We start from the raw sequence: 72,089 nt of genomic DNA, 5'->3' as shown, positions 1-72,089 counted from the left end.
GGGTGCATATGATGTTGAGACTATGGTGCATGGCCCATAGCAATATGGATACGGGGATATGTTTTGGACCACAAATAAGTATAAATTGTGAAAATTGATATAGAATGAAATCGAATCACACATTATGTTGAGAAGTTCCATAGTTGTGTGATGTTATGAATGAAATGAATGTTTGGTTGATGAGCTACACATTATATTGAGGAGTTCCATAATGTTGTATGGAGTTTATATGATAATGATTTTGTATGAATGTAGTGGATGACAAGCCCACACATGTTTTGTATGAAGCTTGCTTAGGCCCTACCTATCTAGGTTCATGTGCCGATTGTGTCTCGAAAATGAGATGTGACATAATAAAACCTTTGACAATTTTTTTAAAAAAATACAATAAAACTTATTATAATTATTACAAACTTGTAACTTTTAACATAATAAATCCTATCATTATTCACTCAATACAAAAAAGCATCTAATTAATAATTAATTACATTTTAGATTGAAACACTCTTCAAATTCATATAATCAACTTACAAATCTTGCCTAAATGCCCACCATTAATTATAAGCCTTCATGAGCAACCTAAAAAATTAATGATCCACGGGTGCAAGAAATATAGATATTATATGAAAGAGGAATAGAAATCTTATGCCTCGTTAATATAATCACACCATGTGTTCTATCATGTCTTTTACTTTTTAATTGGACTAAACATATTAACTAATGACACTTGAAGGGGTTGGTAACCAAAACGCAAAGTAACAACATTGGATTAATAGAAATCAAAACAAGCAAAATAATCAAAGAAAAGTCGAACAGACTTGAACTCAAAAAAGGGGAAAAAAAAGAAAGAAATCTAAGAAAAGTACTAAACGTTATAACCCTAAGAGAGAGAGGAATTTGGTAAGAGGTTTTTTTTTTATTGTTGAAATAATAGAAATCAACATTGATAACTTCATTATATAGAGTTATTTTGACACATTTTGGGGGCTTAAGTAGTTAGATCTTTAAGATTTTAGGTTCAAATTGTAACATTTTAGGTGTTTTTCTAGTTTAAATTTGATTACATGTTGAGTAGTTAATTTAAGTTATTTTATTTAAATTTTATGTTATTTTGTTTTAAATTACTTTAAGAGTAGTATTCGTAATTTATTTTATTGCTTTTGTAGGAAATTTGATGAAAAAGGCTCATTTGATGAAAATCCATGCAAGTATGGTGATGGCTTTATTCGTATATGTTTCGGTATTTTGATCATATCTCTCTCTACCAAACTCCAAATGAAGTGATTCTTAGACCACTAGACTTCTAAGAGGAAAAGATACAACTTTTATGTTTACACTTCACTCAATTTGGATTGGATCATGGTCAAAATATTTGTCTATGTCGTAGCACTGTAGCAGTAGGCATGGACTGAAGATGATGTAGTTTTGAGCATATCTTTCAATCCATAAGTCCAATTGACATTATTATTAGCCATTGGAAAATTAAGATACAGGGCTACAACTTTTATGTTTATCACTTTTTCCAGTTCAGACCAGATCAGGGTGATAATCACATTCGAATTTGATAGATCATTGCAGCACTTGGAGAACAAGGCTGTAGCACTGGTGAAAAAAAGGTCACCATAAAATTTTTCCAAGAGCTTAGTGCTACAGAGTTGCAGTGCTACTATAGCAAAAAAACCAGCGTTGTGGTGCTGGACGATTTTTCAAAAATAAAAATTTGACGAGATTTTGGAAATTAGGTTACTTAGAGCCTATTTAAAGGACCTTTTTCAAAGGTTTTAAAGAGAAGGCAACAACCAACTATTCTAAATATTTGAAGCCAAGAACAAAGCAAAAAATCAAGAAAATTTGAGAGAAAATTGAGATCATAAAGCTTCAATACTTAGTTTCTTTCTTTACTTTTGTGTTTTTTTTCTTTGACTTGGATTCATGGCTAAATTTCTTTGGATGTTGTTTTTATTAGTTATTACGACCTAAATTATCTTTCTAGGATTGTAGTGGACTTCAACATGTAGTTTGAATACTAGTTTCTTTTTTTATTTATCATGAATGGATGTAGTTTTGCTTATTCAAATCTGTTATTAATGCTTTTGATTGCTTGGCCAAATATTAACTAATTTATAAATCTAATTGAGATTCGACAGAGAGATTTTAGATTGGATTAAGGTTTGAATAGTGTATGTTCACGTTACTTAGGTGATCTGATTCATGATTTGGGTAGACATACGCCAATTGCCATACATAGCCATATTAGGACACTTGCTTAATGAACTTAATTTAATTGATTCCTATAGAGATATAGTGAACTAATTAAGTTAGGTATTTGTACAAGAAACTCGACAGAGATTTGTCCATAGCTTTGGATTCTAAGTTAGCAAAACCACCTAGGAAAGATAAATAACAAGAAAAGCTCGTATTAAATGGAATGTTGAATAAACCCATAATCTTAGGTCTTTAATATACTGCTTTTCTCAACTTATTTAGTTTGTTAGTTTTATTTAGTGTTGATTTTTAATTATTTTTAATTATTTTTTTTCAATTTTTGGATTACTTAAATAAGATTAATTTGTTTACTAATTTTAGTACTTAGTGAAACTTTAGAAACTAATCTTCGTGGGAACGATACTCTACTTCATCACTATATTACTTGTTCGATACGTATACTTACGTGTGCAAAATCGACAAGAAACATGTTAAAGCCAGTTGCTGCGATGATCAGAGCCATCATTCAAAGGCTCTTCCAACTAACTGCATGTCATGACCCAAATTCGAGGGCCATGACAAGTGCTAGGGTATCAATGGGAGTAACCCTCTTCACCCATGCAATGTTGGTCCCATTGGTGTGCTAGAAAGGGAAGGGTGAATAGCACTAAAATACAATCATTTCCTTATCAGTTAGGGGTGGTTGAACTTGTGCTGCTATATCTCTCAATCTTTGGGCATATTCCTTAAAACTTTTACTAGCCTTTTTCTTCATGGTTTGGAGTGTCAAGTGGTCAAGAGCTAACTCAGCAACATGTTTGTATTGTGCCATAAAGTCTCTCGCTAAATCCTTTCAAGTTTTGACATGATTTCACTCAAGTTGTACATACCATCTCTTAGCCGATCCAATCAGGTTATCTTGAAAACAACTTGTTGTCATGTAATTGTGCAGCCATTTTTCGATAATACATGGTAATGTGTGCCATCGAGCATTTTGTCCCATCATACTTTTCAAAGTCTAGCACCTTAAATTTGGCAGGAATTACAACATCGAGTACCAAACATAACTCAATTGCATTTATAGTTCCAAACCTATCTACTCCTTCCATAGCACAAAGGCGTTCTTCTAGCAAATCATATTTCTTTTTCACCTTGTCATTTTCTACCGCCTCAAATGAATTCCTCTTTAACCCCTCTTGCTCTTTTGGTTAATCTAAATCAGGGACTTGCATTAGTTCATCAGGGTTTACTCCCAAGTTTGGTCTAAATTGCCTATGGACTTGTTGTGGACCTAGTAGAAGTGATACGTTGAAGTAAACATAGGGAAACCTTCCAACGGGTGGTGCCATCTGTGGGTGAATCCCTTGAGAGGTTTGTGCATGGGGTGGAAAATATCCGGGCAAACATGGTTGATTGTTTCTCAAATTATTAGTGTCTTGGTTTTTTGGTGGGGCTAACTCTCCAGCCATTCTTTTTCCCTTGCTTAAACTCACCATCAACTCCATCATTTTTGCTAGCTTATCTTTCATTTCTTTTAGAGCTCTCCATCCTATCTAATGGATTCCATTGTTTCTCTTCCATGTTTTTCATTTGTCGACAGGTATTATGGATACATTGATCACTTGGTTTAGGTGGTCGAGCTATTTTGGGAGACCTTTTGTAATCTTAAACATGAATTAGATGCATTATTATTACATGAATGAAATGAAAAGAAATGAGACCATTGTCTTTGATAAGTTTATTATTATTTATAGGCAAAAATTATTTATTGTCATGAAATGAGTGTTTATGCATGCATAAAATAAATGGTCATGTGCTAAAAGTATTCATCACATAACATCCATCAACAAGAGTGATCTATTACATCAATTATTGGTTTGATTACAATTCAAGAACCATCTTTACATCTAGAAATATTCACCAATTCGACTATAATGACTATACACTTCATTGCAATATTGAATTAACTGTTGTTCTTGTTCCCCCTTGGGATAGACTTGAATTGTCAGCATGTCTATCTTCTTAGCCATTTTTCTTGCCTTTAAAGCTACCTCTCTTATTTGTTTGATCAAATAATCCACCGTTCTCGCTTGTGCACATAGGCTTGTTTGTAAGTTTCACCCCAATCTTGGATTTGGATGCTTTCTTGCTTAAGGTATTCATATTCTCGTTGATAAGCTCCCATAATCTCTTCAAGCTCATTGTATTCTTGCCTTATCAGCTGAATGGATTCTTGCTAGAATCGCACTTTGTTTCTCAATCCATTATCGTATGCTTGAAGCTTATTGCCTCGATTTTTTCTCATTTGTATTTCCCTTTGAAACTCACTAGTCGTGGTAGAGAAATTGTTATCTAGACCTTCATATTTCTCTTCCCAATCCTTTTTTATTTTTTAGACTTTTCTCTTTTTTTCAACTGCTTCCTTCTTCATTTTTTCACACCTCTTTAAAGATCTTCATAACGTTGTTTCCAACTGGCACTTTCAGCTTTAGATTTTTTCCAGGCCAACTCACTTCAAGTAAAGCATCTCACGGCTCTTGGTTAATTGGGCGATAAGTTATACCACATCCTTGACTCGTTGAGCATGTCATATTAAGTACCTAGTACTAACTTCATCAATTTATCTTCTTTGGTCTACTTGACTTAACCCTTTCCATGCTCGTGCAATTTCTTCAATCTTCTTCAAGAATCTTGGCTCTCCATAAGCAAATTCCGAGGTATTGAGTTGGTGCGTCATCGACATGAATTGTTCTAACTCAAATTGCCTTCTTACCATGATTTGGGCATAACTAATTACTCTCCATGGTCCCATTAATGGTACCTAAGGCTCATCTCCACATTTGTACATAACTGGACAATGAGGCACCCATGGAGCCCTCAATGTTACTCCTACACTCATGTGTTTTCTAAGCTTGGAAATCCATTGCTCCTTAGTTTTGCTTTTTAGCCATTCACTTTCACAAAACTCTTGGATGGGAGCATTTTGTAGATGAAATGGTTTTCTAAATCACCTAACTTTACATTCAAAGTGGCTTGTTATCCAAATAGGCATAAATTGTGTGCATCCCATAACCCTTCTCCTTTTCAATGATAGTAATTTAGTGACCTAAGGGTTTTTGCTAGGATTTATGGTGAAAGATTGGCCTTGTTGATGACTTGCTCGAAGAAATCTATGATTGCCACCTCTATATGCCCCAAAACTTTCAAAAAAATGACTAACCCATATATTGCTAATGCCATCACAAGTTGAACTTATTCAATGTCCCGATGCTTCATGATGTAGTCCTGTTAAAAGCTCCATGGGATGCATTCATTGTTTTCCTTTTTCCTTATGTTTTGATCAATTTCCTCAGGAGTTATACCTATCATTTTGGCTAGTTTCTATCTATGACTAGTCTTTTTGTCACGACCCGAAACTCTCATCGAGCTCGTGACAACCATCGCGAAGCCTCGACAGACATTCTTCATCCCGAATGCCGATCGAAACCTCGCAAGGCTCTCGTATCAACTTTCGCACTTCCTCGGTGAGCAATAGTTATCAAATCTCGCATTTTAAGAAATCATAAGTCGTTTCCAAATCAAATAATAAAATATTATTTTCTAGCTCACAAGGGCATTTTCGTCATGTTTCTTCAAAAATACGAAAACCCGTCAAAAACATGGTGTAAAAGCTAAATATATTCATACATGCTTTAAATCAGATAACTGAAGTATAAAATTTCTTTTACAGTGACACATGGGCCCACATCTAACCAAAATGCATTGAAAGCTGAAAACTTACAGCTTTTGCCGATTCAAGTCCAAATGAAGGTCCTTGTCAAAGTCAGCTAACTATGGAATTCCCCGAGCCTGAAATGTGAGGAAATGAGGGTGGTGAGATTATAAAATCCCAATGAGTAAACAGACAGCATCTAAACTATCCAAAGGCGAGTAAATGGAGACGAATTAAAATAAGTCATCATATTGTAATTTCATTACCTTTCAACTCATTTCAACCAAATAAACAACTAGGCTTATGATTTCCTGAAAAGCTTGGCTCGTGCCAAAAATCATTCTCATACTCAGTTATCAGGGATACCTTGATCGAGGGTTATCCCAACCGAGTCCGCCAAGGCTATTAAATATCTTTACATCCGAAATTTTAGCCATGCCTTGACGTTGGCTGAGTCTCATTCTCATGCGATGGTCCACGTGAAGTGCACTCATATCTTTACCTCAGGAGATACTTCATCCAACATCTCTCCCCGGAGGTAAATATATAATTGGGTTACCGTGCCCCTCTCATAGGCAGTCCATGGAAACCCCCACCACTGTAGTGACTATGGATTATTTTATCTACCACCTGATTTATAAAATCTTTTTCTGCATGACATGGCAATTTATCGCAACCTAGCTTCTCAAGGCTGAATACACAGTATAAATAATTCTAACACCAAAAATCAGTTTAGCCATTCATGCTCATATATTGTCATGAGCCATTCAATTTGAAACCATAAATTTACAACACAAGCAGGCAGTCTCTAATTACTCCATTTTCAAAACCAGTATTCAATTTTTAGAAAATTTATAAAATCATTTTATAAAATCACAATTTCTCCTAAAACATAGCAATTTACCATTTAAACCCACTTTTCATAAAATCACACAATTGTATAAAACTACTCTAGATAATTAAGACGATAATAAGCTTACTCACAGTTCTAGGAGTCAATGTACTCCTAATCCCGGTCTCCAAGCACAATCTCTGTACTTTTACCAGTGTAATTTACTCACCACCTATCCACAATGTACAATACATAATTCACCACATCAATGCTTGACCATTATAAAATCAATTCAAGCTCGGTGTATATGCATGATATGATATGCAACTTATCCGACTACCGCTTAAATGCAGTGCTGACCTAATTCGGCCTATTACCCGATTAAATAACAATTGTGTCCGATTTGGCTCCAAATTGCTCCATTTCATTTCTAATATTTCAATTCACTACATACAATTCCAATAATCTAAAATTTAGCCTAACAACCCTCACAATTCTTCTTGAAAATTTCGGCCATTGTGGTGCACTATCACTAAAAATTTTCCCATTCCATTTTCTCACCATAAATCATCATTTCAACAATTTTTCAACCAATTCACTTGATCACAAAATCAATTCATTACTTCTACACTTCACATAGGGTTCGGCCATTGAAGGTTCATGGGGAAAAGGGATTCTTTTCTTATTGTTTTGTTTCTAAACATGCTTAACTAACTAAAAACACTAACATAACTTAGAATCAAATCAATCTAACATCATTCTCTCTCCATACCCATTCCAACCAACCATGAATTCATCATGAAAACATGTAATTTAACCATGGAAATTAAGGAAAAATGCATGGGTAAGGTAAATCACTAGCAAAATCAAAGAAATTGTACCTTTGCTTGATCAAATCCTTGAATTTCAACACTTTCTCTTTGATTTTTCCCACCTAGGGTTTGTTCTTCCTTGGTTTCTCTTCTCTTCTGGTTTGGCTGACCACTATGGGAGAAATGGGCTGATTTTTATGCCTTTTTATAAAGAAACAATAAAATAATAAAAGCATGACACATGGCATTTCCTTATTGGTTCAAATTTTAAATATTTGACTTTTAATTCTTTAATTCTGCACCACACATCTCTCATGTTTATCCATTTTTATGATAAATAAAATCCCTTGGTCTTGACAAGTGTCGGGGGTGAAAATTTACCGATTTACCCCCGGGTGGCAAAATTACCATTTCGCCCCTATACTCCAAATTATATCAAAAATTACATTTTTCACTTCTAAATCTCAAATCATACTCCAATAAGTCAAATGGGACCAAAAAAAATCTTTTCTAAAATTTCCATTTTATCTCTAAGTGGCAAATGACCATTTTGCCCCTAGATAGTGAAAATTCTGGTTTGACTCCAAATTGATCTTCGAACTCCGAATTACCATTTTGAGTCATCCCTGGACTGTGAAACTCTTAATTTTACCTTAAAATCCCTATTTTAATTAGTTCGAGGTATAAATCGACTTACTTGTACTTCTAAGCACAATACTGACTTTTAAATATTCTTCCGGTACTATTTAAATATACAATCACTCTATCAGTCTCATGTGTAACATGGTAGATAATTTAGGGCTGGGCTTGACACTTTGTTCTCTCCAATATATCTTATTTGGATTGTCAATATCTATTTGGAGCATAGCTGAATATTCTTTGATCTTCAACACCATATCCACTTCATTAAATACAAAACACCTATAAGATGGATCCCAAAATTGCATGATAGCTTTCAACAACTAATCATCAACCCGCACCTTAAGGAGTCAGGCTATGTGGCCATATTTCTTATCAAAGTTTTCTCGAGTTGTGGCCTTCCACCTTTCCTATGTGTTGAACAAGTTGGTGAAGTCATTCTATTTAAAATCAAGGCGAACCCTTTTTGGTAATGATGAGATGTGACCCTTTGCCAAGCAATCTCCTTCGCTTTGTTGAGCGCTTGCCATGTGCTGTGTTACTTCGTATATCCTGGCATAGCCTCAAGGTGGCCACGATGACTCCATGAATGCAATCAAATTCTCACCCCACCAATGGTTGTCAGGTGATGTATACCTTTTCTTATATGAAAAATTATGATGCAAATCCACATATGCAAACAAAAATGACAACAAATTCAAGTCAGAAATAAAAATAAAACCAAAGAATATTAACTTGCATTTTAAAATAAGTGATGATTAAGATTATGGGTATTTATCACGTCATCAGACGTTATTTACTCCATGATTTTTATTATTATTTTTGGTGGGAAATTTAAAGAACAGCGAGTAAGAGAAGTTCCTTCATGTGTGCCTAATTAAATGGTATATTTTTACGAGTAAGGCTCTACCTAGGAAAAGGTTGCTCACAGCATTCTATATGTTGAATTTGGGTTTGAACAAAGCTAAAGGTTCCTAAATTATTCTTCACTGTCCCACTTGAACTAGTAAGGCACCATAGTCCTCACCCATTACAGGCTTCAAACAGTGTAGGTTCAATTTGAGTAGGAATGTTCACTAGCCCATGCGAAGGTTATCACCTCACGAAAGTGTAACTACTAAACTCCTTCTTAACAAAGGACAAAGCCAGAGTGGAAGGCTTATGCATGAATGTAAAATGTGTCGTGTGTGTGAAGGAATGTACCAACCTTTGATTAATAGTCTCACATCCCTCTATCCTAAATTCCCCACAATTATTTAAAAGCAATAAAACAATAATGAAACAATAAATGCACTATAAACAATAAATGCAATATACAGTAATGCACAAAATAAATGCTCGAGATTAAAGAAAACATTGAATTATTTAAGGCTTAGGATAATCTATGATTAATAAATGGCTCGACTCTCAAAAGGCTCCCTAGTGGAGTTTCCAATGCTATCATAACGTGCGGGTTTGAGAACTCGACCGTTAGATGTGAAAATTTGAGAGTCACCACCAATCTTTTCTATCTAGGTATAATTGGCCACCTATTAAATTCGTTCTATTGAACGAAGTCCTAAATTAAATTTAGGTCTGCTTAAAGAACAATAACCTGGTCTGTGAATTTTAGAGTTGAATTTGAGAGTACGGTTATGCACGGGAAGGATTAGGACCCCCATGATGTCGATTCCATGAACGGTACCATTTAATCATATATTATCTTATTTAAACCTCAATTTTTTTAATTTTATTTTTATGTTTCCTTATATATTTTTTAATTCTTGATTTTGCATGGCTTGTTTGTTCTTAATATTTCTTTCTAATTTATTAGTATTGTTTTATTTATTTTATTAGTTTCTTTTAACCAAAGTTTGGTTATTCGGCTTTACGGATATACATGATGCAATTATGAAATGATGTCATGATTTACCAAGTTTAAATAATGGGAAACAAAAACCTTGTATCAGAAAAACCATTCATAGACCATCCCAATGCTTTGGCAAAGTCTAGAAGTTTTCCTCACTTAGGGATATCCTCGAAAGAACTCATTTCTACAAGTCCTTCAAAAAAAATCCCATCATCGGGGTTCTAGACTTATTCACAAAATATACATGTGGCATGCCATGTCAAGATAAAATTATGAATAATGCTAAATAAACGTGCTTATAAAATTATTTCTCCGATTCTAATTTCTATAGTAATATATTTATCATTTTAATATAATTAAATACTTTTTTATTCTTATTATATATAACTTTTAAAAACATTTTATTTAAATCGATGATTTTTTTTGGAGTGTTATTATTTTTCAAGCTACTTTTATTGAATAAATATCTTGGTTCCACTAATCTTTTATTTGTAATAATTGTTTGAGTTAATTAATAACTATATGAATTTTAATTTTAAATAAAATATTCTATAAATGTATTCTTTTAAATATTTGAGATGATTATTTGAATTAACGAGATATTGAAATATGCGATTAGGATTTACCCTGACGGTTCAGTGGAAACCCTAATTGAATTCCTCACCTAGGAAAGTCATCTCAAAAATAGCAACTTTGTGCCTTGCTGGATGAAATTCCATCATTGGGGTTAAACCAAATAATATTTTTCTATGTTAACATTCTTATGGCATAGCTAGTCTATTTTTCTAAACCTAAATATTCTAACCTTCTAATTTTAAGACTAATTTTATCTCTTAATAAATTAAATGCTATATTTTATATTATTATATCATTTTCGTATTTCTTTTCTGACCTGATATTTATTTCATTATATTATCCCAAGCATTGTAAATAACAAAATATTTAATTATTTATTTATACATTTTAAAAAAAAACTAAACATACTTTATCCTTTTATTCTATTTAGAGAATATATATATTTTCATCCTTTTTATATTAATTAAACATTACATAATAATTTATGCACATATTATATATATGTATATATGTATGTATATATTCTAATATAAACTATATCAATTATTGATTAAAAGTGACAATAATCACATAACACAAACAAATAAAAAAACAATCCAAACACCAAAAAAAAAAAAGAGCCCAAACATTGATACATGTTTTGGGCTTTGTTCAACTTCAAAAGAAAACACAAGCTTGGTCTAGCCTGCTGCTCTAAAATGGCCCACTTGATGTGGTGAAATGAGGCCCCTTAAGCAAGGAAAGATGATGCCATTTAGCTAAAAAAAACTTTAACTATAATATCTATTTTTCCTTTTTCTCCACCTTTTTCTTTCTTCTTCTTCCTTCTCTGCCACCTACTTGAAACCCCTATCCCTTTTGCTCCCCATTACTCTAAATTGTCTCTTCTTTTTTCCTAAAGATATAGCCTATATCTCTCTACCTCTCTCCTCGTTGTCGCTAAAGCCCTACCCTTAGTTCAAAACCCTAACAAAAACAAAAGAAACAAAACAAAAAGAAATCATCCTTCCTAGCTATTCTTCACCAATTTTTTTGCTATTTCTCTTTCTCTCTTTTTCTTTTTTTTTTCATTTTTTTTTTGTATTCATTGTGGTATCTTGACAACTGCTAAAGAAAAAAAAGAAGAAAAACCTAGAGTTTCTTTTCTATATTTTGTAGAGTTTTTTTTTTCAGAAGCTCATATTTGTGCTCGATTTTTTCCTTTATGTAGGAGCCATGAATGTTGTTCTTAGCACCCTATTAGCCGTTGATTTCTTGTTGTTTGTACCTCTGCCAAGTGCGATTTCATGCACCTAGTAGTGTCCGTTTTTCCTTGTACGACTTGGGCCCTTTTTTGGCTAGTTGGCCTTTTTCATCTCGTTATTTACATTTCTAGATGTTCTTCAATTGATCTTGCCTTAATTTTCTTTACCTATTTTAATCTCTATTTGATTTGTTTTTCTTTGATTAAGTTTTATAGACTTGTTTTAACCAAAAGGCTTAAACATTAAACTTGGATCTCAACCCCACTAGACATAAAACGTAAACTCAAGTAAGGCCTAAAATTACTAATGGCACAATAAGACCTGAGAAACCCAAACAAAGTCATAAGAGACACTCATTTGAACTTGGACCAATAATCAATACAAGCAAAAACAAAAAATAAAATAAAATTAAAATTAAAACGAGGGTACAAATGAAAAATACTCAATTTATTCTAAAAATGGTGTCTACAAACTGGACAAAGTGATAAACATAAAAGTTGTATGCTTTCCTCTTAACATTCTAGTGGTCCAAGAATTTCCTCATTTGGAGTTACGTATAAAGAGATATGGTCAAAGTACTACAGCATATACGAATGAGGCCATCACCATGCTTGCACGAATTTTCATCAAATGAACATTTTTCATCAAATTTTCTACAAAAGCAAAATAACTACTCTTAAAGTAATTTAAAACAAAATAACATAAAATTAAACTAAAATAACTTAAATTAACTACTTCAAATGCAATCAATTTTAAACTAGGAAAACACCTAAAATGCTAAAATTCAAACCTAAAATCTCAAAGATCTAGCTACTTAAGCCTCCACAAATGTGTCAAAATAACTCTATATAATAATTTTATCACACCATGCTAGCCACCCAAGGCCATGACATTGCGATGCCCCCACTCCCATTCAACTTCCAGAGGGTAGGTTGCCATGGTGCCAGCCACCAAAGGGCACGGCACCTTGATGCCACAACCCTCAGTAGAAAAACCAAGGAGCTTGACGCCTCATCGCTAGTACGTGACTTCAAATTTTTTGTAACTTTTGATTTTTTTTATTTTAGGGCTTTTAAGTGGGTATAAATAAGACTTTTACAGTAGCTTTTCAAAGGACAAAGAAACTTTTTGCAAAAGAAGAAAGGAAAAGAAATCAAGGAAGATTGAGTTTTTAAAAAAAGCAAGAACTTGTTTCTCTCACTAGATTTATCTTTCTCTCTCTTTCTTCGATTGTAAAAAAGGTTTATTTTCTTGGGATTCTGATGTTTGCTATAAAAACTATGAACTAAATTGCTTTTTCTAGTATTGTGGTTGATCTCAACATGTGATTTGGATATTTTTTCTTTTTTTTTTTACTTATTATTAATGGGTATTGACTTGTTTATTTCAAATCTATGCTTATTGCTTCTAATTGACTGATCAATAATTAGATTAATTTGGGTCTCTAAATGCTACTTGACAAAGAGAGTTTAGAATAGACCAAAGGAGTTTAGAATAGACCAAGATTTAAATAGCATGTGTTCATTTCACTTAAAGATTAGGTGATTTGATTAATATTTAGGATAGAAATATACTTAAATACCACATGTAGTCAAATTTAGAGATGAGTTTATGAACCTTCCTTAATTGATTCACATAAACATATAGTGACTTAATCATGAGAGGTATTTGTACAAGAATCTCGATTAAGACTTGTAGATAAATTTGGACTCTAGGTTAGCAATTCAACCTATTGATTTAAGTATAAAAAGATAGGCTAATTCCAAATGATTTGTTGAGGGATACCATGATCCAAGACTTTCAATCAATTGCTTTTCTAGTCATTTTTTGTCTTTATTCCTTAGGTTAGCATAGTTAATTAAATTTAGTCTTTAATTAATTTTCAAATTTTGGTTTGTTTGGAGAAGACTAGGGTGCCATAATTTTAGTACCTAGCAAGAATTTAGGCATAATTCCTCGTGAGATGCGATACCTTCTTACCTTTATATTACTTGTTTGATATGAAAAATAATGTGTATAAAATCAACAAGAAGTTTTTGATGGCATTGCTAGGGAGTTGCTTTCCTTTTTTTTTTTTTTTGCTAATATTAATACCAAGCAAACGAGTCTTACTTCAAGCTTTGTTTTTCCTTATTTTCAGGTACTTTTTAGTCATTGTATGAGAAGAGTAAAGACCTTGGAAATTACCCCTTGTAATCCAAAAATTGAGAAGACTTTTTCAGACTTTTGAGGCAAAATTCACAAGACTCAAATCATTCGAAAACAATGGCCAAAAATAAAAGAGAGTAGCAAATTCAAGAATAAGTAGTGGATAATCGATCTTTGAGAGATTATGTTGTTTTGTTCGTGCAAGGTCTTCACTCGAGCATTTGAAGGCTAGCTATTCAAGTTAACAATTTTGAGATAAAGTTAGCAATCATCCAAATGATCCAAACTTCAATCCCATTTGGAGGTCTACCAAATGATGATCCTAATGCAAATATCTCAAATTTTTTAGAGATCTGCGACACTTTCAAGCATAATGGAGTTACCGATGATGCTATTAAATTGGGACTCTTCCTTTTCTCATTATGGGATAAGGTGAAGGTTTGGTTGAACTCACTTCCCATGGGTTCTATTACTACTTGGAATGATCTTGACCAAAAGTTTTGAGCTAAATTCTTTCCTCTGAGCAAGACAACAAAAATGAGGAATGATATCACATCATTCATGCCACTTGATTTTGAGTCATTGTATGAGGCTTGGGAGAGATACACGTATTTGCTCCAACGCTACCCTCATCGTGGTCTACCTAAATGGTTTCAAGTGTAGACATTTTATATGGTTGAATGGTCATATTTGGACTATTATTGATGTCGTTGCTGGATGAGCTCATATGGCAAAGTCTATTGATGAGGCTTATGATCTATTGGAAGAAATTGCATCAAATAATTATTAATGGTCATCAGAAAGATCAATGCATAAGAGGGTAGTTGGAATTCATGAGTTGGACGCTATCAATGCATTGATAGAACAGGTAGCCACTTTAACCAAGAAATTTGATTCTTTTGGACTTCATTTGTTTCGAAGTCTGTTTATTACTTGTTATTATTGTGGAGATGGACACTCTAGTGATGACTATCTAGTGAGTTTTGAGTCAGTTCAATTCATTGGGAATAGGCAACTAAACAACCCATATTCCAACACCTATAATCTCGGGTGGAGGAACCATCCAAACTTTTCTTATAGCAATAATCAAGGGTCTTTATCAACTCCAAGGCCTAATTTCCCTCATAGATTTCCACCTCAAGTAAGACCTCCAATAAAAGAAAAGCCATCTATAGAAGAGTTGCTTATGTAATATATGGCTAAGACTGATGCTTTCATTCATAGTTAGGCAACCTCATTGAGAAACCTTGAGACTCAGGTTAGGCAACATGCCAACACCATCAATAATAGGCTTCAAGTTACCTTACCTAGTGACATGGAAGCTAAACCTATTAGGGAAGATTAGGAGCATGTTAAGGCTATTACTCTTAGGAGTGGAAAAGAGGTTGAAAGTAGTGGCAAGCAATTTAAACATCAAGAAATAATGATTGAGAATTCTGACAAGCTAATTAAGGATGAGATAATGACTAAGAATTTTGACAAGCCAGTTCAAAAAAAGGAAATATAAGCAAACTCACCACCACCACCTTTTCCTCAGCATTTTTAGAAACAAAAAATTAATCATCAATTTCAAAAATTTTTAAAGGTGTTTAAAAAGCTTCACATTAACATTCCTTTTGCAAAAGTTGTAAAGCAAATGCCCTCTTATGTGAAGTTTTTGAAAGACATCTTGACAAAGAAAAGATGATTGGGTGAATTTGTGACTATGGCACATACTGAAGAGTGCAATGCTATTATTTAGAACAAGCTTCCACCAAAAATCAAGGACCCTTGTAGCTTCACTAATCCTTGCATAATTGGTGCCTTAATCTTTGCCAAAGCTATAGTGATTTGGGAGTTAGTATAAACCTGATGCCTTTGTCAAATTAAACCCACCATGGTGACATTACAACTAGTCAATCAGTCTCTCACATATCCTCGAGGTATTGTTGAAGATATGCTTGTAAAAGTGGATAAGTTTATCTTTTCGGTAGACTTTATTGTTCTTGATGTTCCAATCATACTCGGGAGACTGTTTTTGCGCATTGCTAGAGCTCTAATTGATGTGGAGAAAGGAAAGCCTACCTCAAGAATGCAAGACCAATAGGTAACTTTCAACTTTTTTAAAGCTTTAAAGTTTCCCAATGATGCTGATGAATGTTTTGGAGTGAGTGTTGTAAATAGTGTCACTAGTGAGGTATTTGATGAGAACTACCTTAATAACCCACTTAAGGCAACATTAGTTGTGAGTTTTGAAAGGAATGATGAAGAGTTTATTAAATTTTTGAACTTGTTGGATGCTTTAGCTCGTGTCATGAGGACATAATTTAAGTTTTTGGATTTGTCATATAATTCTACATTATCAAAGCCTTTTATTGAAAAACCTTTTACCAACAATTACTTGCTATCTACTATCATAGTTTCTATGGTAATACCTTTTCTGTCATTCTATCAATGCATTTGTTGTCAACCTTTTCATTTTGTCTAGATATTTTCGCAAGATACAATGGGATTGTCTAAATAATGTTTTGGAAATTACTTTTGTTTCAGTTGCACTATTTTTCTATATATGTAGAGGTCAATGAAAATGTCAAGCTATCTAACATCCAATTTTGCATCTATGTCATGAAAAGGCAAGAGATCAAAATCAAGGGATTACTTTTGATAATGATAAACTTGATGATTAATACCACAACCTAATCTTACATTTCTTTTTTTTATGAGTTTCTCATGTATCCAAGTTTGTATCCCACAAACTTGAGTGATGTTAAAGATTTTCTAAAATTTTAACGAAGTTGAGTTACTATGTTTATGTTTAGCAGCAAAGTTTTTGAAGCTTGAATTCATATGTCAACCTTGTCTGTTTTTGGTGCCATGTTTATGCCATTGATTATCTTTTCCTTATATGAGACATCCATGAAAAAGCTATTTTTTCATTTGTTTCCTTTACATTTGAACAAAGAAACTATAGAAAATTTTAACCTTTAGTTGCCTACCATTACTGATGAAGTCTTCAGGTACTAGTTAACCAACAAAAGTCTAGAGTAATAAAGTTGAAAACCTTTTACAGAAGATCTAAGAAACTTTAAACTATTAAAAGATAAGGTTAATCAGGCTTGTAAGATTCATCTATTAGAATTAGTGATAGAACTTTGAATTGGAACCAATTCATTCAAGTGTTTTTTTAAGCTTTTTCTTTTCTTTCATAAATGACCTATGGGCATTTTGTTAGAAATATTTCAACTATGGACAGTAACATGGATGGCTTCGAGTTTTGGTTAGACATTATTCTAATGTTCAAATTAATATAGAAGGATTTTGTGACTATTTAGTGGGAGCCAAGCATGTGAGGCTAGGCTAATTCAAGTCGCAGTGTTGCTAAAAACATGGGTAAGGTTATTCAAAACTAGAAATTGGATGACATAGGTTTTCTTTTAGTTGTTGCTGTTGCCATTATATTATTCACTAAAAAGACCTGCCCTTTTTTCCCATTAGAGGAAAGCACCACAAACTCGATTTGTTGTCTTCTTTTACGCATAATTAATGACTTATTTTATAGGTTTCGTTACACTAGTGCTTTATGCCTTTTGGTGGTGAGAAAATTGGTATATAATCAATGTATTGTTTGGTTACATAATTTGATCTGATTGTAATGTTGGTTTGTTCTTTTAAAAAATCAAAGTTTTACTCATGAGTTTAGGTTGGTGCAATTTTTTTGTGGTTTTCCATATTTGCTTCAAGGTTTCTATCTCGATGATTAATGTATTAGCATATTTTATTTATTAATTATTGCTTTTGATTCTATGGGTTTTCCTATTATTTATTGTTACATCCCATTTTTAGAAAGGATTGTGACCGACGCATGGACCTACGTGGGTATAACCCATTAAGTCTAACCAATCCTAACCAATAGTGCATAGGCTAGTCGTCCATCACATTCACATACATTTTCATTCATAATTAAGGATATGTAATTAATCCATTAAGTCTACCACATTACAGAACTTCTCAACATAAAGTGTGATTTCTATCACATTTTGTATAAATATTCACAATGTCATAACAATTGTGGTTTGGCACGCATCCTTTGCCTATACTGCTATGGTTCATTCAACATAGTCTTATCATTCACATGCACCCATATCTGGGGCTCAACATAATATTTGGAAACATAAGCAAGTATAAGTAAATCAACATTATTTACACAACTAGTTCATTAATAACATAACAGTTCAAAGACTTGACTTGACTCACTTCAGAGTATAATGACACTAGAAGACAGAAAAGAAGGCTCTACCACATCACGAATGAGTTAGGCTACTACTTCATAAGTCACCTAGCCAAACAAGTTTCTAATTTGTAAAATAAAATAGGAGAAAATAACTGGTGAGTCACAAAGACTCGATAAGTGGATACGGAGAAATGGACAAATTAAAGGGGAGAGTTTTTGCAATAAACCATGCTTCACAAACACATGATAATCATATAAATCCTTTCAATAAAAATAATTTCATTAAACTTTTCATAAACGCATTTAAAACTCAAATTGTATAAAGAGGCAATAACATATAAAACTCAACTTACAAAACGTTTGCAACGAGTAGTTGGAAAAAAGTTCTCGGATTCACATGTTCAACATCATTCATTCATAACATGACTGTATCATTTAATAATAATCCATATCATCATTTCCACATAAGCACAATAATCCTCAAGACACCAATTATAAGTGTCACAATATCCATTATACAAGTAAGGTGTCAATACATATTATTAACAAAGATAAAGGGAGAATGGGTACTTTTGCCCAATTCATCCCTGAGGTATTCTTATCCCCCACACCTGGCTTAAGGAGGAAAAAAGTGGTACATTTGTCCAACTTGACCTTGTGGTATTCTTACCACACACCGGGATTCATAAAAGGACAAGACGGCATGTTCACCAATCTTGACTCTGTGGTATTCTTACCACCATATCAGGGTTTTATATGGGGAAGAGATGGTATGTTCACCAATCTTGACCCTACGTTATTCTTAACCCCACACAAGGCTTAAATCAACATATCACACAATTAAAATTTCATACAAGATCTTACTAAGATCAAGCATCAGATAGCAAATCATGACATTCACATGAATCTTGAAATGGTGGAAACCTACCCATCCACATTCACATTCTCACATTTTATAAGCATTAAATCATCCATATTCACTTTTTCAAAGAGATGTCTCGTTACCCACACTAGTCCTTAAGCCGGAGTAATCGAGGAACTTTTAAACAAAATCATTTAATGGGATTTGTCCCCGCTTGTTGAAAACTAATATGTAATCGAGATATTTACGTACATAATAGATTTAAAAATCTTCTCAAAATCATTTGTGCACAACCAATCAGATTTTTCGATTTCATCGCAGCATTCAAATTATGCATCAAACACCGGTTGATAATCATGCTAAATTTACCATATAAAATACTTAAAAAGGTGCATTAACTTTTTTTTTTGAAAACTCAATTTCTACCAACACGAAAACGCCTAATCTAGTGAAATTGTTAGAGTTTCATCTGTTCCTAAACATCCAGCAATTATTGTAATCAATACTTAGTCTAGGAATCACATAATAATCATTTAGGCTATTTCAAAACTAGTCAGGTTAACCTAAAACTAATTTTCTATATTAAATCTACAACTCTTTAAATACCCATATATTTACTCTATAAACTCATCATCTTTACCTTAGGTGAACTCTAGACAAGGAGGAAACCCATCCCAATCCTTTAGTTTGCAAGAATCAATAAATCAAGAGAAACAAATAGTATTTCTTAAGGCTAAAAATCCAAAATTTAAAGATTCAAGAGTGAAAATGGTCACCTTTGCTTTTAAAACTTAAAACCAAGCTCAAATCTTCCAAAAATAGTGATTGGGATCAAAAATGGGTTGAGAGAGCATTAAGGTCTAGGGTTTACCTAAGAAAAATGACTAAGTAATGCTAACCCTCAAAACATGTAACCTATTAATAGTTTAGACTGTGAAAATGCAATTTTGTCCTTTTTATTTTTTTGAAAATGACAAAATGTATTAATACATTTAGGAATGCATTGATGCATTTAATTTCTAGAACATTTTTATCAATACATTTGGTCATGTATCGATAGGTGTTCATCGAAACCCTTTCAAAAAGCATTCTGTATAAAATCTATCAATGCATTTAGGCTATGTATCAATGGATTTGCTTATGGATGAAATCTATCGATACATTTGGACCATGTGTCAATAGATTTTCTCCTGTAAAATTGAGTTGAAAACTAGTCTATTTGAACTCCAATTCATGCCATACTTTATAAATCACCTCAAAACATCAAAATATGAATTATACAAGTTCAAAACTTAATTTAAATGTTCAAAATATGAAACATGCATGCTCACCTAAGGATTTTTTTCTTAACCTATACTCTTACTTAAGGTGGGATTTCACATTTATGATTTGACTATTGTTGAATCAAATTGTTCTTGTTGTCAAGAAAGGAATGGTTTGGCAAATCATTGATTGTGCAACGATGACAATTTTTCTTGCTTTCAATGAAGTTAGAACACTAATTTATTTCATGTTATTTTGTATGATTATAATTGTACTTTGTCATCCCTCTGTTGTTGCTATTAAAGGTTTAATAATGGTATGATTATAATTTTGCTTTTCATCCCTCTATTGTTGCTATTAAAGGAAAAATAACATTCAAAATGTTCGAAGAATATATGACTATAAAACTTTCGTCAATTTTTTCTTTGATACAGTTTCCATGTTGGCAAAATTCCATGTTATTTCGCATGACTATAAAAATGCTCTTGGCAATTGGAAAACAACAAGCTTTCTTCTTTTTCTATGAAGGCACCAAGCTTTCTTCTTTTTCTATGAAGGCACCAAGCTTTCCTCAACAATTAAAGTGTTACGTTTGTTTAAAGACACAATGTTGCCACAATGGCTGCACTTACATTGCATATATTTTTTGTGAGAAAATGCTCTATATAGTTGAAACATTCACCAATAATTCTATATGATAATGCATTTAACATTAAATATCTATTCCGTCAATTTCTCAACAACCAAAAAAAAAATTAAATTAAAAAATATTGACTGTCTCGAGGACAGTGCACGGGCATCACTCTAGTAGGAGTAATAACCAGTAATATTTCTCTTTTCCTTTATCTACAATAAAATCTCTATAAAGTAATACTCTTAGGACTATGAAAATTTATTAATTAATCAATATATTATTTAATCAATAAATTAATAATTTGTTAATTTATACATTAATAAATAAAAAATTTAATTTATCAAGGTATTTTTTATTTTTTTCCAAAACATTGAACTTAATGCATGTAGTGTGTAGAGTGACTATATGAATATTACCTAATTATTGAATTACGAGTTATCATTATTTGTGACAAGCGAATTATTGAGAACGTTATGGGAAATGGAAAAGAAGATAAAGTTGAAGATGATTGCTTTGTATTAGAGCTTGTCTTGTTCAAATATGCACTTAAGGCAATAATCACATTACATAATTTTTTCTTGCAATACGAGAACACTACACCATAACTTCTTAATGCACTAAAAACAAGTGAGAGATATGGTTTAAAGAGACATCAATTTCAAGAAGAAACAAGTAACATTTGAGTCATATTTTACAAATGCATTCTAATTAAGTCATGTATATATAATTTTGATGCATAAGGAGATTATTAATTTTTATATTAAGTGAGACTTATGTATTTTTTTAAATGTAATATCTTATAAATTTAGTGAATTATTAATTTATTGTTATGAATATATGTGACTATCCATTGTATTTCATAACATCCAATGTATCTCCCCATATCCATTCTACATATTTATGTTAATACATCCCTATCTCCTAGTTTCATTCAGTATATGTACATTCCAATTTACTAAGTTCATCCCCTCTATTTATACAAATTCATTTTCCCTCCTTCTATGTGTGCCTAAAAGTAAAGGCATTGTAGTTGATGGTAGATATACTAGAACAAGAAATGAAATAAAACATCATCTGACTCCTACTACTTTTCTTTAATATTCTCCTTCAAAGTTATATTTCACAACACATTATCAGCACGAGGCTCAAACCAAATAAGAAGGTATTTTTTTTTTAATTCTTTAACCAATTAAATTTTAGTTTTGTATATCGTCCAACTGGCTTAAAGTCGACAATGTACCTTAATAAGCCTCCTTCCATCCTTTAAAGTGGAGGTGGGTCCCCAAGAATCCCTATAGGTGACATCTGAATTTGTCAATATGAGAGCAACTGGGAATCACTAAGAAAAAGGAAGATGTTTGTTTGCTTGATAAGGCAACAACACATACCATACTTTGTTGCAAGCACTTTTTTTCAAGTGTAACATTGCGTAAGGCAAATTTCCATACAATATCAAGTCTATCAAATCTAGTTGGGATAATTGATGGCTCCGAAAATGCCAAAATTGTTCTATCAATTGGCACCACCTTGCATATCGAGGATGCATTCCTAAGCAGTAGATCAAAGAGGAATCTACGTAGCTTCAAATATGTATGTCGTAATAGGTACCATCTTAAGACGATTTATGAGCAAAATAAGGAATGTCTCTTCATCACTTCTTATAAGGTGGGCTAGAAGACCATCTATGAGAAGCTAGAAGTGCTAATTATAGGATTGTATTGTGTCACTATTAGAGTTATTGAATCCTACACTACCATGTCTTGGAAACTGATAAATCCCGATGAGTTTGGACTTTGGCATGATCGCCTAGGTCACTAGGGAGCTATGATGATGTGTAGGATAATCCAAAATACTAGAGGATACCTTTTAAAGGATAAAAAGGTTTTATTGTCCAAAGATTATACTTGTGAAACTTGCTCACAAGGAAAGCTCATTACTAAACCTTTTATGACAAAGGTGAATCTTGAATCCCCTTCATTCTTGCAAAGAATCCAAGGTGATATTTATGGACCAATACAACCGGCAAATGGGCCATTCCAATATTTCATATTATTAGTGGACACATCCTGCAAATGGTCCCATGTTTGCCTGTTATCTACACACAACATTGCCTTTGCACATTTACTTACGTAGATTATAAAGCTTCAGGCACATTTCCCTGATTATCCAATCAAGAGCATAAGGATGGATAATGCTGGTGAATTTAAATTAAAGAGCTTTGATGCGTATTGTGTTTCACTAGGAATCGAGGTTGAGCACCTGGTTCTACATGTTTATATATTTTGAATGGATTGGTAGAATCCTTAATTAAACGCATCCTAATTATCGCTCATACTCTATTATTGAGGATAAAGCTTAACTATTCAATGTGGGATCATGCTATTTTGTAAGTGGATGCACTAATTAGATTGCGCCCTATTACAAGTCTTTTGCAGTCTCCCATGTAGTTGGTTTTAGGCTATGAACTAGACATTTCACATTTACACACCTGTGGTTGCACTGTGCAGGTGCTTGTAGCACCACAAAAATGGACTAAAACAGGTCTCAAACACCATTTGGGCGTTTACATTAGGTTTGATTCACCATCCATTATTAAGTTCTTGGAACCAATGACTGGTGATCTTTTTACTGTTAGATTTGTGGGTTGTCATTTCAATGAAGCAATGTTTGCATCGATTGGGATACCTAAGGCTTCCATGGGTGAGAGGCAAAAACTAGTTGAGATTTTCTCATGGAATGAGAAAAATCTATCCCATTTAGACCCAAGAACTCTCAAATGTGAAAATAAGATACAACGTATAATCCATTTAAAGACTATTGCCAATAGACTTCTTGACTTATTTAATGATGCTACCAAGGTTACCATGTCTCATATTCCAACTAGGATTGTTGTTCCTAAAGAACAGGCTGAAATGGATCAAAATGGCTCACGCCTGAAGTATTGAAGATCAATAAGATCAAAGGACATTAGCCCTAAAAAATGAAGGGGGAAGAATCAAGAATCCACTCCAGAAGAGCCTAGTGTTAAGCTTTCTCCAAAAAAGCCAATTGCCTGCACAAAAGCACAAATAAATGAAAAGACAACCGACCCCGAAAATACTAGATTTTCATTACATATTATAATGTGATTTGGATTAGAATGAGATAATCATCGATGATGCTTTAGCACTCTTAGTTACTCATGATATTATAAATGATGATTATGAACTGTAATCTATTATTGAATGTCATCAAAGGTAAAATTGACCCAAGTGGGAGGAAGTAATCTAGGCTAAATTGACTTCCCTAGCTAAACGAGAGGTTTTCAGGCCTGTTGCTCGAACCCCCAACAATATAAATCGCGTTGGATACAAGTGGGCCTTTGTTCGAAATGAAATGAAAAAAACGAGGTCATGAGGTATGAAGCCCGATTAGTTACCCAAGGTTTCTCTTAGAGACCTAGGATCGATTATGATGAGACGTATTCACCTATGATGGATATGATTACCTTTCATTGCCTAATTTGCCTAGCAATTTCTGAAAAACTGGAAATGCGTTTTATGGATGGTATGACGACATATCTATATAGTTCATTAAACTCTGATATTTATATGAAAATTTTTGAGGGATTCAAAATACCTGAAGCATACACTCCCCGCAACTTATTCTTAATAAAGTTGCAAAGATCTTTGTACGAGTTAATGCAATCTGGTCAGATGTGGTTTCAATGCTTAAGCGAGTACTTAATTAAAGAAGGGTGCATAAATGATCCTATTTGCCCATGTGCGTTAATTAAAAATTGAAAATTGGATTCGCTATGATATCATTTTATGTCAACGATATGAAATTGATTGGAACTCTAAAAGAGTTATCTAAAACTGTTAAATATTTGAAAAGAGGGTTTGAAGTTAAAGATTTGGGTAAAACCAAACTTTATCTTAGTCTAGAGCTTAAGCACAAAGCAAATGGAATACTTGGCCATCAATCACCATCCATTGAGAGATAGCTTAGACATTTTAACATGGACAAAGCACATCCATTAAGCACTCTTATGGTTATAAGGTCTCTTGATCCCCAAAAGGACCCGTTTCATCTTAAAAAACCTGATGAGGAGATAGTTGGTCCTGAAGTACCACATCTCAATGTAATTGGGGCTTTGATTTACTTGGCACAATGTACGAGACTGAACATCACTTTTATGGTAAATTTATTGGCACGTTTTAGTTCTAAGCCAACCTAGAGACACTAGAATGGAATAAAACATATCTTCCGATATCTCTAAGGAACCATAGATTTGGGATTATATTATTTGAAGGATTTCACTAACTCCGATTTAGCTGTATTTATTGATGAAGGATATAAATCTGATCCGTACAAGGCTCACTCTATTCTGCTATAATGCCACTACCATTTCTTGGTGCTCTACTAAGCAAAAGCTAGTAGCTACATCCTCCAACCATTCCGAGATTTTTGCTTTATATGAAGTTGGAAGAGAGTGTGTTTGGTTGTGATCCGTTGTAATGCATATCATAATTCTTGCAAATCTTTTTACCAAATCATTGCCAACAACAACATTTGAGAAATTAATATTTGGCATTGGAATGCAACAAGTTAACAAGATGCAAGATTAATTTGCCTCTAGAGTGGCAAAGTATCAAATGCTCTAGAGATGGTAGACCCTAGAAGTGGCAATATGGCTCAATTAAAAGGGAGAAATTATGGACTATGCACTATAACTTTTTTTCCTTCTGACCAGTTTTTGTCCCACTAGGTTTTTTCAACTTAAAGTTTTTGATTATGTATTCCAAAAGTGGCAATATGGATCAATTGAAGGGGAGCAATTATGGACTATGCACTCTACTCTTTCTTTCCTGTTGACATATTTTTGTCCCATTGGATTTTTTCGAGTTAAGGTTTTTAATGAGGCAGTCCAATGGACATTCAAGGGAAAGTGTTATGAATATATGTAAATATCCATTGTATTTCATAACATCCAAATGTACATATTTATGTTGGTACATCCCTATCTCCTAGTTTCATTCAATATATTTACATTCCTATCTACTAAGTTCATTTCCTCTATTTGTGTAAATTCATTTCCCCTTTATCTATATGTGCCTATAAATAAAGGTATTGTAATTGATGGTAGATATACTGGATCAAGAAATGAAACAGAAGTTCTTTTTACATTCTTACTACTTCTTTCTAATATTCTCTTTCAAAGTTATATTTTACAACATTTATTACATTGGTTTCAAGTCGAGATTGATCCAAAATATTATTTAATCAAAATCATTAATTTATTAAATATTAATTTATAAAATTTTTACTATATATATTCTTTAATTAAGACATTCATAAGCACCCATTTGCTTACGAATAGATATATTTTAATTAAAATCTGAGAAAAGTTTTCATATTTATCCTAAGAAAAATATAATTGCTTGCAGCAACAATAGGGTATGATTGCTAGCTTGTGTTTATACTAAAAAAATTGTAATATGTTTCAACCTCTAAAACTCGAAAACCGAGTCAAATTCGTTAAAGTTTGATAGTTGATTGAAGGTATGTTATAATCCGCTGGTCTCATCATCACAAGAAAAGAATGCTAGTCTATAAAGTCCACTGCCTCAGTGTTATGACCATAGCTATAGCCTATACTTTTGAAATAGTCAAAAAGAACAGCCTTGTTGAAAAATCCAAGTGTGGGATGAAAGCTTGGTATTAACGCTTCCGCCTAAATATTTATAACACCAAGGTCCGCACACGCCTGTCCCCGCCCCGAAGGACACTGAGCTAGAAGTAAGCTCTTCAACCTTTGCAAGCCATCTTTAATATTAAAATATTGATCCCCTTCGATTTCCTTCAACTTCCACGATTTTCATAATTCGCATATTTAACAGTAAGCATAATATTTTTAAAAAAATTTAATTTTTAATTTTTATTATATTTAATTAAATTTTTATATTTTTTAATTTAAATACAATTAATTTTTATAAATAATAATTAATTAAATATCATTAATTAAAATATCACTTGTCATTTTATATGTACGCATCATTAATCAAAATATCACTTGTCATTTTATATGTACGTAATATTTAAATAAATATAAAAAATACCATATGATAATGTCATCATATTATAAAATCATTTACTATAACATATAAATAAACCACATATAAAATTATAAGTGATGTTTTAATTAAAAATAGTTAATTAATTGTTAATTATAAAAATTTATTTGATGTAAAATAAAAATATAAAAATTTAATTTAATATAATAAAATAATAAAAATTTAAAATTTTTTGAATAATTTAAATTTTTTAAAATATTATACTTTAATGGTACTAATAATTTTTTGTTTAAATCGGCATTTAGTTGATGGTTGATTGTATTATAAATTATTTATTTCCCTCTTATTACATTTTTAACTACTTTTTTAATAACACTTTTAAGAGAGTCTTGGAATTTCGCTTCAACTTAATATTCTGTTATTTTAAAATTTTACTTTGGAAATGTTCTCTCCAAGAATCGGATTCTAATTGAAAAAAATAAAATAAAATAAACACTTCTCCTTACCGATTAAAAAAAATAACTAATATTGATGTAAGCGACGACGACGGCGTAGCTAATATCTGAAAGTAAGACGAATCCAGAGAGGCAGCGAAGAACCAGCCAACCCAACCAAAGCTGTTCAAACCTCAAGCTAACGGTCAGTCTCAAAGCCTCAACCTTTTCAAACCAGCCACTAAACTGTAAAGCTACGTCCAGTTGCCTACCGTCTACTCCAGTCAAGCCAACACCGCGTCAACCATTGTTAAGCCCCTCGGCTTTCCAATAATTACTATCCCTGCCATGTGCCATCCTCTCTCCAATCTATAAATCCGGCCTTGGAGACACGCAAGGTTTGCCCAACCAATTAGCCTAACGGAGCAGATAGAAATCTTTATTCTCCTCTTTTTCTCATCGAATGGCTACTACTTCATCCTCAAGACCAAGGTTGAGCGGACCAGTCTTACGCTCGCTATCCCCATCAGGGAGATTCCATAGCTCGCAGACAAACAAGGTGTTTTCCAGCTCTTCGTCTTCCTCATCATCTTTTGCTTCTTCGACGAGCTCGAGCTTCTCTTCACCGTCGTCAACTTTCTTTGACCACCATCACCACCACAGATCCGCCTCTCCCACTCGCATCAATCTCTGCACGTCCAATCCTGTAGTTCACCCATTTCGCTTTTCTATTAACAGATCCATCTCTCCGAACCGCTCCATCTCCGTATCCAAAGGCAGCAATCCCCTCTCCATCCCCCCCAAGAGGACTTGTATGTGCTCGCCAACCACGCATCCAGGCTCCTTTCGCTGCAGTTTGCATAAGAACAGTCAGAATGCTGATGCTAATTATACGGCGTCATATCCTTCGACTCGATTGAACATCCGGAGATCGGCGATGACCAACTCGCTTGTTAGGATCGGAGGTGTTGAAGGAGATTGGGTTAAGAGAGCGTTGACAGCTCTGATTCGCCCTTCGTCTCATCAACAAAGGAGGAGGGCGGCGTTCCGGCCGAGACCGAGTCGGCTTTCGGTTCTGTCCGAAAGCTGAGGATGTTTTTAATCTTGGATTGGATTTTGTATTTACAGTTACAGGTTGGTTTCTGAGTCAAACTCGCGTGACAGTTTAGTTGTACCTGCGGCAAGGCGACCGAGACTCAGCCCGGCGATTCTGAGGCTTGAAGACTCTGGAAAGTTTTGTGAGAGGGAAGAGAATTCATTTTGTACATAATCACTTGCTATGGAAGGAGATTTTCAGACATATAATTGAATTCATTGAATCCAAATTTGATTATAAACATAAAACCGGGATTCAAAACGGTTAATAATAGGGAGCAATTCGAACTTCGGTTTGCATTTGCAAAGACTTGTTCGGAGTTTTCATCTAAAGTGAGTGTGACAGTGCAAATCCGTTTTGTGTTTTGCAGCGTTGGGTGTTCACCGTCTACGTTGCGTTGATGTCTACGTTAGGCGTTCAGGGTCGCGTTCGCCGCTACAATTAGTGCGTCGTCTGTTCTGGAATTGCGTTTCGTCGAGTGTAAGGTATATTCTTTGGTTCTTCCCCATTTTGTTATTGTTTTGCGCAGGTCAGGTGAGCCGGGGCCTGACATGAGATGAGGGGTATGGTTTGGTGTTGGACTTTCAAAAGCCATTTTGAAATTTGAGCACAACTGTGGCTGACCTTTTAAAGAATATACTTTAAGTATATGGAGGACCGGGGCAAAAAAATTCGTAAGACTAGGAGCACCAAAGGCGTTGTGATTGACGCCATAAAAATTGGAAAAGGACAGCTGCCTCATAAATTGGGAAGACAGAAAGCAAACCAAAGCTGGCTTATCATGACTTCCAAGTCCTAACTCCTTATCATTAGAACTTGTTAGGACACCACAAATTTTAAACAATTGAAAAGCTGCGGCCAGTATGTGAATGGAAAAGCTATGATTAGAAAATGTGTGACAAAACTTAAACGACTAATATCATAATTTCACTGCAGTCAAATTATGAGCAGTAAAATTTATAATTAAAATCTAAGTGATGAATTATGGTCAAAGCATAAGTGATAAAGTTTGTGATAAATTGTACAATAACATTTCAATCAAAGTATAAGCAATAAAGCTTGTGGTTGAAATATAAATTTCTTTTTCTTTTCATATATCAAAATTTTCGTACATGAAGTAATTAAGAATATAAATAATAAAAATATTATGCATGAACGAGAAACAACTTTTTTTGGATCACGTTGTTTTTAACCACTGTTTCTCTTACTTGCACCCACTTATAAAATATCTTATGTAGGTCCCTATATTCAGCAAATGAATGATCAACTGTTTTATGATAATCACAACACCTTAGGTTGGACTTTTCTTCTATTGTTAGTGGTCATGAAACATAAGGCAAGTTCCCTTGTCCATCGTTTATCCATTTATGGAGAAACATTCTCACTCTATTTAGTGAGATTGAGAATAATGGTGGAGAATCAATCTCCTTTTCATGTCTTCTTCTTAGGTTGTCTCTTCTAGGATGTAGACGACGTCGAGGATCTCTCATTTCTTTACCTCTTCCATAAGTTGTGTTTATTGTTGAGGTATTTCTCCTTTTAAAAGGACTAGCTCCCCTTTGCCTAAAAATTGTATTGTTGGTCTTCTATGCTGCTTCAACTAAAGCAGTGAAGGTGGGAAAACGTAAATTTTCTCCCTATACTCATCAAACATACCTTGGATGCAAAATTTCTCTAACTATTTCTCATCATAGGAATATTGAATATCCAACATTCTTTTTCTAAAGCGTTTGATGTATTCCATGAGATCTTCCCTGAACTTTTGATGCTCTTTTCCCAAGTCAAGAAGAGTAAATTTCTCTTGGATAGAGAAGAATTTTTTTAATCCCAAGATTGCATAGAACCGGGAGTGAGATTGACATACTGATTTAAGCCTTTTCAGTAAGGGATTTGGAGAATTCTTTTAACTTCAAGTCATCGTCTAATCCTTTCACTCCAAAGGTCTTCACAGACTTCATGATATGCTCACAAACATCAATAGCCTTGCCAATTAAATTGGTTGAACATAGGATACGATTTAGCACATATGTTGACAAGATAAGGCAACTTAAGATTAAACTCTAAAAAGTTGAGGTTCTTACTCTTATGGTTAAATAGCTTCTGGAGCTCTTCCTTTGTCACAAAACCTTCAATGGTGGTTGATATTATTGCTATAGTAGTGTTACCAACAATAGAAAGATTGGTTGTACTGGTTAATATGCTAGTCGTGCTCTCTACATTTCCTCTATTACCGTAGGTGTTGTTGATTCCTTTAGTTACATTTTTGCTACAATTAAGCTGCACAGGTTGAGCTTGAGAGGTTATGGCAATAAAGGATACAAGTTGGGAGATTGTCTCCATCATCTACTTCTTGTTATCCTCAAACATTTGCATATTTTCTTAGGAAGCATAAGGTAATTTCACGAGGTCTTAGACACAAGTTAGAACTGGTGTTTCTTAGTTATCAGGAGAAATTCCATATATTTTAATAGTACAATTTGTTGATGACTTTTACTTAATGCAATCACTCCCTTTTAGAGGAGTCACCAAAATGTCCTATCTAAGCGTTTGGTTTGGTCAAGAAATTAAAAGAAAAAAAACAAAACATAAGAGAAGAAAATGAAAACTTACTTATTCAAAGAGATTTTGGAGAGAAATCCAAACCCTTACCAATTGATTATGAATTTTTGCAAAATAACTCTTTCCTATTATAAGCTAAGAATAATTACTTTCCTAATGGGATTCTAACACTTTTAATTTTTCTTAAAAAAAAATTAATTTCCCTTGGTCTTTAAGCTTAAAATTAGCTCTCAAGTAATTCTTCAGTTCATTGACTGCTTGGATAGAGAGCTACCAATTATGATATCATCTACATAAATAAGTAAAGCCACAAACTCACCATTACTTGTGAACTTAGTGAAAAGAGAGTAATCTATTTGGATTGACATAATCCAAACTTTAGCAATGAGTTGGTAAACTTGGAGTTCCACTGCCTTGATGGTTACTTTAAGGCATAGAGAAACTTTTGTAATTTGTAAACCAACTTTGCATTTGGTGGATACTCCTCTTTGACTTCATACCCTTTAAGGCAAGTTCACGTAGACAACCTCTTCAAAATCTCCATTGAGGAATGCATTATTGATGTCAAGTTGGCAAAGATGCTATCCTTTTATTGTAGCCAAAACTAAGAAAACTTTCATTATTGTGTGCTTTGTAATTGGGCTAAAAGTTTCTTGATAGTTAAAGCTTGTTATTTGATTGTATCCATTGGTAGCAAGTCTTGCTTTATGCCTTTTTATGCTCTTGTCTATATTGAGCTTAGTTTTAAAGACCCATTTATAGCCTAGTGCATGGGATCCAAGAAATAAGGGTATTATTGTCCATGTGCCATTCTTTTCTAAAGCATCTAATTATTTTTTTGTAGCCTTTTACCAATGAACATGTTGGATGACCTGATGAAATGTTTAGGGTCCCTAATATGTTTTTTAATGATGTGATGAAGGTTTTATGGGAATAATATAGGTTTAAGGATGAAACAAAATTATGAATAGAATGAGCAATAGTGAGGTTAGTATATGAAGGTAATGTGCATTTGTAGATATCAAGGTACTTTAGTGGTTGTCTAGGTTTTATACTTTTTTTGAGGATAGGTGGAATGTCAGATGAATTTTAGTTTTCAGAAAAATGGGGATAGGTGAAGGATGTTATTATGTCTGATTTGAAAATGGAGGTAAATTGTTTGATTTTGTGTCATTGTGTGATAGATCAAAGTTAACTGTTCAGGGTGGTGAATCAACAGGTGAATTGGTTAGAGAATCAAATTCTTGATATAAGGATGGAAAAACATCATCACAAGAACAATCATTAGTAAACAAAGTTGGAAAAACAATAGTGTTATTTTCAAGTATAGCCTTTCTAAAAGGAAACATATGTTCACGAAATATTACATCACTAGAGTTAAAAGATTTTTTATTTTTCATATCATGAACTTTATGACATTTAATTCCAATAAGATTATCAAGGAAAATGCATTTATTTGTCCTAGGATCAAATTTCTTCTTATTATGCCTAATGGTTGATGCAAAACAAAGAGAACCAAAAACTTTTAAATGTGAATAAGAAGGGTAGTTTTGAAATAAATTTTCATAAAAAAATTTATTTTACAAAACTGGTGTTGGCATTTAAATAATAAGGTAAGTAGCTACAATAACTACATCACCATAAAATTTTAGAGGCAAAAATGCGTGAAACATGAAGATTTAGCTATCATCAACGAATAGTGATGTTTTCTCTCTACAACTCTATCTTGTTGTGGAGTTTTTACACATGAAAGTTAATGAAGGATTCCCGTAGAAGAATAGAATTCTTCAAGATTGAATTCGAGTCCATTGTTTGACTTGACTTGTTTTATGAATAAATTGAATTGATTTTGTGCCATATTATATAATGAGGACAAAATGATCAATGCGTGATTTTGCTATCATTAGGAATATCCAAAAGTAATCTATTGTGATCATCAACTATGGTGAGAAAATAGTGATTTCTAGTAGTAGTTGGGATAGAATAAAGACCTCAAATATCTACATGAATTAAATCAAATAATGGACAAGTAGATTTAGTATGAACAGGGAAATGAAGTCTCTTTTGCTTTTCAAGAAGGCATGTATGGCATTGAAAGTTTGCATTAAATTCAACTTTAAAACAAATTTGTTTTATTAATTGAATCTTATTGGATGAAATATATCCCAGTCTAGAATGCCAGAATTCTACATTTCTTAAGATAGAATCAACATGAACAACAAAATATTTGTTTTTGACAAAGACATGACTAACAAGAAAGTTATTTTGAAAGGAAATTGAATCTTCAAAATTAAGATCAATTTTTAGTGTGCTTTGCATGAACTACAATTTAGCTTGTACTTTATTAAGCCCAAATCACTTTCATTTGGCGAGGTCTTGAACAATACAATGTGTGTGAGTGAATACTAAATAGTGTAATTCTTTCTTGCTTGTAAGATTGTTAAAACTCACAAGATTGAATTTAAAAGTAGGAACATAAAGAACATTGTCAAGAATCATGAAGTTTGACAGTTTGACAGAACCTATTACATAACTACAACTCTTAAATTATTTGGTAATTGAGCATACATATTCCTAACTTTTCTAATAGATATGAACAATTCTAATGAACAAGCTACATGATATGAAGCTCCTGAATCAATTATCCAAGATATTTACTTTATCAAAGACATACTTCTAATTCAAAATTGTTGAGTAATAGAAGTTTGAGTATTAAAACAAATAGGTCGGGAAACGATACTTGTAAAGGTAAAATTGGCCAATAAAGGTTTTGCTTGAGGATTGCTATATGTAGGAAGGTTTTCATCTTCTATGTCTGAACCATGTTTTGTGATTAAAGCCATAAGTTTATGAGTTTGATAGTTAGTGAGTAAAAGTTAAGACATAAGATTAATAACCAAATTCTCATTTGAATCTTGTTATGTTGCCACCATATCACTATTGACAATAAACATATGTCTTCTAAAATTATTCTTGGTTGTTGTAAACTTGAAATCCATTGGGAATCTAATGATTCTATAGCATTCTTTTTTTAAATGTCCTGATTTTCCACAAAAGCTACAAACCAAGTCATTCTTTGTTTTTCTTTTACTATTAGTAATCATAGTTGCCATTACAGATACCTTAATAGGTGATCGACTTTGAATGTGTAAATTTCTCTAAGATTCTTCTTTCAACACCAAGCTGTAGACTTCATCTAAGCTAGGGAGATGCTTTAGCATTATGATGTGAGGCCTAAGTGCAGAATAAGACTCATTTAAGCCATTTAAAAACATAAACACATTGTGCAATTAAATGAATTTCCAAAAGCATTCCTATAGGTTCCACAACCACAGTGAGGCAATGGCTATGATTTTTTAACTCTTCCCACATACCATTCAATTTAGTGAAATATTTATCAACTAATTTCGTTCTTTGATTGATATTGTAAAAGGAATACTACAAATTGCATATCTTAGCATCATCTTGTTGTGTAAATCTCTAGAAGGTTTCCTAAATCTAAGTAATGAAATTCATATAGAATATTGTTACTGCTATTGATGGTGCAATAGATTCTAACAATCAGGTAACAATCAAATTGTTGCACTTGGTTCATGGAATGTATAAGTCATCAATGGTTTTGGCTTTTTGATCAAGCCATTAAGAAATCATAATTTGTTTCTAATTGACATTTCAAGTTGAAATGATTGACTCTAAGAAATGTAATTAGTTGAGGTAAGTTTAGAGTTTGTCAAGATAGAACCATTGGTGATCTGAATGGTGGATGAAGTACGGTAAATAAGGATCCTCCATTGAAAAGGTGATAAGTCAAGATGAAGAAACCATCATGAATGTAATGATTGCAATCTCTACAAGGTTTAAATATCAATAAAGTTCTTGACCAAATCAAGATAAATGATTCAATCAATTGATTTTCCACAAGTATTACTAAAACCTCCCTTAATGCCATATCAATTTTGTGACAAAAAAAAACTAATTCAAGATCAAGAATAGAAGAATTGGGAATTTTGACTACTAATTGTATTAGAATAATTATCTATTTACAAAATCAATAAAATATATTATTACACTAGCTTCATTTCCTCCTTGATCAGAGCAAGTTGACCAGCTCCAAATCAATTTCTCCTCAATTTATATAATATGATTACTTCTTATAATTGAATTGTTGACTACTTTTTTCATATAACAATAGTTGAGGCTACAATCTTTTATTTTTTTTTCTATTTCTAGCTCATATATGTATATAAGCATATATCATTGAGTAATTAAATAAGAATGACAAATATCATTTTATAACATGGTATCAGAGCATGGTTTTTCTTATGCTGCCACCATAGTTTTTCCATGCTATTATAATTTTTTTTCATTAATTAACCATGTCTACAATTACATCTTAAAACTCCATAACAATTTAGAGTACTACTGATTCAAATATTTTATCTCCTTATTTTTTCGCATCATTCAAACAATCTATCTGTAACACTAATTTCTCAATCCCTAAATGACAACAACTATTCAACTTGAAGTCAAACTATCCACATGGCCTTAAAAGCCAAAAACAAACTTGGTTTTATAGACAGTACAATTCCTCAACCAACTAAGACCAATTCCACATATCTCTAATGGGCTCGCCGTATAATATAATTTTCTCTTAAGTCATTAATGTAGTTTCTTTAGATATTGTTAATAGCGTTATGTATACAACCACTACACATGAAGTTTAGGTTAATTTACATGATCATTTTTCTCAAAAAAAAATGCACCCTACATCTTTAAGATAAGACGAGTAATTTCAAATCACAAGCAAGGCACACACTTTATTGCTAATTATTATATAATCTTGAAAGGTTATTGGGATAAATTATCATCCTACAATTCTTTTCCTTCTTGCACATATGGAGTAGCTCTCAAGGATCAAAATTGTTCACTTCATATTGATAAACTCATGAATTTTCTAGTGGGTCTCAATGATTCTTATAGTATTGTACGAAGCCTAATCCTTTTAATAGATCCACTACCATAAGTCAACAAGGCTTGTGCTGCTTATTACAAGAAAAAAACCAAAGGTCCATATATAAAGCTTCATCTTTTTCATTTCTATATTTTGAGCAATTAGCTATGGCGCCTCTTCTAAATTTTCCAAATTTGGTTCAAAACCACACTATCATTGTGATTATTGTGATTTGGATGAACATAGTGAATCTAGGTGTAGGAGAAAATAAAAGGGAATTCCACCAAAAATGCTCAACTTCAAAAACACCACAATTAAGCATGTTCCTCATGTTACTATTGATATTTCTTTTTCATAAGAGTCTGTTGATGCTCTTTCCTTCACTCTTAAGTAATTTCATCAATTTCTTGCACTCATTCCATCTGATAATGGTACTCCTTTAGCAAATGTTACAAGTATGTTTTTTGGTCTCATATCCTTCCTTTTTTTTGATTCGTGGTTATAGATTCAAGTGCCATAGATTATATGGCATCTTCTTTCATTAATCTTGACTCAAAAACACTTGTTTACTCCACTCCAGTAAAATTACCAATTTGACAAACTGCCACTATATCTCACATTGGCACTTGTGAAGTCACCTCTGATCTTAATTAGAAAACATTCTTTCTATTCCTTCTTTTCAATTCAATTTACTATTAGTTAGTAAATTAACTAAAACTCTCCAATGCTCTATAACTTTCTTTCTTGATCATTGTCTTAAACTAGACCTGCATATGAAAAAGAAGATTGGAATGGATAAATAAAGTGGTGGACTTAATACTTAGTGAAAGAACCTCTTACAACTGTAGTGTTTTTTACTCAAAATTTTGATTTTGATATTTGGCATTGGCGATTAGGCCACCTTTCTTCTTCTATTTTACCTTGATTGTCTAAGTTAGGTTCTCATATCTCTTTTGGCAATAAATGTCTCTACACTATTTGTCCTTTATCCAAGCATTGTCATTTACCATTTCCTATTAAAAAAAAAAAACTACTACTACTTGTTTTGACTTAGTTCATTTTGATGTATGGGGTCTATATCGAATTCCATCTTTGTGTGGTGCATTATATTTTCTTACAATTGTTGATGACCATTAAAGTGCCACTTCGGTATATCTCATGCAAATTAAGTTTAAATCTACTTTTCATTTGCAAAATTATTTTATCATGATAAAACGTCAATTTAACTTTGAAATTAAGCAAATTCGTAGTGATAATGCACCTGAATTTTTTTCAACAGAATTTACTAATTTTTTTCTTAATCAAGGTGTCATTCATCAACATAGTTGTTTAGGAACACCCCAACAAAATGGGGTTGTTGAATGAAAACGTCAACACCTTTTTAATATTGCACGATCTTTATGTTTTTAAGCAAATTTGCCACTAGAATTTTGGGGAGATTTCATTCTTACTGTTACTCATCTTGTTAATCATATTCCTACCAAAATTCTAAATGAAAAAATACCACTTGAAATTTTTTTTCAAAAATTACCTTTATATAATCACTTGTATGTTTTCGGGTGTTTTTGCTATGGTCATAATGTCATGAACACAAGCATAAGTTTGACTATAGAACAAAGCTTGGAATTTTTATTGGCTATCTCTATGCTCAAAAGACATAAAATTTTTCGACATATCCACCAGGAAAATTTATACCAGTGGAGACGTGACTTTTTTTAAAAATTATTTTCCATTCCATGGCCAATATCACTTTCACCAATCCAACACTTCAGCTATTCCTTTCCGATTCTAAATATAGATGTATCTTATCCCCCAACATCACTTTTTATATCCGAAACACTCATATTACCATCACCCATTTTACACAATTCCTCATCCACACTTTTCATAATCACCTATTGCAAAATCAATTGTTAATGAACCAACTCCACACCGTTTTGCTCATTCTCATCACCCACCTCCATACCTATGTGATTAGCGCTGCTCTCATATTCAAACCATTCTTTAATCTTCTCATTCATGTACTATTCATCCCATTAAAAATTATTTATCTTATGATAAATTTGTCTGTTCTCATGCATCTTTCCTTAGTTCTTTATCTTCCTTTAATGAACCTAATTCATTTGATAAGGCTGTGCAAATTCCAAAATGGCGTGAAGCCATGCAAATTGAGATCAAAGCTCTTGAAGACAATAACACTTGGACTTTTGTGGCTTTTCTTCTTGACAAACAACCCATTGGTTGTAAATGGGTTTTTAAAATCAAAAGGAAGTTTCATGGTTCAATCGAGCGCTACAAAGCTTGACTCGTGGCCAAGGGTTACACTCAAACTGAAGAAGTTGATTACCATGAGACTTTTACCCTAATGGTGAAACTCATGACCATTAGAGTTTTTTTTGCAGTGGCTGCTTTCAAGCAATGGCCTCTTTATCAACTTGACATTAATAATGCCTTTTTTACATAGGGATTTGGTTGAAGATGTGTACATGAAACTTCCTCCCAATTATCAACGCAAGGGTGAGAACCTTGTTTGTTGTCTTAACAAGTAAATCTATGGTTTAAAATAGGCTTCCAAAAATTAGTTCTCTAAATTTTCTCAAACTTTATTCGATGCTAGCTTTACACAGTCCAAATAGGATTTTTCATTATTTTGTTGCTCTAAAAATGGTTGTTCACTTTTTGTCCTTGTTTACATTGATAACATAGTGATTATAGGGATTGATGAGTCTGTTATTCTTACATTAAAATCCTTGCTTAGGCAATGATTTCACCTCAAGGGCCTCAACAAGCTCAAATACTTTTTGGGCCTAAAACTTTCTTGCTTTAAGAAAGGCAATTTTTTGAGCAAACACAAATATGTTTTTGACATCCGTGTAGATTTTGGTTTTTCTAGTGCTCGTCCAGCTTCTTTTCCCATGGAACAAAATCTTTCTTAAACTCACAAATACTGATGGTGACCTTATTTCTGATCTTTCATCTTACCTACATTTAACTAGTTGGCTTATTTACCTCACCATTGGTCGGCTTGACATTGTTCATACTATTCATATCTTAAGTTAATTCATGCAAGCACCACGAAAGCCTTACATGGATGCAGCCACTTGCCTACTTTGATATTTAAAAGCAAGTCCAGGTCAAGGCATTTTTTTCTCTATTAATATAGATCTGAAACTTCGAGCTTATTGTGATTCAAATTAGGCTAGTTGCCCCATGACTTGTCGATTGACTACGGGATATTGTATATTTCTTGGTTCAAGTCCAATTTCGTAGAAGACCAAAAAGCAAGCTATTGTTTCTCACTCATCTATTGAAGTAAAATATAGAGCAATGGTAATGACCACTTGTGAAGTCACTTTGGCTTAGTTATTTGCTTAGTGACATTGGTATTCTTATTGCATCTCCAATACCTTTATTTTGTGACAATCAAAGCAGCTTTACATAAAGCGGCCAACCTCGTTGTCCATGAACACACCAAACACATTGAAATCGATTACCATTTAGTATAAGATAAAATTCCAGCCGACTTCATTTCCACTTCTCATGTCTCTTCTTCTCATTAGTTGACTGATCTTTTCACTAAAGTCTTAGGAAAGGAACAATTTCATTTCTTGAAGAACAAGTTGGGTATTTGCAACCTACATGCTCCAAATTGAAAGGAAGCATTACATTAACTTCATCTTCTCCTTGATTAGAGCACGTTGACCAGCTCCAAATCAATTCCTCTTTAATTTATGCCATATGATTACTTTCTATAATTGAATTATTGATTGCTCCTTTTATACAACAATAGTTTAGGCTAAAGTCCTTTTTTTCCTTTTCTATTCACAACTCATATCTGTATATAAGCATGTACCATTGGGTCTTTTTTTTTTTTCTATTCCCAGCTCAAATTTGTATATAAGCATGTACCATTGGGTAATTGAATAAGAATGACATACTATTTTATAACAAGTATATATAGTTGCTCTTTAATTTGATGATTACATTAACTAATACATTAACTAATCATACCCTAATTAATTAGAAACAAAATTAACTTAAATTAAATTATTTCCTAACTAACAAACTAACTTTGTAGCATGTGTTTCTGGATCATGTACTTCCAACTAACTCCCAAATCTTTAATTGTTCCATGTAATGCTCAGATGACTTCTTCCATGTGCATCTCATGCTTTACTCTGTTGATAGAGAAATCGAAAAGAAGGAGATGACCAAACAAGAGAAATGAGAAAGATAGGAGGAAAAAAAAAGGATTGAAGGAGAATAGAAAGAAGAACTAAAGCGGCCCTAAAATTTTATAATCGAACCATAAACAAAATGATTGTAGTAATAAGGACCAATCTTCATACTGATATATATTTATAAGGCCACCATAGGAAATCCATGGCATCAATCATTGTGGACTCAAAAGAATTGCACCTCTTGCCTTTGGCCATTGTCTTGACATGTTTACGCTCCTTGTTATACATCTAACATTTACTAATTTTTCATTCCTTAATTTAAAATTTTGTTTTTTTTAAATTAAGATATATTTTTTATTTTATCCATTTAAAAAAATAAAAATGATCGATTATCTTGAAGGAAAACATTACATTAACTTCATATTCTCTTTAATTAGAGCACGTTGACCAGCTCCAAATCAATTCCTCTTTAATTTATGCAATATGATTACTTCCTATAATTGAATTATTGATTGCTCTTTTTATACAATAATAGTTTAAGCTATAGTCTTTTTTTTTCTTTTCTATTCCTAACTCATATCTGTATATAAGCATGTACCATTGGGTCTTTTTTTTTCTTTTTCTATTCCCAGCTCATATCTATATATAAGCATGTACTATTGGGTAATTGAATAAGAATGACATACTGTCAAACCCTGCTTTGTAAAATAATTATTACGTCATTTACATGCTCGATAAAATGTTTGTATATTTAGGAAGTTCGAGAAATTGTTAAAAGACGATATTGCCCCTAATGGTACCATTGAGTCGATTAAGCCTCGAACTAGTTCAAATAGGAATTTTAAGGTGAAATTAAGAGTTTCACAGTTCAGGGATGACTCAAAATGGTAATTCGGAGTTTGAGGATCAATTTGGAGTCAAACCGAAATTTTCACTATCTAGGGGCAAAATCGTAATTTTTCCACTCACGGATAAATTTTGAGATTTTGAGAGAATTTAGATCATATTTGACAAATTGGAGAATGGTATGAGTATAAGGGATTAAAAATATGTCTATGGGCAATTTTTTAGTTTTTGGGGCAAAAATGTAATTTTTCACTTTACGGGGGTAAAAGTGTAATTTTTAAAAATTTACCCCACCAAAACTTTGGAAAAGTCTAGAAATTTCATGGAAGACATGGATAAGTGAAGAGGATTGAGTGGTAGAAAAATAAAGTCAAAAAGATTACTAGAAAAAAATAAAATAATAAAATATTCAAAAGGTAAATAAAATAATAATATTTTATTAAGCCTATTAAAAGGCTTGAAAATTCCAGAATTATTCATTGGGAGGGTCAGCCAAAACCAGCAGGAGAGAGAGAGAAATAAGAACAAACCCTAGAGTGAGAAAATTCAAAGAAAAAGTGTGATTTTTCAAGGAATCAAGTGTTTAAAGGTATGATTTTTCAAGCTTAGGTTAAGATTTATTATTTTCATGCATTTCTCCTTATTTTCCATGGTTAAATTATGTGTTTTGATGATGGATTCAAATCTGATCATATGGGTTTAGAGAGAGAAAGTTGTTAGATTAATTTGATTTTGAACTATGTTAGTGTTTAGTGTTAGTTTAGCATGTTTATGAGTAAAACAACAAGAAAAATATTCATTTTCTCCATGAATTTCTCTAGCCCGAATCTAGCCAATGGTGTGTGAGGATGAGGTTGACTTTATTTTAAGAGAATTAGATGGAAAAATGATGAATTATGAGGTTGAAAATTTAATGGGAATTTTTGGTGCAAAAAAATTGAAATTTTTACCCATTAGGGGTAAAAGTGTAATTTATGATCCGAACTGATAAATTGGACCACATTCACAGTCATTGAGGTATTGTGGATATAATTGGATAATTGAAATTGAAATGGATGGACTTGGAGTTGAATTGGAGATTTTAGAAATTTACACCGTATATAGGCAAGTTAGGTCGGACACTGTGATTAAGCGAATGTCCAAACATTTCACACTCTATCTAGTGCATACGCATGGATAAGAGCCTGAAATAATATATATTGATTTGACACAAATTATTGAATTTTTTGTGTCATGTATTGTGGATAAGTGGTGAGCTATTTGATACGGGTAAAAGACTACACCCGAGGACCGAGAATAGGAGTATATCTACTCCTAGTACAGTGAGTAAACTTACTATCGTCTTAATTATCTAGAGTAAATTTATTTAATTGTGTGATTTTATGGAAAAATGGTTTAATTGGAAAATCATTGTGTTTTATGAGAAAATGGGATTTTATAAAATAATTTTATAAATTTTTTTGAAAATTTAATAATGATTTCAAAAATAGAGTAATTGGAGACCTATACTATGATTGTGTTGTTTATCCATGATTTTACATTAAATGGCTTATGATAAATGTGGGTATGACTGGTTATTTTTATGATTTTAAGAATATGTGAACTGTTTTGATTTGCCTTGAATGTGTTAAGTGAGTCATGTCATACTATTGTGATTTTATTGGTTGGTGGATAATAAAGTGGGCACTGCAGTGACGGGGGTTCCGTGGGCTAGCCTAATTAGAGGGGCACGGTTCCCAATTATTGAGCTTACCTCGATTGGAGAGGCGCGTAGGATAACTCCCGAGGTAGGATTTGAGTACACTTCACCCTGGCCACCACGTGAAAGTGGGGCTCAGCCAACGCCAAGGAACGGCTGTGTTGTCAGAGGTGAAATGTGTTTGTGTGTGTGACAATAAACAGCCTTGGCGGTCTCGGTAAGATGCTTTCGCGAGGTATCCCCGAGAATGGATTTTTGGTAAGGGCCAAGTTTTTGAAAAGTGCATAAGCCATGTTGAGTAATTAGATGAAATCCAATTATTTATATGGGTTGAGATGAATTATTTTAATTGTCTCCTATCACTCGGCTTTAGATTATTTTGATGATGTTTGTCTACTCACTGGGATTTTATAATCTCACCCCTTCTTCCTATATATTTTTCAGGCTCAGAATAGGCAGTAGACTGTCAATTGCATCGAGAAGTAAATTTCGGAGTTGCATCCTAGAAAGCAAGGTTATAGACTTAAACATTCTCAGTTATTTGGGGGCTCACGTGTCATTGTAATTTAAAGTGCATACTCTAGTTTTCTATATTATAGTATGTATAAATTTATTTTGTTTTTATGTACAGAAAATTAATTTTTTGATGTTTCAAAAATATACATATATATATATATTGTTTTACATTAAAATAGATTATTTTAATTAATATTTTTAGTTTATTTTATTATTCAAAAAAAAAAGAAAAGGAAAAAAAGAGAGAGGAATGGAAAAACTGGTACAAAAGCCTTGCGAGGTCTCGAAAGGCGTTCGGGGGAAGAATGTCTATCGAGGCTTCGCGACGGTTGTCACGGGCTCGATGGGAGTTCCGGGTCGTGACACATACTATTTTATAACAAGTATATATAGTTGCTCTTTAATTTGATGATTACAGTAACTAATACATTAACTAATCATACCTTAATTAATTGGAAACAAAATTAACTTAAACTAAATTATTTCCTAACTAACAAACTAACTTTGTAGCATGTGCTTCTGAATCATGTACTTCTAACTAACTCCCAGATCTTTCAATTGTTGCATGTGCTGCTCATATGACTTCTTCCATGTGCATCTCATGCTTTACTCTGTTGATAGAGAAATCAAAAAGAAGGAGAGGACCAAACAAGAGAAATGAGAAAGATAGGAGGAAGAAAAAAGGATTGAAGGAAAATAGAAAGAACTAAAGCGACCCTAAAATTTTATAATCGAACCATATACAAAATGATTGTAGTAATAAGGACCTATCTTCATACTGATATATATTTATAAGGCCACCATAGGGAATTCATGGCATCAATCATTGTGGACTCAAAAGAATTGCACCTCTTGCCTTTGGCCATTGTCTTGACATGTTTACCCTCCTTGTTATACATCTAACATTTACTAATTTTTCATTCCTTAATTTAAAATTTTGTTTTTTTTAAATTAAGATATATTTTTTATTTTATCCATTTAAAAAAATAAAAATGATCGATTATCTTAAAGGAAAACATTACATTAACTTCATCTTCTCCTTGATTAGAGCACATTGACCAGCTCCAAATCAATTCTTCCTTAATTTATGCAATATGATTACTTCCTATAATTGAATTATTGATTGCTCTTTTTATACAACAATAGTTTAAGCTATTGTCCTTTTTTTCCTTTTCTATTCCGTACTCGTATCTGTATATAAGCATGTACCATTGGGTCTTTTTTTTTCTTTTTCTATTCCCAGCTCATATCTATATATAAGCATGTACTATTGGGTAATTGAATAAGAATGACATACTATTTTATAACAAGTATATATAGTTGCTCTTTAATTTGATGATTACATTAACTAATACATTAACTAATCATACCTTAATTAATTGGAAACAAAATTAACTTAAACTAAATTATTTCCTAACTAACAAACTAACTTTGTAGCATGTGCTTCTGAATCATGTACTTCTAACTAACTCCCAGATCTTTCAATTGTTGTATGTGCTGCTCAGATGACTTCTTCCATGTGCATCTCATGCCTTACTCTGTTGATAGAGAAATCGAAAAGAATGAGAGGACCAAACAAGAGAAATGAGAAAGATAAGAGGAAGAAAAAAGGATTGAAGGAGAATAGAAAGAAGAACTAAAACAGCCCTAAAATTTTATAAACGAACCATATACAAAATGATTGTAGTAATAAGGACCAATCTTCATACTGATATATATTTACAAGGCCACCGTAGGGAATTCATGGCATCAATCATTGTGGACTCAAAAGAATTGCACCTCTTGCCTTTGGCCATTGTCTTGACATGTTTACCCTCATTGTTATACATCTAACATTTACTAATTTTTCATTCCTTAATTTAAAATTTTGTTTTTTTTAAATTAAGATATATTTTTTATTTTATCCTTTAAAAAAAAAATAAAAATGATCGATTATCTTGAAGAAAAACATTACATTAACTTCATCTTCTCCTTGATTAGAGCACATTGACCAGCTCCAAATCAATTCCTCCTTAATTTATGCAATATGATTACTTCCTATAATTGAATTATTGGTTGCTCTTTTTATACAATAATAGTTTAAGCTATAGTCCTTTTTTTCCCTTTCTATTCCCAACTCATATCTGTATATAAGCATGTACCATTGGGTCTTTTTTTTTCTTTTTCTATTCCCAGCTCATATCTATATATAAGCATGTACTATTGGGTAATTGAATAAGAATGCATACTATTTTATAACAAGTATATATAGTTGCTCTTTAATTTGATGATTACATTAACTAATCATACCTTAATTAATTGAAAACAAAATTAACTTAAACTAAATTATTTCCTAACTAACAAACTAACTTTGTAGCATGTGCTTCTGAATCATGTACTTCTAACTAACTCCCAGATCTTTCAATTATTGCATGTGCTGGTCAGATGACTTCTTCCATGTGCATCTCATGCTTTACTCTGTTGATAGAGAAATCAAAAAGAAGGAGCGGACCAAACAAGAAAAATGAGAAAGATAGGAGGAAGAAAAAAGGATTGAAGGAGAATAGAAAGAAGAACTAAAGCGGCCCTAAAATTTTATAATCGAACCATATACAAAATGATTGTAGTAATAGGGACCAATCTTCATACTGATATATATTTATAAGGCCACCATAGGGAATTCATGGCATCAATCATTGTGGACTCAAAAGAATTGCACCTCTTGCCTTTGGCCATTGTCTTGACATGTTTACCCTCCTTGTTATACATCTAACATTTACTAATTTTTCATTCCTTAATTTAAAATTTTGATTTTTTTAAATTAAGATATATTTTTTATTTTATCCATTTAAAAAAAATAAAAATGATCGATTATCTTGAAGGAAAACATTACATTAACTTCATCTTTTGCTTGATTAGAGCACGTTGACCAACCCCAAATCAATTCCTCCTTAATTTATGCAATATGATTACTTCTTATAATTGAATTATTGATTGCTCTTTTTATACAACAATAGTTTAAGCTATAGTCCTTTTTTTCCTTTTCTATTCCCAACTCGTATCTGTATATAAGCATGTACCATTGGGTCTTTTTTTTTCTTTTTCTATTCCCAGCTCATATTTATTTATAAGCATGTACTATTGAGTAATTGAATAAGAATGACATACTATTTTATAACAAGTATATATAGTTGCTCTTTAATTTGATGATTACATTAACTAATACATTAACTAATCATACCTTAATTAATTGGAAACAAAATTAACTTAAACTAAATTATTTCCTAACTAACAAACTAACTTTGTAGCATATGCTTCTAGATCATGTACTTCCAACTAACTCCCAAATCTTTCAATTGTTGCATGTGATGCTCAGATGACTTCTTCCATGTGCATCTCATGCTTTATTGATAGAGAAATCGAAAAGAAGGAGAGGACCAAACAAGAGAAATGAGAAAGATAGGAGGAAGAAAAAAGGATTGAAAGAGAATAGAAAGAAGAACTAAAGCGGCCCTAAAATTTTATAATCGAACCATATACAAAATGATTGTAGTAATAAAGACCAATCTTCATACTGATATATATTTATAAGGCCACCATAGGGAATTCATGGCATCAATCATTGTGGACTCAAAAGAATTGCACCTCTTACCTTTGGCCATTGTCTTGACATGTTTACCCTCCTTGTTATACATCTAACATTTACCAATATTTCATTCCTTAATTTAAAAATTTGTTTTTTTTAAATTAAGATATATTTTTTATTTTATCCATTTAAAAAAAAATAAAAATGATCGATTATTTTGAAGGAAAACATTACATTAACTTCATCTTCTCCTTGATTAGAGCACGTTGACCAGTTCCAAATCAATTCCTCCTTAATTTATGCAATATGATTACTTCCTATAATTGAATTATTGATTGCTCTTTTTGTACAACAATAGTTTAAGCTATAGTCCTTTTTTTCCTTTTCTATTCCCAACTCATATCTGTATATAAGCATGTACCATTGGGTCTTTTTTTTTCTTTTTCTATTCCCAACTCATATCTATTTATAAGCATGTACTATTGAGTAATTGAATAAGAATGACATACTATTTTATAACAAGTATATATTGTTGCTCTTTCATTTGATGATTACATTAACTAATATATTAACTAATCATACCTTAATTAATTGGAAACAAAATTAACTTAAACTAAATTATTTCCTAACTAACAAACTAACTTTGTAGCATGTGCTTCTGGATCATGTACTTCCAACTAACTCCCAGATCTTTCAATTGTTGCATGTGCTGCTCAGATGACTTCTTCCATGTGCATCTCATGCTTTACTCTATTCATAGAGAAATCGAAAAGAAGGAGAGGACCAAATAAGAGAAATGAGAAAGACAGGAGGAAGAAAAGAGGATTGAAGGAGAATAGAAAGAAGAACTAAAGCGGCCCTAAAATTTTATAATCGAACCATATACAAAATGATTGTAGTAATAAGGACCAATCTTCATACTGATATATATTTAAAAGGCCACCATAGGGAATTCATGGCATCAATCATTTGTGGATTCAAAAGAACCACACCTCTTGCCCTTGGCCATTGTCTTCACATGTTTACCCTCCTTGTTATACATCTAAAATTTACTAATTTTTCATTCCTTAATTTAAAATTTTTGTTTTTTTTTAAAATTAAGATATATTTTTTATTTTATCCATTTAAAAAAAATAAAAATGATCGATTATCGTTAATGGAATTATTGTTGCCATGTCGGTAACTTTTAAAAAATTTAATGGTAATTAAATTTTAAAACTTCACAAAAAAGTTTATAAAGTTATTATATGTCCATTGATTATAATTAAAGAAAAATCTTGAATTTAAATTTATAATTAAAGATATTAAAAAATTAATGAAATTATTAATAAATATGAATGCATGTCAATTACATAAATTCACTTATAGAATTTAAAAGAATCTAACAACGATGCATAATGTTGAGTAAAAAAATCCATGCATAAATTAAAATTTGCAGATCATTTTTAAATTAGGTCGTTTCATTATTAAGATTTATTTCGTCATCTTGGATCCTTGTTTATGTCCTTTTTAATAAAATATATATATTTCATTAAATGATGTATAAATAAAAAAAATGAATATTTTTAAAGATATTTAGATGGAGAGCTCTACATTTTGAAGACATATCTACCCCCACAGGAACCTTTAAAAGGTGTTTCCATGTGATTTTAGTTAAAATTCAAAAGCATTTGGAGGATAATCCTCACACAGACAGCCGCTCTTTCACCATCTGCAGCTACTCAATAACCAACTTCCCCTGCAATGGTCTCAGTCTCTGTCTCTGTCTCTGTCTCCTCCTCCTTACGGGACTTTGTATTATGACTCTCTTTGCTTTTCATTCATATATCATAATGTAGCCAATTTCCCACTCACATCTGCGTTTGCTCTTTCCCAGAGTTTTCTGCTGCTGCCTACTTCTTCAATAACAACTAGTCCTATTGTTGCTTCTAAGGTCAGTGCCCATTTCTTTTCCTTGTTATTACCCTTGGTTTTTGATCTCTTATAGCTTCGAGTATCCCTGGACTTTGCCTTTGGGTTTTTTATTTATTTTTTACCTTGAAATTTTCTTCAATGTCCATTGCCGGCTTATCTTCACGGACAGCAATTACATGATTTGACATTAGTTGAACTCCTCTGTCTGTCTGAAAGATAATTGAAGTTTGCGAATGATATGTATAATATTGGGATAATGCTAGAAATTTAGGCATCTTACAAACTAGCGAAAGGGGCAAGGTTTTGACTTTGGTAGTGTTTCTCTCCCATCGACTTCTAACATCAAATTTATTGCCAGACAATAAACTTCAGTTTCAACAGCTTTTGTTATGATTGGATTAAGAAGTGTACGCTCAGACATGTTGACTTTGGACATTTGGAACTGATTGCCTAGTTGTGGTACTCCAAGCTATGGATCTCAGTCATGTGCCCTAGTTTCTGGCTGGAAATTATATGAATTTACGTATTGTTTCAGGCTTAATTCAGTGTCCACATGTTTGGTTTGAGATAGGGGAAAAACATCAGTGAAGTTGGTTTTGGTTAAGTTTAGGAGCTGCAGATTGTATGTTTCATGGTCAGTTTGTGAGTTTGCTTATAAAAACAGATGAATGTAATTTCCCTTTGTGCCCTTTCCCTCACTCTCAAAAGAAAAAAAGATGCATAACAGATTAAAAAATGAAAAGGGGAAAAATATGTGCCAAATGTCTTATGTAAAATTAAATAAAATTTTGGAGATTTCAATCATTCTAGTTTGTTTGTCAGGGACCAAAACATTGACAATGTGCATCTGCTTATTCTTAAAATTCTTGTAGGAAAGAAGCATCATAGAGCCCGGAAAGAAGAAAGATAAAGAGACCATAGAAACCGCCAAGTTAGTCACCAGAGACAAAATTCCAAAGCCGAACTCTGAGATTGTGCAGCCAAATTGCCTGCCTCCATTGGTTAGTGCCTTGAAAACTTCAGCTGAGCAAAATGCTGCTAGTTTTCATTTTCCAGGGCATAACAGGGGACGGGCTGCACCATCTTCCTTAGTTCAGCTTATTGGTTTAAAACCATTCCTTCATGATTTACCTGAGCTTCCGGAGCTTGACAACCTATTTTCTCCAGAGGGACCCATTTTAGAGGCACAAAAACAAGCAGCCAACCTGTTTGGATCATCAGAGACATGGTTTCTTGTTGGAGGTACCACCTGTGGAATCCATGCTGCAGTAATGGCAACTTGCTCCCCGGGAGAATATTTGATTCTACCTCGGAGTTCTCATATATCAGCCATTTCTGCCATGGTATTATCTGGTGCCATACCCAAATACATTATCCCTGAGTATGATTGCCATTGGGACATTGCTGGTGGTGTTACATTATCAGAGGTAAGTCTCCAATAAAAATAATTCTGTTGAAATGTTTTTAATATTTTTACTTTTTTTTCCTTCCTTAGCATTATATTCCAATATGACTTAACATAGATGTTTTTACAGGTAGAGAAAGCAATCAAGGAATTGCAGATGGAAGGTCAAAAAATAGGTGCAGTTTTCATCACTTCCCCTACTTACCATGGTATCTGTAGCAACGTGACAGACATTTCGAAGCTGTGTCATTCTTATGGAATCCCTGTGATTGTTGATGAGGCTCATGGAGCACACTTAGGATTTCATCACAAGCTACCCTGTTCAGCCCTCCAGCAGGGAGCTGATCTGGCTGTGCAATCTACTCACAAGGTCCTCTCCTCTCTCACACAGTCATCAATGTTACATATGTCTGGGAATATTGTAGACAGAGAAAGAATCTGTAGATGCCTTCAAACTCTTCAAAGCACAAGTCCTAGTTATCTGCTTTTGGCATCACTAGATGCAGCTAGAGCTCAACTAAGTGAAAATCCAGAAACTATTTTCAATAATGCAATAGATTTGGCATTTGAAACTAAAAACCTTATCCGAAATATTCCAGGTATTTCAGTGCTTGGCACACCAGGAATTTCTAGCTTTCCTCTGATTGATCCATTGCGGCTCACATTTGGGTTTTGGCAGCTTGGTTTATCTGGTTTTGAAGCAGATGAGATGTTATATAGGGATCATGGAGTCATCTCTGAACTTGTTGGGACTCGATCTATTTCTTTTGCAATTAACCTTGGAACTTCTAGAGACCATATTCAGAGGCTTGCATCTGGAATAAAGAAGATATCTGCAGCATCCTTTTCTTTTCAAAAGATAAAAGAGAAAGTAGACCATTGTGGTTCATCACCCTTTACTGATAGAACTATGTCTCTTAATCCAAGAGAATCCTTCTTTGCAAGTAAAAGGAAAGTGGCAATTGGAGAGAGTCTTGGGAGAATTTGTGGAGAGCTCATATGTCCATATCCACCAGGTATTCCTGTAATGGTCCCTGGTGAGATCATTACAAAGAGAGCTTTGGATTATCTGCTGCAAGTTAGAAACAAAGGTGCAATTATTAGTGGAGCCTCTGATCCTTTACTCTCTTCAATAGTCATCTGTGATATATGAATTATTTCATCTCAAAGTGGCAAGTGATGATGTGCTCAACAGGGATGGAGCTGCTAAAAATTTTTGCATGAGTAGAAAGGATATATAACTGTTACAAATATCAGTAAGTCAAGGGAGAAACCTGTTGGCTTGAGTGTGGGTTTTTTCTATCAATATTTTGGGATAAAATTGAAGTGATGTAGTGGATGTGGAGCTACTTCATCCTGTGATGGTGGCAGATCTTATAGATTGACAAAGTGTGCTGGAGGAGGGATTTACTAGCCCAAATATTTACTGAGGATGCGATCATCATCGAGAGTACACCACTCCGCAAGAAGTGGTTGCCTGATGAACTACTTTGAAGTTGTAATAATATTTTTACAGATAATTAGATGAACAATAGTAATGCTATTTGGAAAGCTCCTTGGAACACTAATATGCCATCAAGAATCAATCTTGTTCAGGAGAATGGATTAACAGAAGCTGTTAACATATGCCACGATCAGGAGGTTTTCATTGGTGTAGGTGGAGTCAACAGGTTTTGGAGGACTCCTTTTTGGTCCACTAGTGTTGAGTTCCAAGTCACTCGCAATGTTATGGAGCTATGCAAGCAGTTCCTTCGACCAGCTGAATGAGAATAATTCAGCTAAAATCTGGGTTATAGCTTGAACTAACTGGATGAGTAGGAATAAATGTCTGCATGAACCTGTTTGTCAGTGACAAGTTGCGTGATTATAGCACTGAAGGTGCTGGAGAGGTATGAAGAGGTTTGATTTTAATCTATTATACAAAATTCAAATTTTGTGAATAGGAGATGGGTTTCAGCAGCAGATCAATGGAAATTGTTTTGAGTGTTGTGGTCGGAGACCATACTGGTGCCATTTTAGCGTGTGTGGTAACACCAAAGTCAGCTAGACCAGATCCAGCTTTGGCAGATGCCTCAGGACTTCAAATAGCAAAGAAGTGCTGGTGGAAAGGGATTGTTTGGAAGTGATTCGAGAGTTAAGAATGATGGCATTTGTTTTTAGAGAGGAGGCGTGCTTGTTGAAGGTATGAAGGAATTAGCTTCCCGTTTTTCTAGTTGTAGCTTGTTGCACATTAGGGGTGAAGCAAACTGTTTCGGCACAGGCAGTAGCTCGTTCAGAACTGTTGATTTTCTAAACTTGGCATAGGCAAGCAATTGAGAGATGATTAATTGGGAGAAATTTCATTGTATTGATTAATTGCTCAAATTAAGCTTATATGCACAAAATCTATTCTGGTAATGAAGTTACCAGAAAATAACAGAAATGGAGAACAAAACAAAATTATATAAAATCAATCAATCAACTAACTTAACTAAAGCCTATATACATCAGCCTAACTTTCTACATCAGCAGGGTCATATCATCAGTTGCAACACATTAGAGGCACGTGCCTTGCATCATTTGTTTCTAACACTGCCCTTCAAGATGAGTATGGATATTAGGAATGCTTATCTTGCTAAGGAGTGATTTGAATTGTCCTGGTAAACAGAATACCTATCCGCATAGAAGTATGCATATAGCTTGGTGAAATGAATCCTACTAGCACCTTATCTCTAACAAAATGACAATGAACTTCTATATGTTTAGTTCTTTAATGGGATATGAGATTTTTAAAGATGTGACTTGCATACTGGTTATCACAGTAAAGTTTGACAGCATTAATATTATTAATTCCAAGGTCCTTTAACAAAAATAAAATCTACATAATTTCACATGTGGCAATCATTGCTCTATATTCTACCTCATTGAAGCTTCTGGCTACACATATTGCTTCTTAGATTTCCAACTAATGAGAGAGTCACCAAGAAAAATCCCAAAACAGTCATAAACTTCCTTGAACCTTGACATCTTACCTTATCACTATCTGTATAAGCTTGTAAAAGCATATTAGATTGAGAAGACATAAAGATTCCTTATCCTGGTGCACCTTCTATGTATCTCAATACCCTATGAGCAACTTGCATATGAGAGTTAGTAGGTTTATCTATACATTGAGATGAAACTTGAACTGCATAGGAGATGATCGACCTTGTGAATGTAAGATAAAGAAGTTTACCAATCAATTATCTATAAACATTGGCATCTTTCAATTGATCGTCACCATCCTCGTTTGACAGCTTATGACAATAGTCAATAAGGGCTGAGATAAGTTTAGATCCAAGAAAACCATACTTAGTAAGCAAGTTTAGAGTATATTTTCTTTGACAAATCGAAATTCTTTTATGTGTTCTAGCTATCTCTAATCCTAAGAAGTATATAAGGATACCAAGATCCTTAAGCTTGAAGTTGGATATAAGCTTGAAGTTTGATTTTAAAAAATTCTTAATTGCATTAAACGCCTTAACAGAAGAACTTGCCAAATTATGTCAACCATATAGACCAAAATGGTAACAAAATCACCTTATTTTGTAATCTTAATAAAGAGGGAATAATCTCACTTTGACTAAGTGAAACCAAATTCAAGAAGTGGCTCACTAAACTTACAATTCAACTACCTTTGTGGCATATTTGAGTCCATATAGAAATTTCTAAAGTTTGCAAACAAGACATGGTTATGCATCACACTCCCTCTTAACAACATAATTGTCATGATCCAAACTCGAGCCATGACCTGCACAAGGGCTTAATAAGTAAGGTCCACTAAGCTCAAGCAAGCTTCGTATTCATACACCATCTGTACATGCTTTTATAAGGTATGTTCAATCCATACATAAATACATATCCTTCATTTTATATTTTTATGTACAAAAATGTTAATATATTGCACAACCATGTGCTACTATCATCCACAATTTATGCATATATGTACATGTCATTACTATACAATTATAGAACGTGTGCCAACCTATGGCTACATCACTATGTGTCCTAACATCTCATAAGTACAAAATAAATACAAGGCTAGACAACAAAGTCGACACTGGGGCTAGGTGATGCTACCGACTGCCTTTAGTGTAAACCTATCAAAAAGGGTTAATAAAAGCCTCTCCAAGTCTTAGGCTTCGAGTATCTATTGATTTGAAAACCAAAAACATGAATTTTGAAAAGGTGAATACATAACTCATTGGGTGAACATAAGAAAGGAACAACCATAAAGATGGAGGAATTATAAAACCATACCTTTAGTTTAAACCATGCACATTTAACTTTAAAACCAAATCCATGAGGAAAACATGCCATTTATTATACCACAACAATTTAAGTGGATTCGAATAATCGTAAAATTAGTTGGGGGTTTAATTCAAGTTGAAGAACTATTTCCATGTGAAAAACAAGTCAAAATCATATTATTTTGTAAAAATAGGCTATTAGTATCGATAACTTTCAACAGGTATCAATACTTGTAAACTAGGCAGCCCCTTTACACCTATTATGGTTGAAAAGTATTGATACTCTTAGCTTGGGGTATCAATACATTTTGTCCTAAGAGCTTCTATCTGCCAAGTATCAGTACCCCAACCATGGGTATCTATACCTCCTAAATAGAGCATCTCTATAGCCCCTTCTTCTTTGAAGGTATTGATATCTCCTTCATAGGTATCAATACCTCTTTCAAGATTTCCCAATTTTTCTGCAAACGTCATTTCCTATAAGTTCCAAACTTTAAAGTGAAACACATTAACAAGAATCCCCCACAATATGATCTTGCTTAAAGTCATTAAACCATAAAACACTTACATATCTCATTGTGCCTAAGTTAAACCAAAAAACGTATCAAAATTTCCAATTCAAAGTTAAATAACATTTTATTCTAGTATAGCATGCTTAAGAAGTACAAAGATAGGTTTGAGGGATTTCCAATCTAAGGGATAGTGCCATTCCCCCTACTATCTAGGGCATTACTAGGGTAGTTAACCTTAAGGATATACATAGTGCAATGCATATAGCCATTGACATCAGTACTAGTCATGCATATTCTCCACCACACATTGGTAGCACCATTTCCCCTTTTGCTAGCTAGGGCAGCTACATTGTGTACATTGGCCAGTGAATACTGTCTCTAGTTGTAAGTCCCTAACTTAAGAACTCCACCTAAAACATTTTCTCATTTAAGCCATTATGAAATCCTTTTACCTTTTTCCTCATAATAGAAAATCCTATGGCATGTAGCTCCAACTACCATGCCACTCAATATACCAATCATGGTTCTCAACACAAGGCTCGATATTTCTATCAAATTCGCAACACATCAAAATTCCAACATAAATCCATTTATACTCGACATGTCTTAAACTATCAACATTAACCAATCACACATTTGAAAAGCTTGTTCCCATCCAAGTTCAGTAGACTAGATAATATACATATACATACTCGTCCTAATCAACATTATAGTAAAACCATATCAAAGCATATATAGGCACAATTACTAAAAACACAATTTGAAAAGCATTATGTTTCCATATTTCATGCATTTTTCTATTAACATAATTTGAATGTAAGCCCACTTACCAATTTGACGCAACCTCTTTAAAGTCAACACCACTTAACAAGCTCCACTAGCTATTAGACCTTGGAGCTTCAAGGGAACTTAAAGTAATCAAATTATTCAATCAAGCTTTAATAATATACATATATTCAATTATACATATACATACTTGTACCTACCAACACTACAGCAAAACCACATCAAAGCATTTATAGGCACAATTGGTAAAAGTGCATATTTGGAAATCATTAAGTTTACATATTTTATGCATTCTTCTATTAAAATAATTTGAATGTAAGCCCACTCACCAATTTGATGCCACCTCTTTAAAATCAACACCACTTAGAAAGCTTCACTAGCTATTAGACCTTGAAGCTTCAAAGGAACTTAAAGCAAACAAATTATTCAATCAAGCTCTAATAATATACATATATTCAATTATACATATACATACTCAGGCCTACCAACATTATAGTAAAACCACATCAAAGCATTTATAGGCATAATTACTAAAAGTGCATATTTGGAAATCATTAAGTTTACATATATCACACATTCTTTTATGAAAATAATTTGAAAGCAAGCCCACTCACCAATTTGATGCCACTTTTTTAAAATCAACACCATTTAGCAAGCTCCACTAGCTATTAGACCTTGTAGCTTCCAAGGAACCTAAAGTAATCAAATTATTCAATCAAACTCTATTAATTTCCTTCCACAATAGAAACCTAATTATCATTCTAACAACTTTTGTTAGGAAGATAAGCTTACAGTAAAGTAACCAAGAGGGGGGTGAATTGGTTATGAATTAAAAATCCCTTTTTATAAAAGAACTTTGAAAATGCAGCAGAAATATTGTAAAAACATATGAACCAAACAAGCAAAGTGTAGAAAGATAAAAAGTACTTAGTCAGATTTTTATAGAGGTTAGGTTTCCAATGCCTACTTTTTCTCCCTTGATAGCACAAGGAGTTTGAATCCATTATCAACTTGCCTTTTTAACAAGGTTAGGCATAACCTTTACAACGTGCCTTTTAACAAGATCAAACGTAACCTTAACAACATGTCTTTCACAAGATCTAGCATAACCTAAATCAAAACACTGCCTTTTTCAAGTTCAAGCACAATCTTTACACAGGATACAACCTTTTAAAAGATCAAGAAAAACCTCTCTATCTTTTGCTTGGAGGTATAACTAGTGCAATAGTGGGTTTTTGAAAAAAATCTCTAGCTCAAAACTTCTATAAAGGCTAATAGGATGTTTAGGTCCAAAAACATGAGAGCTTTGTCAAAAGAAATGAATGATGAGGTGAAATTTAGGCTTAAGAAGTATTCGTTGTAGCATAAAAATGTGATCTTTAGGTTCTCTTCTTACTCAAAGAGAGGATTTTTCTACCTTTTGTGTTGGAATAAGCCTTCTAGCCAATTTAGATTGGTCAAGGCTTGGTTCCAATCGTTCAATAATATCATTCACATTGAATGATTAAAGGTTTTCCTTCATCAATAAGACATCTATTATAATGGTTATAAGTCTAATTGGATGAAGTCCATGCGATTAATATGCTTTGCGAGGGAATTGTAATAGGTTGCAATTATGAGATCCGTATACATCAAAGCATAATCTCTAAATACTCCTAGTCGATATATCATTGAGATTGGACATTAATGAATCCTAGAGACTAGTACATTCTATATTCCTTACTTGAGAAGTAAGCAATTGATCTTGTAGGTTGAAATATAGAGATACTTGAAACTAGAATGTTGGTACTTATTCTTGGAACAAGTTCACTGAACATGACCTGACATGAGAAGTGCATTTGTTATCTCACTCTAGTGTTTATGCAATATTTATCATGTTTTAGTCATGTAAATACTCTTTAAACTTGAGCAATGTGGTTGTCTTATATGTAAAGTGCTATACTTTGATTTTATCCTTATAGCTCATACCAAGGATACCAAAACAAGATGTTTTTGGGTATAACATGAAGCATGTAAAGGAAAATGAGTGGTTAAGAAAGGAATCGTCACCCCAAGTGATTTAAGGGATATATCCTAACATATTTTAGTTGATATTAGCTTATTGAAGTCATTGGTCAAGGCAACTTAGAGATTATGAAAAAAAGTTTCATAAGTCTCTATAGAGTTAATGATATAACTTCAAAAATGATATGGAGATCAATAAGAATAGACATTGCACCATGCTCTTATCATCTCTAAGATATATGATGAAGGAATGAATTACATTGATAAACTGAACACTAAAAAGTTGAGTCAAACCATCTTGACTCTTCTAACATTTGGGTGACCGTGATGCATTGCTAGATGTTAATTTTGGTCTATGAAATTAAATTAATTAATTGAGATTACAATTTAACTCCATTGCCAACATGTTAGAAGCCTAATGGGTCATACACAAAAGGTGAATATTGAGATTAAATTGGGAAAGGTGGTTAAGTTGGACTTAATCGATTAACTAGAAGTCATGAACTTCAAGTTGAACTTCATTAAATGATTTAATTAAGTGCAAGGACCATTTTATAACTTAATTTAATTATTCAATTAAATGCAAGGAGTAATTAACAAATTACATAAGAAATCATGTAAAAACCTTATTAGGGCTAACAATGGACCAAAGTATATAAACCTTGCAATAAGCCACTCTTAGTAATAAATAGAAAAACCCATCCATTTGTGTGTCACCCCTTGGTGTGTATAAGAGAGAAAAATTATTTTCTTCTTTGACTATTAGGTTAAGGTGATTCTAAGAGAAAAGTGTTGAAATTACTCCTTTGCTAGAAAATTGTAAGGCTTAGCAATCCCACCCTAATGTAAGGATTATGACCATTCATTGTGTGGACAATCATTAGAGGTTGTGCGTTTGGACAGCTTAGGTTTACGACAACCAAGTTTGGTGTTAAATTTTTCCAAGAGCTGTTTGGTGTTGTTAGGACAAGAAATCTAGCTTTTCTTTGTCCCTAAGGTAATGCTCAAATCATATCTATGTTTTAATATACTACAAGTCATCCAAAATGCCATTGAAAGTAACCTTGGGAGGAGAGGCGATTAAAAATTTTAATTCCGTTGCATTCTTAATTCATATTGTTATCTTATTTGATTGCAAATGTTGTATGATCATGATTGAACCCCTCTCCTAATAGTGGTATTAGAGCCATCTTTCATGGTTTTGGATGATCTTTACATGTTATTTGACCATGACAAGCATCAAGATGCTTTGCATTTTGATTTGAAACCTCTCTTTGCAAAACTGATTTCCAAAATGTAATTTTTATTTTTTGTTTTTGCTTCATTTTAATTATATCCAGACCTGATTTGATTATGTTTCAAAGTTTTATTTCAATTAATTTAAATCAAGCTTGAAGTCCTAAGAGTTAGGATTAATTAATATTTGAAAATGCCTTTTAAATGGAGCTATATTTTATTCAGTTTTTGTGTTGTGTAAGATAACACATGTAGTTTCGTTTTAATTTTTTGAATTGATTTCAGAAACTAATCAGCCTTATTCTAGAAATCCTTTATCCTTAATTGGTCAATCAAGTGGTTTAACAACCAACCCTCAATGCAAATGAAGGTTGCATGATATGCACTTTCAATCAGTTGCAAAAGGGAAAGTCATAATGAGGAATTTAGGTGGCGTGATTCTATTGAAGTTTTTACTCAAAATTTTGCTTAATTTGTAGCAAGCAAATTTTGTGGAATTGTTCCACACTAATTGCTGGATATGTGGATAACAAGATCATGAGATGATCTTGATCAAATAGGTTGAATTTAAGCAATAAATCAGAGCAAGATTGACAAATGTCCAACACACTATTTTATCATGATTTTCAATTTTAATTAATAAGAAAGTCTTGGAAATTAATTCTGAAAATTATTAAATTAAATCCTTGTTTGAAATGTTCATTTAAAGATTATTTTTGGAAAATTTCATAGTCAAATAAGCTGAATTTAAGCAACTAATTGATGCAAGATTCTAGTTCACAATTATAGCTTGAGATTCGATTTTTAAATGGCAAGATAATCTTGCAAAATTTAATTTTAAAAATTTCATATTCTAATCCTTATTTGAATTGTTCAATTAAAGGATAAATTTTGAATTTGAATTAAGGAGTAAGTGGATGGACATTGGGCAATAAATAAAAAAAAAATTGAAAGAATGTCCTTCACAATGCCAACGGTAACCCATGACAGAAGTTGTCCATGGAGATGCCACATAAGGTTTTCACACCTTCTTGTTAGCTTTAAAATCATTATAGTTTTGATTATGACAAAATGATCAAATTTTCTTGAACATTATTTGAGTGATCCTTGACAAGTTCATGATATGATTTAACTCCCATACATTTGTTCTTACATAGTTACAAGCTTAACTCTTGAAGTTATTGAACTATATCTATAAGCTTGTATGACTTAGGTGTATGAGTGCTTATGATTCCAATTCAGTAAAGTTTGATTTAAAAATTAAAGGAAAATCTAGATGCACTTATTAAGGGGGAGTTTTGAATATTTTTTTTAATGATGACAAAAAAAAAAAGAGAAAATGAAGACTAAGTTAAATAGAGATTGATAGGTTTTCATTTTAATTTAGGTGTGTGATGCTTAGTTATGGTTTTGTTGAATGTTATGTGCTAGTTATTATGGATATTCAATATATCTTGCTTAGCTACTGTGTATTTTGTATATCTTGTTTAGCTACTATGGATGTCATAAATATTTTATTGCAAATCTTTAAAGAGAACTAGATGCATTATCTAAGGGGGAGCAACTCATTATGCATAAAGATTTGAAGCATTCATATTGAGCATAGACATTACACTTTTGATCTAAGAGTGTTTTGTCATCATAAAAAATAAGAGAAAAAGAATGTTAACTCCATGTGTTTTTTATGATAACAAAACATTCTCATTCATTGGTGTCTACTTATATTATTTAAGTGTGTAGGAGAAAGTTTAAATTCATTAATATATTTGGTATTTGAAAGCAAGTCAAGATACTTGCTCAGTTATAAGATGGGTTAGTTCGTTAAACAAGCAAAGAAGAAAGAGTTTTAATGAAGACAGATTAGTCTTAACTGATTAACACAAATCCTTAATCAATTAAAGCAATTTTGGGCACTACACTAAAGACAGACAAAAAGGTCTTAACTGGTTAACACAAGATTTAATCAGTTAAGCGGGTGCTGGATACAAACAAAAGCCTCTTAGTCGGTTAACTAAAGGAGTTAGTTAGCTAAAATCTAAAAGTGAAGATCCAAAATGAAGGCAGTCAAATTTGTGAAGAACAATTCAAGAAGTCTCAAATGACTAGCACATCTGATGGCTATTTAATAGAAATGGATGATCAGTGTTACAAAGTGAAGAGAAGAATTAATCACACAAAGAAAAGTTGGTGAAGCTGGCTGCTCTAGAAATAGTAAGCTTTTAATTGGTTAAAGTCTTTCTTAACCGATTAATAGAGTAAACTAGACTGTGAGACAGAGAAGACTTAATCGAGTAAGAAGCATGGTTAACCAGCTAAAAGCTCACTGTTAGAAAATTTGAATTTAAGCACAAAAGGACAAAATAATCGCTAGAAACGATTAATTTTTGTCTTTAATGGCTAGAAATGATTTTTCAAGTATTTAAAGCCTCTCCTATATTCAAAAATCATATAGAGAAGTTATCCAAAGTGATTATGAGCTTAGAAGACCAAAAACCTTCTCTTTACACTTGTATTTTCACTCCCATCCTTTAAAAAAGTGTTTGAGCTTAACTTTGTATATCTTAGATCAGCTAAGTGATCATTTGTACTTCATCTTTTCTTCATTTCTCGTTTACATAGAGTGTGTGAGGCACTTTAAGGGGTAGATCTAGCTTGGATTAGCTTGGTTGTTGTTATAGGTTCTAACTTAGCCTTAGAAAAACTAGTTTTATGTTTTGGTTGTTCTTGGGAAAAACCATTTTTAAATGTTGTGGCTGAGCCTATGAAAGGCCATTGTAAAAGCTTGATGGAAACTTGAGAATTCCACTGATTTTAGTGAATTGGTTTGAAAATCCTTGATTGGGAGATGAAGGAAGTGGATGTAGGTCAATGGGACCGAACCATTATAAATCATTATGTTTTGTCTACTTTATTTTATTTTCTTCTTACTCTTAGCACTTAAATCATTCCTCCAACAAGCTTTAAACTTCCATTTTCAAATTCCTTTAATCAGCTCTTGACTTGGAAAGAATTTTCATGTTATTCCAAAAGTGCTATGCACCCCCCTCTAGCATGCTCTTTAGGACTAGCACTCCTCATTAGGATGGCCACCACCGTATTATGGAAATAGATTATGTGCTGGAAAAAGGAGCACTCAATGATCAGGAAGGATTCTTTCCTTAGTTGATCATTGACTCCTTAAATTTTGGAGATACATACCTAAAATTAAGGAGATTGTATTTTAAATGGACTCAATTGGTTTTAAATGATTGATATCAAATCTCCTAAATTTTTTTCTATTTAATAAGATTGAAAGACTCCTAATTTAATGGGATTGGTTGACCAATTGAAATCTAATAAAGATTAGATTATCTTAATTTAATTTGATAGTCAATCTTTGGAAAATAGCTATCTAATTGAAATTGGACAAATTTAATTAAGAAAGAATTATTTTACCAAATTGTTTAATGATTCTAATATAGATTAGTAATCTTAAATTGGTAAGAATTAATACAAGACAAAATAATGGATAAGGCTAAATCTTAAAATATTTAGGACACATGATCGATTTTAGATAACATTCCTAATTTGATTAGGATTGAATATGGAAGTTTCCTAATATGACATAGTTAACAAGTTTCCTAAAATATTTGGGATGAACATCTAAATTAATAATGTTTCCTAAATGGTTTAGAATTTTAATTAAAATACTTTAATTATAATGAACTTATTAACTTAGAATTATTTCAAATTAGCTTTAAATAGGCTAAAGTTATTAATGAGATTAATCACTTTAGTAAATGATTTGAAAAATGATTTTTGCAAATTATATTTTCCATTGGAGGATACCAAATTATTTGAATTATGTTTTTAAAATGTGGAATAACATTTTTCGAATGAAATGCAACATCATCATCATATGAAGCATGTTTACTTTTATATGTTCATAATTAGATAATGGATGCATGAGGATGGTTATGGACTATAAACCCAATATGATTGTGAATGTTTGGTTAATCACTATTAATGAAAATTTTATAAAATAGGGTATGCGAATGCTACCTTATTTCTCATATTCTGGATATGTAAAATTCTCTCTTCATCTTACTCCCCTCGAATGAAATTTGAGGTTTCTACATTCAATTGTAATTAGAAATAGTTTCAGACTAAGAAAGGAATTTTGTGAATCCAAAGATGGAGATCCAAGGTGCAATGAAGAGCAAAAGGTGGATGCAAGCTAAGGCTAGTAGTGCTTTATGTATGCTATCCCCTAGGATTTGACCAACTAGTTTCCTTTGATGGCTTAAGGGAGCTAGAGTAAAAAAGTCCATAACCATCCTAGTAGAACAACATGTGATCGATTTAATTTTGTGAGATATATTAAGTGCTATGCATGCTAATCAAATGAAACCTTTATAAAATTAAAAACAAAAATTCCTCATTAAATATTGAGTCACGTGCCATGCATGATCAAGTTACTTTCCACCACACAACAAGATAACCTAGCTACTTTTTTAATCAGAGGGTCATTAAGTAAACTCAAGGCCACACTTTTACACAAGTATGTTTGAGCTAGTGGTGGGTCTTACTCAACTAGTTTCATAATATCTGGATGCTTAAAAACTTGATATTATGGAAACTAAAGGTGATAGGTAAGCAAAGTATATATAATATACTTAGACAATGTTGTCACCTAACTGGATCTAGGAGTCACATAAAAGATGTGATTGATATACTAAGTTGTAAACCCGACCCTATAAACACATGTCATGACATACATGCACTGAGTAACATGTTATTATGCTAGGAAAGCACCTAAGAATAGACGAAACTCGGTATCGTACCTAACGGTACACTTGAATTGATTTAACCTCGAACTAGTTCAAATATGAATTGTATGATGAATTTTAATATTTTATAGTCCAGGAATGAATAAAAATGATTGTTCGGAGTTCGAGGGTTCATTAGGGGTAAACTTGAAAATTTTGATGTTCAGGGGCAAAAATCGTCATTTTGCCACCTAAGATAATAATTTGATCATGGAGTGAAATTTTTGACCAAGATTAACTTTTTGGAGTATAATTTAATGATAGGAAGTGAAAATTTTCAATTTCGGCAATTTTTGGAACATAAAGGCAAAACGGTAATTTTGTCGTCCCGAGGTAAAAACTATAATTTTCACCACCCAAAACTTGTTAAAATCATAGGATTTATTTATTTTTTGTACAAACAACTATGGTATGTTAAGTGGTGAAAAATTGAAGTTTAAAAGATGAAATTTTAAAAATTGGCCAATGGAAAAGTGACACATGGCAATTTTTAATGATTTAATATTATTTTAATGAAAAGTCAGCCCATTTAAACCCCATTTTAAGTGATGGCCAACCATAAGGGAGAACAAGAGAGAAAATAGAGAGGAAAGGAAGAAAAAAAAAAAACCAAAGAGAAACAAGAAAATTCAGAGGGAAATTCACGTTTTTCGCCCGTTTTTGCGTCTAACGGTAAGATTTTTTTACTTTAGCTTGATTTCTACCTTTCCTATGCCTTTGTTTCCATTTAACATGCTTGAGGAGAGAGATCTAAAAGTGACATCAAGGGCTGGCCGAATTTCAAGGGGGGAGAAATTGAAATTTTTAGGTTTTGATTTTTAGTTAAATTGATAGTTTTAGTTAGTTAAATGTGTTTAGAAATTAAATTGGGCAAGAAAGCAATAAATTTTCACAATACCCACCCTTGGCCAAATCTGCAATGAGGTACAATGATGATGATCTGATTTTTATTCTAAGAGAAATGAAGAGAAAATGATGAAAAATGGTTAAATGTGATAGAAAAACAAAGTAGAAAATTTATCGAGTTAATGTCCCATTTTTGGCCAAATTTTCCAAGGAGGAAAGTGAACTGATTTTGGTAATTTTAGAAGGTTATTGGCTGATATTTAATGGTTAGAAATGTTGGAGAGAGAATGGGACGATTTAGAGCTAAAATGGAGTGCGTTAGCAATTTATCGGGTAAAATACCAAAAATAGGTTAATATTGCGTTTAAGCCGTTTTAGGCTATTGTATTTCATACCATGCATTAGTATAGAATTTAAGTCAATTATATAGTGATTTAGCATCAATGTGGTGAATTGGGTAAATTTTGCAATGTGTCTAGGAGGAGAGCCTTTTGGTAAAGGTAAGGAAGTCGTACCCGACCAATAGTGATCGGGGCACCTAGGAAGCATTTCATCTGTACAAACGGTGAGTAAACCTATTATTATTGTAAATTATCTAGAGTTTATTTTTAAATACTCTTTATGTATTTTATGAAACGAAAATGAGATTAAAACAGGATTTTTGATGTTTTAGAAATAAATGTGACAAATAAAAATATATTGTGTTGATTATGAAATTGAGTAATTGGAGGCTACCAATTGTCTTGAAAAATATATTTTCTTATGAATGGCTTATGATATATGAGTATATGTGGCTATATTTTATAATTGCATTGGGAATAGAATGTAAGCTGTCTTTTACTATGCAGGCTGGATAAATATATAAAAGTCACGTTATACTGTCGAAATTTTATTAAAATTGGTGGGTTTAGTCACTGCAGTAATTGGTTTCCGTGGAATGCCTATTAGAGGGGCACAGTAAATCCGGTTTCATAGTTACTCCGGTTGTAGAGGCGAGGAGGGTAACTCCCGGGGTAGTGCTAGAGTTCACTTCACGTCGAACCCCCACGTGAATGTGTGACTTGGCCAACGCCAAGGAACGACTTGTTTTCAAAACTAGAATGTGTTTAACATGTAAATATCTTAACAACCTTGGCGGACTCGGTTAGATGCCTCAGCCAAGGTATCCCTGAGGACTAGATTTTGGCTTGAGCCATGTTTTTTAATAAAGGTTATAAGCCTTGACAACTGTTTTGGTAAATTACAAATATTTTATGGTTTAAGAAATAAATTGAAAACCTTATGAAATGGTTTGTAATTTGTTGTTTAAACTTGCCTCCATGTTATTCGCCTAGATATTTATGATAATGTCTGTTTACTTATTAGGATTGCAAAATCTCACCCACCTCCTTTCCAAACATTTTAGGCCTGTGGTAGCTTGTAGATACCCGATTTTGTCGAGGATTCCAGTTGACCCCTCTATCACACAGACAGTAGGTTACTATCACCAATACTTGGTGTATTTAGGGGCCACTTGTCATTGTAATTATTATTGTACATTATAACTTTGTAAATTATTGTATGTTGAATTTATTTTATTCTCACGCTACAAAAATTATTTATGTATAGTTTTATAAAAATTGTTTTATAAGAAAATGAAATATATTATCAAATATTTTTTTTAATTTAATTAGCTAACTTTTCACTCTAAATGAATGATTTAGATTATAAAAATTTATTTTTAATCGACAATGGATTTTTTTCTACCATACGTTGTATCTTTATCGTGTTTCGAAATTTTCTTGTAAAAATGACCAAAATACCTCTATGTGGCGAAAATTTTATTTTGATTGTTTTCGATCTAAAATAGTTTATATTTTTCTTAAAACTTGATATTTAACAACGATTGCTCACAGAAAAGGCAAGAAATTGATTCGTTAGCCTTGCGGGTTTCGATTGGCATTTCGGATAATGAGTGTCAATCGGGGACGTCGCGGCTGTTGTCATGGGCCCGAGGGAGGTTCCGGGTTGTGACATAAGTTATCTACCCAATTAGGCATACCATGGCTTGTTAAGCAAACTCAAGGTCATGGTAAGTTGAACAAGGGCTTAGCCCACTAGAAAATCCTAGTAGAGACTTTTCAAAATGACTTTGAGGGTTGTCATTTTGTAAATAGAATAGTGGGAGAACTATTTAAAATATTAAAACCTTGTTTTAAATAGTTCATGAATGTTATTAATTAATTATTTTATCTTTTTTAGGCATATTTATATACATTGCAAATGGCTAATAATCTATCATTGCAGAGCATCTTGGATGTAAACAAACCCATTGGCCCAAACTTTCTAGATTGGTTTCAGAACCTCAAGATCGTCTTGAAATAGGAGAATAAATCATATGTCCTTGACACTCTAATTCGACCAGTGTTTGCTGATGATGCCAATGTTGAGCATTGGGAAGCATATCAACGTCATAAGGATGACAATGATCAAGCAACATGCGTGATGTTAGTTAGTATGATTCTTGAGCTTCAAATGCAGCATGAGCACATGGATGGCCAATCCATGATTCTTCACCTTAGAGAATTGTTCAATAAGGAGGGGTGCACTGAGAGATATGACATCTTTAAGGAATTGTTGGTAGAAGGTAGCTCTATCAGACTTCACGTACTGAAGATGATTGGGCTCATCAAAAGGCTTGGACAATTGAGACTGGCGATGGACCACGAGTTAGTATTAACTTAGTCCTACAGTCTCTTCTTGACAACTTCAGTCAGTTCGTGTAAAACTTCCATATTGGACATGTTGGACATGATAGAGAAGTCCATCAAGAATGATAAGTGAGCTTTACTTATTGTTTCTTCTTCAAAGGCTCATATGAAGCCAAAGACGAAAAAAGCCCAAAAAGGGAATAAAGTAAAATCCCAAAATGAGAAGGCATTGAAGCCTAAGAGAATTGTCAAAACGGGTAATAAGAAGGATATTTGCCATCATTGTGGCAAACCTGAGCATTGGGGGAGGAATTACAAGGAACACTTAGCTATTGTGAGTAAGTAAAAGAAGCTTGGTGAAGCTTGTGGTTCAGGTACTATTTGCTAAATAATTCTATTTTGTAGTTTAAAGCTATATGATACCTCAAAATTGATTTTCATATATATGACATATTGTAGGGACCGGGGAGAAGGATGAGTAGGATCTTAGTTGAGGAGGCAACCCCACAAATGAACTATATAGAGCATTGCATGCTATATTAAGGGGTTGGGCTCCTGTTTATTTTGAAACATTAGATAATTTATTAGAATGTTTTCAAAAACATTAATTTTGTTATTGCCATATGGATGGCTGATGAAACATTTATGTTTAGCATTTGGATGTGAAAACTTCTATGTTTCATGCTTGAATAATTATTTGGAATAATTATGTCATGATTAATTATCACATTTCATATTTATCCTTGCAATTATATTTGATCAATTATAAATTGCAAATAATATCAAATAAGTTTGATCAAGAATTCATATTGATTGATAAATTAAGTGACTATACTTAGATAATATCTCAGTAAAAAGGTCACATGAATTTATGCTTGATTGATCAAAAGAATGAATATAGATTCATACAAAATGGAGCACTCCTTTTGAAAAGAACATAGAGTTGTTTATACTAAGAAGAAAGCAAATCCATATAGTGATATGATTTGGTCCATACTTCTCCAATATATATATATCTAGCCCATTATAACACTCTAAACCAATACAATTCCAAACTTCTCCAAAAGAGTTTGAATATTACTCCCACAAGGATCTTGGATTTAGTGGGAGAATATGACATTAAGAAAAGAGTTTCTTTAGTATTACCTTGTTACATTGGAATCTAACAATTAAGATTTTTCATAAAGATGCATAATCAATATACTTTAAATGTATGAGAATTCGATGGATTTCGTATGATACATTGGAGATGTATTATTTATATTAGATGAATATACTAAATTCCATCTTTGTTGGAGTTTTACACCTTGTTCTATTAAAAGGGATCCTGATAACTCTATGATAGAGAGTTATTTCGTCTTAATTTTAGCAATTAAGTTGTTAGTTACTTGATTTTTAACATAGATTTTAGATGTTTTTAGTTATTTGTTTAATTATTACAGGTCAATTACATTTAGGTTATTTTAGGCTAAGTTAGATGTTAAATTGTTTAAGCAAAGATGCTATTGATTTAATTGTGCTTTTATAGGTGTGTTTTGAAGAGGGACTTTTAATTGGACTAAGAGAGTGCATTCTAGGTGCAAACTTCCTCAACATATGTTTTGAAATTTTGAGCATATCGCCCCCGATAGAGGTCCAAATGATGTGATTCATTGATCATTGGAAAGCGAAGATGTAGAGTTATAACTTTCATGTTTACCACTTTACCTAATTCTGCCTGAAAGGTGGTCAAAAATCATTTTGAAGTTAGATTAGTGCATTTGAGCATGAGAATTCAAGGAGAAGTCTTCAGGGTTGTAGCCCCATCTTCAAGGCTATGGCCTCCCGGCATCTAGAAGACGCTTCAACAACTCAAGGCCATGGCCCCTAACAAGAAAAGTTGAAAAAAAATTGTTAAAGCTCGAGGCTGCGGCCCTCAAGCACTATGGCCAAGGCCTCCACTGTAGAGCCAAGATTTTTAGTGGATTTCGACTTCTATTTCAAGTAGGTTTCAAGGCCTATTAAAGCATTCCTTTAGGAATGATTTAAGGGCAATTGAGCAAGTAAACCAATGCTGGAAATTAAAGGCAATTAGGCCTATTAAAAGAAGAAAGCAAGAAATCAAAGGAAGAATTACGGATCATCAATTGTCAAATCATTAGAGTTTTTCTTCTTTCATTTTTTTTTACTTTCTTGTTTAGGTTTGATGTTGACTCTTTTTTGGATGATGTTTTTAGACATTATGGTTGACTAACTTTTTAATCTAGAATCACAATTAAACCCAATGCTTAGTCTGAGTTTTTAATATTCTTTCTTGTTTAGGATTGATAATGTTTGAGTTGTTTATTTCAATGTTGTTCTTAATGTTTCTAATTGCCTGATCACCAATTATATTGAGTTGGAAACCTAAACAAAACTGGAGGACCGATAACTCTATTTTATAGAGTTATATTACATTTTTTTGAGCCTAAAAATGACTAATGTCCTCTTGTTTTTAATTAATTTAGACCTATTTTTACATTTTTCTTAGTATTTACTTTATGCATGTCTTAATAATTTAAGTAAGTAATTTGAGTTTATTTACATGTTATTAAGTCTTGTCTTTACCTTCTATTGATTCTACTATATATTGGTGAAGGTGCAAAAGAGTTTGGAAGTCAAATTTGCAAAGGATCATGCACTTTTGCTTAAGCTAACCTCAAGCCATGCTGCAGTAATCAAAACATATCTTGAGCTACAAAACTCCAATTGACACAATTATTGGACCTATGGAAAGATAAGAGGAAGAGATACAACTTTGATGTTCCACACTTCACCCAGTTCAAAAGGGATCATGGTAAAAAATGCAAAGGAATTTGACTAACTGCAGTAGACTGCATTTGGTGTGGATAGTAGCTTGGGCGCCTAGGCCCTGAATGTATTGCCCCTCACCTTAAAAAGGCCAAGTATAGAACCTTGGGTGCCTAGGCACTGAAATGTGACTTGGCACATTATTGGCCATCCGATTTTACATCAGATGGCCAACAAAGCGGGTATAAATACAATCTTTTTAGGGCTGAAAAAGAAGGTGGATTCAGACACTAATTTGGGCAAAATGAGGCTAGAACCGAAAGGGAAAAAGAAGAGAAAATCAAGAGATTGAAGGATCAAAAAGCTGCTCCAAAGAATTTCTCACTCTAGATTTGATTTTCTTTCTTTAACTTTTTTTGTAGAAAAGCTTCATTTTATTGAGATTTGTGTTTATATTTTGAATATGTTGAGTTGAACTCTTAATCTAGGGTTATGGTGGATTTTAATACGCAGCTTGGATATTTTGTTAGTTTATTTCTTATTTTCTAGGGAAACATTGATGTTTACTCAAATTCAATTTTATCGCCCATTTATTTGCTTGATCACCATTTAAATGTGTTTAGATATTTAGATGATACTTGAGAGAGTCAGTCTAAATTAGACCTTGATATGGGTAATGCGTGTTCACTACACTTAAAATGAATATAAGTGTTTTGATGTGCAATTAGGGTAGACATACGCCTAATTGCCACATATAGTCAATTTTTACAACTTTGGCTTTAGGAATTTAATTTAGTTGCTTCCTATAGACAGATAGTGATTCAATTAAGTTAGGCAATTGTATAATATCTTGATGAAGAATTACACATGCTTTAGGATTCTAGACTAGCATCAATTTCCATTAAGATTAAGTAATTAAGCAAATACAATTCCAAGTGAAATATTAAAGGATACCATAATCCTAGACTATTAAACCATTACTTAACCTCAATTTTTTATTTGTACTTCTTATATTAGAATTAGTTAATTAGATTACTTTTTAATCATTTCTCAAAATTTGGTGTTTGGATAAAATTAACTTATTCTAATTTTAGTAATTATCAACAACTAGTAAACTAACTCTTCAAGGGATCAGCAAACTCAACTTATCACTGTATTACTTGCTGCGATTATGTGTACTTGCACGTAGTCTTTGCTTGTATTTTGCATTTAATTTTGAGCACATTTGATATCACACAAGCAAAGCAACACAACAAGTTTTTGGCGTAATTGCCGAGGAGTTGTTTTACTATTATTTTGCTAATATTAATACCAACCAAGCTAGTCTTAATTCAAGCTTTATTTTCTTTATTTTCAAGTACTTTTGGTTGATGAAATATTATAACTATTAGTGGTTATCTGAACAATTTATGCCTAGAAGGATTGCTTGCAATTATGAATTTGATGCAATCAGGGCTTTAACCACTCAAGTAGATGCTTCATCTCAGAAAATTGACACTTGTGGTGTTAATGGTTTTTAGAATCCTTTTGTGACAAGCAAGCTTTGTGGAGATAGGCATTCAAGTGATCTGTCACGACCCGGAACTCCCCATCGGGCCCATGACAACCGCCACGAGGCCTCGACAGACATTCTTCACCCCGAATGCCGATTGAAACCTCGCAAGGCTTAGCATCAACTTTCGCATCTCTCCGATGAGCAACAGTTATTAAATCTCACATTTCAAAAAAATCATAAGTCATTTTCAAATAAGAACAATAAAATAATTTTTTTTGCTCACAGGGGCATTTTCGTAATTTTTCATCAAAATTCTCAAAACTTGCTAAAAATGTAGTAGGTAAGCAGAAAATATATATTTAATGATTTTAAAACAAATTAAGTATCTAAAACGTTCATTTGAAAGCAAATTGTTAATAACTAGTACTATTCAAAAATAATAAATAAAATATTCTATTTTCTCATAA

General features: G+C 32.7%; 2 protein-coding genes and 1 non-coding gene across 3 annotated transcripts; 2 read left to right on the top strand and 1 right to left on the bottom strand.

Annotated features, from left to right (window-relative positions):
• Positions 1 to 14,551: 14,551 nt before the first annotated feature.
• LOC148760821 (small nucleolar RNA R71) lies at positions 14,552 to 14,658 on the bottom strand. Its single transcript, XR_016028686.1, has one exon. It is a non-coding gene; the product is annotated as a small nucleolar RNA R71 (small nucleolar RNA).
• A 13,070-nt stretch (positions 14,659 to 27,728) lies between these two features.
• Positions 27,729 to 28,781, top strand: LOC18589479 (uncharacterized). Its single transcript, XM_007014464.3, has one exon. The coding sequence runs from the start codon at positions 27,940 to 27,942 to the stop codon at positions 28,564 to 28,566; it is 627 nt and encodes a 208-aa protein (XP_007014526.3). The 5' UTR covers positions 27,729 to 27,939; the 3' UTR covers positions 28,567 to 28,781.
• Positions 28,782 to 48,508: 19,727 nt separating this feature from the next.
• LOC18589478 (uncharacterized) lies at positions 48,509 to 52,545 on the top strand. The gene is made up of 4 exons (XM_007014463.3): positions 48,509 to 48,635; positions 48,766 to 48,822; positions 49,676 to 50,230; positions 50,339 to 52,545. Exons 1-4 carry the CDS (start codon positions 48,633 to 48,635, stop codon positions 51,359 to 51,361), a joined length of 1,638 nt encoding a protein of 545 aa, XP_007014525.3. The 5' UTR covers positions 48,509 to 48,632; the 3' UTR covers positions 51,362 to 52,545.
• Positions 52,546 to 72,089: the final 19,544 nt, after the last annotated feature.

This window comes from Theobroma cacao, chromosome 9 (genome assembly GCF_053813885.1).
Source record: "Theobroma cacao isolate CCN51 chromosome 9, ASM5381388v1, whole genome shotgun sequence".
In the NCBI taxonomy this organism is placed as follows: Eukaryota; Viridiplantae; Streptophyta; class Magnoliopsida; order Malvales; family Malvaceae; genus Theobroma; species Theobroma cacao.
Note: the sequence above shows the minus strand (reverse complement) of the source record. Positions and strands in the feature narration are given on the sequence as shown.

What these genes read in the sequence shown, in the direction of transcription:
- LOC18589479 (XM_007014464.3), top strand. Translation starts at nt 27,940, where the DNA reads ATGGCTACTACTTCATCCTCAAGACCAAGGTTGAGCGGACCAGTCTTA.
- LOC18589478 (XM_007014463.3), top strand. An exon ending in GTCCTATTGTTGCTTCTAAG is followed by an intron (nt 48,823 to 49,675) that starts GTCAGTGCCCAT and finishes AAATTCTTGTAG; the next exon opens with GAAAGAAGCATCATAGAGCC. An exon ending in GTGGTGTTACATTATCAGAG is followed by an intron (nt 50,231 to 50,338) that starts GTAAGTCTCCAA and finishes ATGTTTTTACAG; the next exon opens with GTAGAGAAAGCAATCAAGGA.